The 72,089-nt window shown below is 47.2% G+C and overlaps 1 protein-coding gene across 2 annotated transcripts; it reads right to left on the bottom strand.

Moving 5' to 3' along the window:
* Positions 1-25,037: 25,037 nt before the first annotated feature.
* Positions 25,038-62,495, bottom strand: LOC122555590 (lysozyme C-like). Of its 2 annotated transcripts, XM_043701618.2 has the most exons (5): positions 62,402-62,495; positions 60,985-61,166; positions 51,612-51,788; positions 38,097-38,178; positions 25,038-25,261 (listed from the first exon to the last, which is right to left on the bottom strand). In XM_043701618.2, the coding sequence occupies exons 2-5, from the start codon at positions 61,112-61,114 to the stop codon at positions 25,186-25,188; spliced, it is 465 nt and encodes a 154-aa protein (XP_043557553.2). In that variant the 5' UTR covers positions 61,115-61,166; positions 62,402-62,495; the 3' UTR covers positions 25,038-25,185. The 2 variants fall into 2 exon arrangements, with proteins under 2 accessions (XP_043557553.2, XP_043557552.2); XM_043701617.2 differs by lacking the exon at positions 62,402-62,495 and having other exon boundaries at positions 60,985-61,366.
* Between the last annotated feature and the right edge of the window lie 9,594 nt (positions 62,496-72,089).

Genomic DNA, 72,089 nt, shown 5'->3' with positions numbered 1-72,089 from the left:
CTGACCCCCCAACACACTGACCCCAACAGACTGTCCCCAACACACTGACCGCAACACACTGACCCCGAACACACTGACCCACCAACACATTGACCACACAATGCACTGACCTCCAACAAACTGACGCTAACACGCTGACCCCCTACACACTGACCACCAACACACTGACCCCCCAACACACTAACCCAACGCACTGTCCCCCAACGCACTGTCCCCCAACGCACTGTCGCCCAACACACTGTCCCCCAACACACTGACCCCCAACACACTGTCCCCAATACACTGACCCCCAACACACTGACCCCCAACACACTGACCCCCCCAACACTCTGACCCCAACACACTTTACTCCAACACACTGACCCCCAACACACTGACGCCAACCCTCTGTCCTCCAACACTCTGAACGCAACACACTATCCCCCCACATACTGAACCCCCAACACACTGTTCCCAACACTCTGACCCGCAACACACTGAGCCCCAAAACACTGTCCCCTCAACACATTGTCCCCAACACACTGTCCAAAGCATTGTCCCCTACACAAGATCCCCCAACGCTATATCCCCCAACACACTGACCCCACAACACACTGACCCAACAACACACTGACCCCACAACACTATCCTCCAACATACTGACCCCCAACACACTGACACCCAACACGCTGTCCTCCAACACACTGACCCTAATGCAATGACCCCAATGCACTGACCCCCAACACACTGTTCCCAACAAACTGACCCCAACACACTTACCCCCCAACACATTGACCCCAATGCACTGTCCCCCAACACACTGACTCAAACACACTGACGCACCAATACACTGACCCCAGCAAACTCTCCCCCGACATACTGAACCCCCAACACACTGACCCCCAAACACACTGACCCCCCAACACACTGACCCCAACACACTGATGCCCAAATACACTGACCCCAACACAATGTCTCCCCAACACAATGTCCCAACACTCTGTCCCCCCAACACACTGAACCCCAATACACTGACCCCAGCAAACTCTCCCCCACATACTGAACCCCCAACAAACTGTTGTCTACAACTGACCCCCCAACACACTGACCCAACAACACACTGACCCCCCCAACACACTGACCCCCAATATGCTGACCCCCAAACACACTGATCCCCAAACACACTGACCCCCAACACAACAAAGTGACCACCAACAGACTGTCCCCCAATACTCTATCCTCCAACACACTGACCCCCAACACACTGACCCCAACACACTGTCCCCCCACATACTGACCCCCCAACACACTGACCTCCAATACACTGTCCCCAAAACACTGTCCATCAACACACTGACCCACCCAACTTACTGACGCCAATAAATGGACCCCAACACACTGACCCCCAACACACTGACCCCAACACACTGTCCCCCCACATACTGACCCCCCAACACACTGACCTCCAATACACTGTCCCCAAAACACTGTACCCAAAACACTGTCCATCAACACACTGACCCACCCAACTTACTGACGCCAATAAATTGACCCCCAACACACTGACCCCGACACACTGTCCCCAAACACACTGAACCTCAAACACACTGACCCCCAAACACACTGACCACCAACAGAACACACTGAGCACCAACACACTGTTACAACACAATGTCGCCAACACACTGTACCCCAACACACTGTCCCCCAACACTCTGACCCCCCAACACAATGACCCCCCAACACACTGACCCCCCAACACACTGACCCCAACAGACTGTCCCCAACACACTGACCGCAACACACTGACCCCGAACACACTGACCCACCAACACATTGACCACACAATGCACTGACCTCCAACAAACTGACGCTAACACGCTGACCCCCTACACACTGACCACCAACACACTGACTCCCCAACACACTAACCCAACACACTGTCCCCCAACGCACTGTCCCCCAACGCACTGTCGCCTAACACACTGTCGCCCAACACTCTGTCCCCCAACACATTGTCCCCAACACACTGTCCCCAACACACTGTCCAAAGCATTGTCCACCTACACAAGATCCCCCAACGCTATATCCCCCAACATACTGACCCCACAACACACTGACCCAACAACACTGACCCCACAACACTATCCTCCAACATACTGACCCTAATGCAATGACCCCAATGCACTGTCCCCCAACACACTGTCCCCAACAAACTGACCCCAACACACTTACCCTCCAACACACTAACCCAACGCACTGTCCCCCAACACACTGACTCCAACACACTGACGCCCCAATACAATGAACCCAGCAAACTCTCCCCCGACATACTGAACCCCCAACACACTGACTCCCAAACACACTGACCCCCCAACACACTGACCCCAACACACTGATGCCCAGATACACTGACCCCAACACAATGTCTCCCCAACACAATGTCCCAACACTCTGTCCACCCAACACACTGAACCCCAATAAACTGACCCCAGCAAACTCTCCCCCCACCTACTGAACCCCCAACAAACTGTCGTCTACACCCTGCCCCCCCAACACACTGACCCCCCAACACACTGACCCCCCCAACACACTGACCCCCAACACGCTGACCCCCAAACACACTGATCCCCAAACACACTGACCCCCAACACAGCACACTGACCACCAACAGACTGTCCCCCCTATACTCTATCCTCCAACACACTGACCCCAACACACTGTCCCCCAACACATTGACCCCAACACACTGCCCCCCACATACTGACCCCCGAACACACTGACCTTCAATACACTGTCCCCAAAACACTGTCCATCAACACACTGACCCACCCAACTTACTGACGCCAATACATTGACCCCCAACACACTGACCCCGACACACAGTCCCCAAACACACTGAAACTCAAGCACACTGGCCCCCAAACACACTGACCACCAACAGAATACACTGACCACCAATACACTGTTACAACACAATGTCGTCAACACACTGTACCCCAACACACTGTCCCCCAACACACTGACCCCCCAACACACTGACCCCAACAGACTGGCCACAACACATTGACCGCAACACACTGACCCCAAACACACTGACCCACCAACACACTGACCCCACAATGCACTGACCTCCAACAAACTGACCCTAACACGCTGACCCCCTACACACTGACCACCAACACACTGACTCCCCAACACACTAACCCAACGCACTGTCCCCCAACGCACTGTCCCCCAACGCACTGTCCCCCAACGCACTGTCGCCCAACACACTGTCCCCCAACAATTGTCCCCCAGCACACTGTCCAAAGCATTGTCCCCCTACACAAGATCCCTCAACGCTATATCCCCCAACACACTGACCCCACAAAACACTGACCCAACAACACACTGACCCCACAACACTATCCTCCAACATACTGACCCCCAACACACTGACACCCAACACGCTGTCCTCCAACACACTGACCCTAATGCAATGACCCCAATGCACTGACCCCCAACACAGTGTCCCCAAACACACTGACCCCAACACACTTACCTCCCAACACATTGACCCCAACGCACTGTCCCCCAACACATTGACTCCAACACACTGACCCCCAAGACACTGTCCCCAACGTACGGTCTCCCAACACACGGACCACCTAACACACTGTCCCCAATGCACTGACCACAACGCATTGTCCCCCAACACACTGACCCCCAACACACTGACTCCCCAACACACTGTCCCCCAACACACTGACCCCACAACGCACTGACCTCCAACAAACTGACACTAACACGCTGACCCCCTACACACTGACCACCAACACACTGACTGCCCAACACACTAACCCAACGCACTGTCCCCCAACGCACTGTCCCCCAACGCACTGTCGCCCAACACACTGTCCCTCAACACACTGTCGCCCAACACACTGTCCACAAAACACTGTCCCCTCAACACATTGTCCCCAACACACTGTCCAAAGCATTGTCCCCCTACACAAGATCCCCCAACGCTATATCCCCCAACACACTGACCCCACAACACACTGACCCAACAACACACTGACCCCACAACACACTGACCCAACAACACACTGACCCCACAACACTATCCTCCAACATACTGACCCCCAACACACTGACACCCAACACGCTGTCCTCCAACACACTGACCCTAATGCAATGACCCCAATGCACTGTCCCCAACACACTGTCTTCAACAAACTGACCCCAACACACTTACCCCCCAACACATTGACCCCAATGCACTGTCCCCCAACACACTGACTCCAACACACTGACCCCCAAGACACTGTTTCCAACGTACGGTCTCCCAACACACGGACCCCTTAACACACTGTCCCAAATGAACTGACCACAACGCACTGTCCCCCAGCACACTGTCCCCCAATGCACTGACCCCCAACACACTGACTCCCCAACACACTGACCCCAACACACTGACCACCCAACACACTGACCCCAATGCACTGACCACAACGCACTGTCCCCCAGCACACTGTCCCCCAATGCACTGACCCCCAACACACTGTCCCCCCAACAGACTGACCCCCCAACACACTGACCCTAACACACTGACCCCCTACACACTGACCAACAACACACTGACTCCCCAACACACTAACCCAATGCACTGTCCCCCAACGCACTGTCCCCCAACGCACTGTCGCCCAACACACTGTCCCCCAATACACTGTCCCCCAACACACTGTCGCCCAACACACTGTCCCCCAAAACACTGTCCCCCAACACACTGATGCCCCAAAACACTGTCCCCCCAACACATTGTCCCCAACACACTGTCCAAAGCATTGTTCCCCTACACAAGATCCCCCAACGCTATATCCCCCAACATACAGACCCCCAACACACTGACCCTAATGCAAAGACCCCATTGCACTGTCCCCCAACAAACTGACCCCAACACACTTACCCCCCAACACATTGACCCCAATGCACTGTCCCCCAACACACTGACTCCAACACACTGACCCCCAAGACACTGTTTCCAACGTACGGTCTCCCAACACACGGACCGCCTAACACACTGTCCCCAATGCACTGACCACAACACACTGTCCACCAGCACACTGTCCCCCAATGCACTGACCCCCAACACACTGACTCCCCAACACACTGACCCCAACACACTGTCCCCCCAACACACTGACCCCACAACACACTGACCCCACAACACTATCCTCCAACATACTGACCCCCAACACACTGACACCCAACACTCTGTCCTCCAACACACTGACCCTAATGCAATGACCCCAATGCACTGTCCCCCAACACACTGTCTTCAACAAACTGACCCCAACACACTTACCCCCCAACACACTAACCCAACGCACTGTCCCCCAACACACTGACTCCCAACACACTGACGCTCCAATGCACTGACCCCAGCAAATTCTCCCCCGACATACTGAACCCCCAACACACTGCCCCACACATACTGACCCCCGAACACACTGACCTCCAATACACTGTCCCCAAAACACTGTCCATCAACACACTGACCCACCCAACTTACTGACGCCAATAAATTGACCCCCAACACACTGACCCCGACACACAGTCCCCAAACACACTGAAACTCAAACACACTGACCACCAACAGAATACACTGACCACCAATACACTGTTACAACACAATGTCGCCAACACACTGTACCCCAACACACTGTCCCCCAACACACTGACCCCCCAACACACTGACCCCAACAGACTGTCCCCAACACACTGACCGCAGCACACTGACCCCGAACACACTGACCCACCAACACACTGACCCCACAATGCACTGACCTCCAACAAACTGACCCTAACACGCTGACCCCCTACACACTGACCACCAACACACTGACTCTCCAACACACTAACCCAACGCACTGTCCCCCAACGCACTGTCCCCCAACGCACTGTCGCCCAACACACTGTCCCCCAACACACTGTCCCCCAACACACTGTCCCCAATACACTGACCCCAACACACTGACCCCCAACACACTGACCCCCCCAACACTCTGACCCCAACACACTTTACTCCAACACACTGACCCCCAACACACTGACGCCAACGCTCTGTCCTCCAACACTCTGAACGCAACACACTGTCCCCCCACATACTGAACCCCCAACACACTGTTCCCAACACTCTGACCCTCAACACACTGACCCCCCAACACACTGTCCCCTCAACACATTGTCCCCAACACACTGTCCAAAGCATTGTCCCCTACACAAGATCCCCCAACGCTATATCCCCCAACACACTGACCCCACAACACACTGACACCCAACACACTGACCCCACAACACTATCCTCCAACATACTGACCCCCAACACACTGACACCCAACACTCTGTCCTCCAACACACTGACCCTAATGCAATGACCCCAATGCACTGTCCCCCAACACACTGACCCCAACAAACTGACCCCAACACACTTACCCCCAACACACTAACCCAACGCACTGTCCCCCAACACACTGACTCAAACACACTGACGCTCCAATACACTGACCCCAGCAAACTCTCCCCCGACATACTGAACCCCCAACACACTGACCCCCAAACACACTGACCCCCCAACACACTGACCCCAACACACTGAACCCCAATACACTGACCCCAGCAAACTCTCCCCCCACATACTGAACCCCCAACAAACTGTTGTCTACAACTGACCCCCCAACACACTGACCCACCAACACACTGACCCCCCTAACACACGGACCCCCAACACGCTGACCCCCAACACGCTGACCCCCAAACACACTGATCCCCAAACACACTGACCCCCAACACAACAAAGTGACCACCAACAGACTGTCCCCCTATACTCTATCCTCCAACACACTGACCCCCAACACACTGACCCCAACACACTGTCCCCCCACATAGTGACCCCCCAACACACTGACCTCCAATACACTGTCCCCCAACACACTGTCCCCCAACACACTGTCCCCCAACACACTGACCCCAACACACAGATCCCAACACACTGACTCCAACACACTGACCCCAACACACTGACCCCAACACACTGACCCCCCAACACACTGACCCCCCAACACACTGACCCCACAACACACTGACCCACCCAACTTACTGACGCCAATAAATTGACCCCCAACACACTGACCCCAACACACTGTCCCCCCACATACTGACCCCCCAACACACTGACCCCAACACACTGTCCCCCAACACACTGTCCCCCAACACACTGACCCCAACACACAGATCCCAACACACTGACTCCAACACACTGACCCCAACACACTGACCCCAACACACTGACCCCCACATACTGTCCCCCACATACTGTCCCCCCAACACACTGACCCCAATACACTGTCCCCAACACACTGACCACCAACAGAACACACTGACCACCAACACACTGTCCCCCAACACACAGTTACAACACAATGTCGCCAACACACTGTCCCCAACACACTGACCTCCAACACATTGTCCCCAACACACTGACCGCAACACACTGACCCACAACACACTGACCCCACAACACACTGACCTCCAACAAACTGACTTTAACACGCTGACCCCCAACACACTGACCCCCCAAAGCACTGTGCTCCAAAGCAGTGTCCCCCATCACACTGTCCACCAACGCACTGTCCCCCTATGCACTGTCGCCCAACACACTGTCCCCAACACACTGTCCCCAACATACTGTCCCCAATACACTGACCTCCAACACACTGTCCCCAACACACTGACCCCCCAACACATTGAGCCCAACGCACCTTTCCCCAACACACTGACCCCAACACACTGACCCCAGCACACTGACCCCACAGCACACTGACCCCAACACACTAGCCTCCAACACACTGACCCCCAACACACTGACCCCAACACGCTGTCCTCCAACACACTGACCCCCAACACAGTGACCCCCCAACACACTGACCCCCAACACGCTGACCCCCAAACACACTGATCCCCAAACACACTGACCCCCAACACAACACACTGACCACCAACCAACAGTGTCCCCAAAACACTGTCCATCAACACACTGACCCCCCCAACTTACTGACGCCAATAATTGACCCCCGACACACTGACCCTGACACACTGTCCCCAGACACACTGTCCCCAAACGCACTGACCCCCAAACACACTGACCACTAACAGAACACACTGACCACCAACACACTGTTACAACACAATGTCGCCAACACACTGTCCCCCAACACACTGTCCCCCAACACTCTGACCCCCAACACAATGACCCCCCAACACACTGACCCCCCAACACACTGACCCCACAACACACTGACCCCAACAGACTGTCCCCAACACACTGACCGCAACACACTGACCCAGAACACACTGACCCAACAACACACTGACCACACAACGCACTGACCTCCAACAAACTGACCCTAACACGCTGACCCCCTACACACTGACCACCAACACACTGACCCCCCACATCACTAACCCCCCAGCACACTGACCCCCCCAACACACTGACCCAACAGACTGTCCCCAACACACTGACCGCAACACACTGACCCCACAACACACTGACCCCACAACACCTGTAACTGTTCATACAGTTCAGCACAGAAACAGACTTTTCGGTCCAATCTGTCCATGCTGACCAGATATCAAAACCCAATCTAGTCCCACCTGCCAAACCTGACCCATATCCCTCCAACCCTTCCTGTTCATATACCCATCCAAATGCCTCTTAAATGCGGCAATTGTACCAGCCTCCACCACTCGCTCTGGCAGCTCATTCCATACACGTACCACCCTCTGCATGAAAACGTTGTCCCTTATGTCTCTTTTATATCTTTCCCTTTTCACCCTAAACTTATGCCCTCTAGTTCTGGACTCCCCCACCCCAGGGAAAAGACTTTACCTATTTATCCTATCCATGTCCCTCATAATTTTGTAAACCTCTATATGGTCACCCCTCAACCTCCGATGCTCCAGGGAAAACAGCCCCAGCCTGTTCAGCTTCTCACTAGAGCTCAACTCCTCCAACCCTGGCAACATCCTTGTAAATCTTTTCTGAACCCTTTCAAGTTTCACAATATCTTTCTGATAGGAAGGAGACCAGAATTGCATGCAATATTCCAACAGTGGCCTAACCAATGTCCCATACAGCTGCAACATGACCTCTCAACTCCTGTACTCAATACGCTGATCAATAAAGGAAAGCATACCAAACGCCTTCTTCACTGTCCTATCTACCTGTGACTCCACTTTCAAGGAGCTATGAACCCGCACTCCAAGGTCTCTTTGTTCAGCAACACCCCCTAGGACCTTACCATTAAGTGTATAAGTCCTGCTAACATTTGCTTTCCCAAAATGCAGCACCTCGCATTTATCTGAATTAAACTCCATCTGCCACTTCTCAGCCCATTGGCCCATCTGATCAAGATCCTATTGTAATCTGAGGTAACCTTTTTCGCTGTCCACTAAGACTCCAATTTTGGTGTCATCTGCAAACTTACTAACTATATATCTTCTGCTCACATCCAAATCATTTATGTAAATGACAAAAAGTAGAGGGCCTAGCACCGATCCTTGTGGCACTCCACTGGTCACAGGCCTCCAGGCTGAAAAACAACCCTCCACCACCACCCTCTGTCTTCTACCTTTGAGCCAGTTCTGTATCCAAATGGTTAGTTCTCCCTGTATTCCGTGAGATCTAACCTTGCTAACGCCCAGTCTCCCATGGGGAACCTTGTCGAATGCGTTACTGAAGTCCATATAGATCACATCTACTGCTCTGCCCTCATCAATCCTCTTTGTTACTTCTTTAAAAAACTCAATCAAGTTTGTGAGACATGATTTCCCACGCACAAAGCCATGTTGACTATCCCTAATCAGTCCTTGCCTTTCCAAATACATATACATCCTGTCCCTCAGGATTCCCTTCAACAACTTGTCCACCACCGACGTCAGGCTCACTGGTCTATAGTTCCCTGGCTTGTCCTTACCACCCTTCTTAAACAGTGGCACCACGTTAGCCAACCTTCAGTCTTCTGGCACCTTACCTGTGACTACCGATGATACAAATTTCTCAGCAAGAGGCCCAACAATCACTTCTCTAACGTCCCACAGAGTTCTGGGATACACCTGATCATGTCCTGGGGATTTATCCACCTTTATGCGTTTCAAGACATCCAGCACTTCCTCCTCTGTAATATGGACATTTTTCAAGATGTTACAATCTATTTCCCTACATTCTATATATTCCATGCCCTTTTCCACAGTAAACACTGATGCAAAATACTCATTTTGTATCTTCCCTATTTTTTGCAGCTCCACACAAAGGCCGCCTTGCTGATCTTTGAGGGGCCCTATTCTCTCCTTAGTTACCATTTTGTCCATAATGTATTTGTGAAAACCTTTTGAATTCTACTTAATTCTATTTACCAAAGCTATCTTACGTTCCCTTTTTGCCCTCCTGATTTCTGTCTAAAGTATACTCCTACTGCCTTTATACTCTTCTAAGGATTCACTTGATCTATCTTGCTAATAGCTGACCCATGCTTCCTTCTTTTTCTTAACCAAACCCTCAATTTCTTTAGTCCTCCAGCATTCCCTATACCTATCAGTCATTCCTTTTACTTTAACAGGAATATACTTTCTCTGGATTCTCGTTATCTCATTTCTGAAGGCTTCCCATTTTCCAGCCATCCCTTTACCTGTGAACATCTGCCCCCAATCAGCTTTTGAAAGTTCTTGTCTAATACCATCAAACTTGGCCTTTCTCCAATTTAGAACTTCAACTTTTAGATCTGGTCTCTACTTTTCCATCACTATTTTAAATCTAATAGAATTATGGTCGCTGGCCCCAAAGTGCTCCCCCACTGACACCTCAGTCACCTGCCCTGCCTTATTTCCCAAGAGTAGGTCAAGTTTTGCATCTTCTCTGGTGGGTACATCCACATACTGAATCAGAAATATTTCTTGTACACACTTAACAAATTCCTCTCCATCTAAACCCTTAACACCATGGCAGTCCCAGTCGATGTTTGGAAAGTTAAAATCCCCTACTATAACCACCCTATTATTCTTACAGAGAGCTGAGATCTCCTGACAAATTTGTTTCTCAATTTCCCTCTGACTATTGGGGGATCTATAATACAATCCCAATAAGGTGATCATCCCTTTCTTATTTCTCGGTTCCACCCAAATAACTTCCCTGGATGTATTTCCAGGAATATCCTCCCTCAGTCCAGCTGTAATGCTATCCCTTATCAAAATCGCCACTCTTCCTCCTCTCTTGCCTCCCTTTCTATCCGTCCTGTAGCATTTGTATCCTGGAACATTAAGCTACCAGTCTTGTCCATCCCTGAGCCATGTTTCTGTAACTGCTATGATATCCTAGTCCCATGTTCCTAACCATGCCCTCAGTTCATCTGCCTTCCCTGATAAGCCCCTTACATTGAAATAAATGCAGTTTAATTTATTAGTCCTACCTTGTCCCTGCCTGCCTGATTGTTTGACTCGCTTCTACTCTCAACTGTACCAGTCGGAGATAAATCTCTTTCCTCAGTATCTCTCTGGGTCTCACCACACCCCCCACCCCCACTCCCTGTTCCTTGAATCAGCCCCACATTTCAACTGTGCCCATCCCTGCTGTTTCCTTTCCCATTCTATGCATACTAAATCTTGCCTCATCACATCCTCATTGCCTTTCCCCCAGCTGTAGCTCTTGCCCTCTGTTTATACTTATCCCTTTCCATCACTAAAGTAAACCTAACCGAATTGTGGTCACTTATCACCAAAGTGATCACCTACCTCCAAATCTAACACCTGGCTGGGCTCATTACCCAGCACCAAATCCAATGTGGCCTCGCCCCATGTTGACCTGTCTACGTACTGTGTCAGGAAACCCTCCTGCACACATTAGACAAAAACTGACACATCTTGAACTATTGTATTCCCAGTCGAAATTTGGGAAGTTGAAGTCCCCCATAACAACTCTTGCTCCTGTCAAGAATCATCTTTGCTGTCCTTTCCTCTACATCTCTGGAACTATTCGGAGGCCTATAGAAAACTCCCAACAGGGTGACCTCTCCTTTCCTGTTTCTAATTTCAGCCCATATTACCTCAGTGGATGAATCCTTAAAAGAGTTTCCTGTTTCTTAAAAGAGTGCGCTTGCAGCTGAGAAAGACTGCAGTAGGAACAGGGAGGTCCACAGAATGTCACACCTATGGATGTCATGATTTGGAGGTGGCGGTGTTGGATTGGAGTGGACAAAGATAAAAATCACACAACACCAGGTGATCGTCCAACAGGCTTATTTGGAAGCACTAGCTTTCAGACCACTGCTCCTTCATCTGTTAATTGTGGTGTCAAAATAAACCTGTTGGAAGATAACCTGGTGTTGTGTGATTTTTAACTTTGTACACATCTGGCTGCGTACAGACTCACAAACAGCAGCCTTTCAAAGTGGGAAAAGGCAAGTCCAAACAGACTGAGCTGTAATTTCTTGATGGTTAATCAATAACCTTCACTGAAACGGTTGCAATGTTCAACTGTCTGCACTTTGCTTACAATTCTGAATCTATTCCAGAATACAACTAATGGTCATGCCCTGGGAAGTGTTGCCAAACAGAGACAGAGGGGTTCAGGTACATAGTTCCTTGAAAATGGGGTCACAGGTAGACAGTATAGTGAAGAAGGCATTTGGCATACTTGCCTGCATTGGTCAGACCATTGGGATGTAATGTTGTGGCTGTACAACGCATTGGTGAGACCTCATTGACATTACTGTGTACTGAGAGGCAGAGAGATGTGGATATCCTAGTGCATGAATCACAGAAAGGTGCAGGTACAGCAAGTAATCAGGAAAGTTAACAATGTTCCAAGTTATTGAGAGGGGAATTAAATGTGAGAGTAAGAAGGTTATGGTTCAGTTACACGGGGTATTGGTGAGACCCCATCCAGATTACTTACGGTGCACAGTACAGGTCAGCGTACTTACTGAGGGATGTTCATGAGTTGGAAGCAGTTCAGAGAAGATTTACTGGACAAGTCTCTGGAATGGGCCTGATTGCTTTATGAGGACAGGCTACACAGGCTGGGCCATAATCCTCCAGAGTGAGAGAGTGAGAAGTGACGTAACTGAATCATGTAAGACCCTGAGGGAACCTGACTGGGTGGGTGTTGAAAGGAGGATTCCTCTTGTGGGAGAATCTAGAACAAGGGGTCACAAAGTTTAAACATAAGGAGGTGCCAATTTAAAACAGAGATGTGGAAACAGATTTTTTCCCTCAGAGTGTTTTGAGTCTTTGGAATTTCCTTCCTCAAAAGGCAGTAGATGTGGAATCTTTCAATCATTTTAAGACAGAGATAGGGAGATTCTTCGTTCCCAAGGCAATGAGAGATTGTTAGGGGTATGCAGAGATGGAGAGTTGAGATTAAAATCAGATGAACTATGATCTCATTAAACAGTGGAGGGCTGAGTGGCCTGCTCTCTAATTCTTTCTTTGTGTGTTCGAGTGAGGGATGGAAAGCTGTGACAAAATGCATCGTTTCTCAGCACTGCTCAAGTTCATTATTCCCCAATCCCAGCAGGTTCTGTGCTCTCCCCCGGTATTAGAACATAGAAAAATACAGAACAGAACAGGCCCTTTGGCCCATGGTGTTGTGCCGAGGATTAATCCTAATGGAAAATAAAATAACTTAACCTATGCACCCCTCAATTCACTGCTATCCATGTGCATGTCCAGTTGGCTTAAATGTCCCTAATGACTCTGCTTCCACCACCGCTGGCAATGCATTCCATGCATTCACAACTCTCTGCATAAAGAACGTACCTCTGACGTCCCCTCTATACCCTTCTCCTAATATCTTAAAACAATGACCCCTCATGCCAGTCAATCCTGCCCTGGGGAAAAGTCTCTGGCTATTGATTCTATCCATTCCTCTCATTATCTTGAACACCTCAATCAAGTCACCTCTCTTTCTCCTTCTCTCCAGAGAGACAAGTTCGAGCTTAGTCAACCTTTCTTCATAAGGCAAGCCCTCCAGTCCAGGCAGCATCCTGGTAAACCTTCTTTGCACCCTCTCCAAAGCCTCTGTATCTTTCCTACAGTAGGGCAACCAGAACTGGACACAATATTCCAAGTGCGGTCTCACCAGGGACTTGTAGAGCTGTGGCAAAACCTCACGGCTTTTAAACTCGATCCCCCTGTTAATGAAAAGCCAAAACACCATATGCTTTCTTAACAATCCTAACCACTTGGGTGGCAACTTTGAGGGATCTATGCTGAATCTCAGTTGAATTTTTTCCATCCTTTTTGCGCAAATGTTGCAAAACATTTGAGACACAGTTTTATTATTACTTGTGAACTGGGTACTTAAATAGAGGTGAACATGTTTTATTTCTGTATTTTATGCATATCTGGCCTTTCTGTTCGAAAGGTCAGAATGCCATTTTGAACATTGAATTCAAAGGCAGCGTTTCAGGGAGACATGTGACCTCACCTGAATGCCCAGCAAGTTACACGGGTTTACCATCACCAAAGGGTGTTTGCTGGCCTACATTTCACAACCACCAGAGGGAGACAGGATTCAAATGAGGATTAAGTTTATTGTCACTGAAGAGAAGGAGCCACCAGCAGGTTGGTGGAAGGGGAAGAGACCCAGGACAGCAGAGGTGCTGGGATTAGCAGGTGACCAGCAGTCAGTGCTGGGGGAGAATCCCTGAGAGGCTGAGCAGCCAGGGAGGAGAAAACTCTCAACGTAGAAAACTCTGGGGAGGTCAGAAAGAGAGCCATCGTACAAGGTTGTTGAAGCTATGAGTTTAGGGAGCCCATGTAAAGGAAGAGGGAGCTCATTTCTGATTGGAACCTCAGCAAGAGATATTTACTTAAGAAAATGTCTTCTCTAGTAAATGCGAAAGGAAACAATTGCAATGAACTAAAATGAAACTGGGAATTGCAAATGCTTGAGTTCTGAAATAAACAGAAACAGAAATTGCTGGAGAAACTCAGCAGGTCCAGCAGCATCTGTGCAGAGAGAAACAGGGTTAACGTTTTGAGGCCAGTGAGCCTGCTTCAGAAGCTTTAGAGGAAAGGTCAGGGGACTCGGAACATTAACCCTGTTTTCTCTCCAAGTACAGCCTCAAGAGGTGGCAAGAAACCTTCCAGTGGAAATGGGGCTGGCTCCTCATTGATGTTTCCATGGAGACTGCAGTGTCACTTCAGTCCCACTTCTCTATGGGTCACAATATTAAGAAGCATGATCTTAAATACTTTAATATTTACCTTGTGGAATCAGCAATGAGCAGTGAGAGTATGGACCGGGGGCTGCTGGGAAGATCAATTTCCCTCTTAAATACTTCCTCTCTCACCCTTCTCTTCTAGTTCTGTCCAACTGTATAAGTCACTTGGAATATTGTGTACAGCTCTGGTCGCCATATTTCGGGAAGGATGTTGAAGCATTGGAAAGGTGCAGAGGAGATTTGCCTGATCTGGAGGGAAGATCTGATGAGGAAAGGCTGAGAGACTTGGGTCTATTCTCATTGGAAAGAGACATACAAGATGTATGTCACAGGTGACATGCAAGATGATCGGAGGATTAGACAGGTTCCACCAATCTAATCAATCCCTAGGATGATAACGTCATCTTGTAAAAGGGGGCATAACTACAAATTGAGGGGTGATAGATTTAAGATAGATGTCAGAGGCAAGTTCTTTACTCAGAGAGTGGTCAGGGCGTGCAATGTCCTGCCTGCCAATGTAGTTAACTCAGCCACATTAGGGAGATTTAAACCTTTAATCCTTGGATAAGCACATGGATGATGATGGGATAGTGTAGGGGGATGAGCTGAGAATAGTTCACAGGTCGGCGCAACATCGAGGGCTGAAGGGCCTGTTCTGCACTGTATTGTTCTATGTTCTATACCGTATGCCTTCTTGACCACTCTATCCACTTGTTCAGCAACCTTCAGGGTACAATGGACCTGTACTCCCAGATCTCTCTGCCCATCAACATGTCCCAAGGCTCTTCTGTTGATTGTATAACTTGCTCTAGAATTAGTCTTGCCTAAATGCATCACCTCACATTTGTTTGGATTAAACTCCATCTGCCACTTTTCTGCCCAACTCTCCAGTCTATCTATATTCTCCTGTACTCTCTGACAGTCCCTTATGCTTTCTGCTACTCCACCAATCTTCCTGTCATCTGCAAACTTGCTGATCATACCAACAGTGCCCTCTTCCAGATCATTTATGTAATCACAAACAACATTGGCCCCAGCACTGACCCCTGTGGAACACCACTGGTCACCTTTCTCCATTTCGAGAAACTCTCTTCAACTACTACTCTCTGTCTCCTGTTGCTCAACCAGTTCTTTATCCACCTAGCTAGAACACCCTGCACACCATGGGACTTTACTTTCTCTATTAGTTAGTGTGGTTAGTATGTTTGCAGATGACACCAAAATTGGAGGTGTAGTGGACAGCAAAGAAGGTTACCTCAGAGTACAATGGGATCTTGATCAAATGGGCCAATGGGTTGAGGAGTGGCAGATGGAGTTTAATTTAGATAAATGTGAGGTGCCCCATTTTGCAAGGCATATCAGGGCAGGGCTTATACACTTAATGGTAAGTTCCTGGGGAGTGTTGCTGAACAAAAAGACCTTGGAGTGCAGGTTCACAGTTCCTTGAAAGTAGAGTTGCAGGTAGATAGGATAGTGAAGAAGGCGTTTGGTATGCTTGCCTTTATTGGTCAGAGCATTGAATATAGGAGTTGGGAGGTAATGTTGTGGCTGTATAGGATGTTGGTTAAGCCACTTTTGGAATACTTCATGCAATTCTGGTCACCCTGCAACAGGAAGGCTGTTACGAAACTTGAAAGGGCTCAGAAAAGACTTTCAAGGATTTTTTCAAGAGTTGGTGGGTTTGAGCTGTAGGGAGAGGCTGAAAATGCTGGGGCTGTTTTCTCTGGAGCGTCAGACACTGAGGGGGTGACCTTATAGATGTTTACAAAATCATGAGTGACGTGGATAGAATGCCAAGGTCTATTCCCTGGAGTGGGGGAGTATATAAGTTGAAGGTGAGAGGGGAAAAATTTAGAAGGGACTTAAGGGGCAACTTTCCATGCAGAAGGTGGTGCGTGTATGGAATGAGCTGCCAGGAAATGGTGGAGGCTGGTACAATTACAACATTTAAAAGGCACCTGGATGGTATATGAATAGGAAGGGTTTAGAGAGATATGGGCCGGATGCTGGCAAATTGGACTAGATTAGTTCAGGATATCTGATCAGCATGGATGAGTTGGACAGAAGGGTCTATTTCCATGCTGTACAGCTCTATGACTCTATGTGTTGGAACAAGAAGCAGACAAGAAATCAAAAATGTGCAATTTTACTAACAGAGATTAAGTGTTAGTTTTACCTCCAGTGGTCAGTGACCCTTTAATAGTAAGGTTCAAAGAACAAAGAAAAGAACAAAGAAAATTTGCAGCCCAGGAACAGGCCCTTCGGCCCTCCAAATGGATCCAAATCTACTGTCTAAACCTGTCACCCAATTCCTAGGCATCTGTATCCCCCTGCTCCCCACCTTATCAAACACCTTTCTAAAGTCCATGTATATGACATCAACATTCCTTCCTTCATCTATCAACTTGGTCACTTCCTCGAAGAACTCTATTAAGTTGGTAAGGCACGACCCCCCCCCCCCCCCCCGCACAAAACCATTTTGCCTATCACTGATAAGCCCATTATTTTCTAAATATAAATAGATCCTATCCCTCAGTGCTTTCTCCAGCAACTTTCCCACCACCGACGTCAGGATCACTGGTCTGCAGTTACCTGGAATATCCCTACTACCCTTCTTGTACAGGGAGACAACATGAACAACCCTCCAGTCCTCCGGCACCTCACCTGTATTTAAGGATACCACAAAGATATCTGTCAGGGCCCCAGTTATTTTCTCTCTTGCCTCCCCCAGCAACCTGGGATAGATCCCATCCAGTCCTGGAGATTTGTCCACCTTAATAACCTCTAGCCTACTCAACACATCTAGGTTGGTAATTCCCAGCTTCTTCCTAGCTATCATGGGAGGCACGGTGGCACAGTGGTTAGCATTGTTGCCTCACAGTGCCAGAGACCCAGGTTCAATTCCCGCCTCAGGCGACTGACTGTGTGGAGTTTGCACATTCTCCGCATGCTCTGGTTTCCTCCCACAGTCCAAAAAGTGACATGCCAATACTGTTTTTTTATCTGGCACCTTTACTAAATTGTTCACCTGACTCAACTTTTTCTCAATTTGATAGGGACCACTAAGCCTGGCTTTGAAGGGATCTCCTATTATTGGTAACAGTACTAACATGTTATCCCCTCGGGAAAACATCCGAGTCTCAGAGCATGTATCTGGCACCTGCTTCATTTGACACTGTGCCCTCTTTAGGTGCTGTTCAGCTAACTCACCTGCTTGACTTTGTCTCTCCCTCACCTCCGATGCATAATCTAAGAGTGAGATCTCCAATTTTGGTCCTGTCATTTTTTTAATATCAAAGGCCCTTTCACTTCATGCCCATGTATTAACTCAAAGGGAATAAACTGAGTAGATTAATTTGGGGCATCTTTAATGGCAAACAATACAAATGGGATACTTTTAGGGTGGCACAGTGGCTCAGTGGTTAGCACTGCTGCCTCACAGCACCAGGATCCCAGGTTTGATTCCAGCCTTGGGTGACTGTCTATGTGGAGTTTGCACATTCTCCCTATGTCTGTGTGGGTTTCCTCCAGGTGCTCCGGTTTCCTCCCACAGTCGAAAGATGTGCAGGTCAGGTGAATTGGCCATGTTAAATTGCCATTGTGTTAGGTGCATTAGTCAGAGGGAAATGGGTCTGGGTGGGTTACTCTTCGGAGGGTCAGTGTGGACTGGTTGGGCCAAAGGGCCTGTTTCCACACTGTAGGGAATCTAATCTAACCTCAATTATTAGGGTAATCCTGACAGTATGGTCTTCAAGGTCTGATGCCACCTTTCTAAAGCTCCCTGGGATTCAGGATGATACGCACTGGATTTGAAGTGCTTGTATACCAGAGGTAGTTTGGGCTGAGGTTAGGAATAGGAAAGGTGAGGTCACCCTGTTAGGAGTTTTTTACAGGCCCCCTAATAGTCCTAGAAACGTAGAAGAAAGGATTGCGAGGATGATTCAAGAGAAGAGTGAAAGTAATAGGGTGGTTGTTATGGGGGACTTTAACTTTCCTGATATTGATTGGGAAAGCTATAGCTCAAGTTCGTTAGATGGGTCAGTGTTTGTCCAATGTATGCAGGAGGGTTTCCTGACACAATATGTAGATAGGCCAACAAGAGGTGAGGCCATACTGGATTTGGTTCTGGGTAATGAACCAGGCCAGGTGTTAGAACTAGAGGTAGGTGAGCACTTTGGGGACAGTGACCACAATTCGGTGACTTTTACTCTAGTGATGGAGAGGGATAAGAGTGCACTACAGGGCAAGAGTTATAGCTGGGGGCAGGGAAATTATGATGCGGTGAGGCATGGCTTAGGATGTGTGGCCTGGAAAAGTAAGCTTCAAGGCAAGGGCGTAATTGATATGTGGAGCTTGTTCAAGGAGCAACTATTGAATGTCCTTGATAAGTATGTACCCATCAGGCAGGGAGGAAAGGGTCGTGTGAGGGAGCCGTGGTTTAATAAGGAATTGGAATCCCTTGTTAAATGGAAGAGGGCGGCCTATGTAAAGATGAGGCGTGAAGGTTCAATTGGGGCGATTGAGAGTTATAAGGTAGCCAGGAAGGACCTGAAGAGAGAGCTAAGAGCAGCAAGGAGGGGACATGAAAGGTCCTTAGTTGGTAGGATTAGGGAAAACCCTAAGGCTTTCTATAGGTATGTCAGGAATAAAAGAATGACTAGGGTAGGAATAGGTCCAGTCAAGGATAGTAGTGGGAAGTTGCGTGTGGAGGCTGAAGAGATTGGGGAGACACTGAATGAATACTTTTCATCAGTATTCACTCAGGAACAGGACATTGTTGTCGATGTGAATATTGAGTCACAAATAAGTAGAATGAATGGCTTTGAGGTATGTAGAGAAGAGGTGTTGGAAATCCTGGAAAGGGTGAAAATAGATAAGTCCCCTGGGCCTGATGGCATTTATCCTAGGATTCTCTGGGAAGCAAGGGAGGAGATTGCGGAGCCATTGGCCTTGATTTTTATGTCCTCATTGTCTACAGGAGTAGTGCCAGAAGATTGGAGGCTAGCAAATGTGGTTCCCTTGTTTAAGAAGGGGAGTAGGGATAACCCTAGTAACTAGGCCGGTGAGTCTCACTTCTGTTGTGGGTAAAATCTTAGAGAGAATTGTAAGGGATAGGATTTATGAACATCTGGATAGGAATAATGTGATCAAGGATAGTCAGCATGGTTTTGTGAAGGGCAGGTCGTGCCTCACAAACCTTATTGAATTCTTTGAGAAGGTGACTAAGGAGGTGGACGAGGGGAAAGCAGTAGATGTGGTGTATATGGATTTTAGTAAGGCGTTTGATAAGATTCCCCATGGTAGACTACTGCAAAAAATACGGAGGTATGGCATTGAGAGTGAGTTGGAGGTTTGGATTAGGAGTTGGCTGGCTGGAAGAAGACAGAGGGTAGTAGTTGATGGCAAAGGTTCATCTTGGAGTGCTGTCACTAGCGGTGTTCCGCAAGGATCTGTTTTGGGACCATTGCTGTTTGTCATTTTTATAAATGACCTGGAGGAGGGGTTAGAAGGTTGGGTGAGCAAGTTTGCGGATGATACGAAAGTCGGAGGAGTGGTAGACAGTGAGGAGGGATGTGGCAGGTTACAGCGGGATATTGATAAGCTGCAGAACTGGGCAGAAAGGTGGCAAATGGAGTTCAATGTAGCTAAGTGTGAGGTGATTCATTTTGGTAAGAGTAATAAAAAGATGGGGTACTGGGCTAACGGTCGGATACTTGGTAGTGCGGATGAGCAGAAAGATCTTGGTGTCCATGTACACAAATCTTTGAAAGTTGCCACCCAGGTAAATAGTGCGGTGAAGAAGGCATATGGCGTACTGGATTTTATTGGTAGAGGAATTGAGTTCCGGAGTACTGAGGTAATGTTGCAGTTGTATAAGACTCTGGTGCGGCCGCATCTGGAGTATTGTGTGCAGTTTTGGTCGCCATACTATAGGAAGGATGTGGAGGCACTGGAACGGGTGCAGAGGAGGTTTACCAGGATGTTGCCTGGTATGGTAGGAAGATCGTATGAGGAAAGGCTGAGGCACTTGGGGCTGTTTTCATTGGAGAAAAGAAGGTTTAGGGGTGACTTGATAGAGGTGTACAAGATGATTAGGGGTTTAGATAGGGTCGACAGTGAGAATCTTTTTCCACGTATGGAGTCAGCTATTACAAGGGGGCATAGCTTTAAATTAAGGGGGGGTAGGTATAGGACAGATGTTAGGGGTAGATTCTTTACTCAGCGAGTCGTGAGTTCATGGAATGCCCTGCCTGTAGCAGTGGTGGACTCTCCTTCATTATGGGCATTTAAACGGGCATTGGATAGGCATATGGAGGATAGTGGGCTAGTGTAGGTTAGGTGGGCTTGGATCGGCGCAACATCGAGGGCCGAAGGGCCTGTACTGCGCTGTATTCTTCTATGTTCTATGTTCTATGTTCTATACCTAAGCTATCCATAACCTCCTCAAACAGCCGAGCAGTAAAATTAGACCCTTGATCCAACTGAATCTGTCTGGGTAACTGATACCATGTGATGAAAGCTACTGACTCCTCTACTACACTTTTTGCCTTGATACTCCGTAATGGAGTTACCTCCGGAAATCTGGTAGACACATCCATTATGATTAACAAGGACTGATTCCCACTTTTAGTTCTCGGGAGGGGACCTACACAACCAATTATAGCCCACATGAAAGGTTGTTCAAATGCAGGAATCGGCAACAAAGGTACTGGTTTTATTACCGCCTGTGGCTTACCTACCATTTGGCATGTATGACACGTACGGTAAAATTTAACCACATCCTTGTGCACTCCAGGCCAATAAAAATGTTTTTCTACCTTGGCCTGAGTCTTTCGTAATCCGAGGTGACCTCCTACAGGTAGTTCATGTGCTACCCGTAACACTTCCTGTCTGTAGGCTACTGACAACACAACCTGGTGCACTTTGGCCCATTTCTCCTCTGCACTAACCTGCAGTAGTCTCCATTTCCATCTTAGAATTCTACCTTTCAGATAATAATCCTCCGGAATATTATTTTCCTCCTTTTCAGAGTACGCATCCACATATATATCTTTTATCGTCTTGTCTTGCTGTTGCAAGTTTCTTAGACTTTCAGGACTAAACACATCTGTCTGTTCAGGTTTTTCCTGCACCATTACATCAAACAGGGTATCCACTAACACAACCTCATCTCCTTCATCTTTCTCTTTATTTTTTGCTTTGTGCTGTGACTTATGATAGCGGGATCTGGTTACCACACAGTCTGGGAAAATACCAGGATATTTCAGTTTTAACTCCTCAGTTTCTTGGTCTTCCTTGGGCTTCTCCACAACAAGGAATGTCACTCCCACCTTGGATCCTGCCAAATCATTCCCAAGAAAAAACTGAATTCCTGGAACAGACACTCTGTTAATCACTCCCACTGTAACTTCCCCAGTCTTGAGTTGGCTCTCCAACCTGATCTTACATCGGGGAATGCTAAATGTCTGTCCATCTATCCCACAAATTACCACACTCTTGGGTAACAGACCAGAAAGAGTGGATATTCACTCATCCCTTACTATCAGCAACTGGTTAGATCCTATATCTCTCAAAATTATAATTTCTTGTCCCCCCCCCCCAGTTCTTTCTGGTTTACGCACAGAGGAAAATTCTTTATCGAGATCAGGTACTAACACCATAGCCAGCCCCTGCCGAGGCTGTGCACTCTCCTGCAGCTCCACAGCTCTTCTTGGGGTCTCCTTTGTGACCTTCACTAATGCCATTGGCTTAGCTTCTTTTCCCACATTTTTTCCCATAGTGCCTTTCTTTAACGACCAGCACTGTGTCATTACGTGTCCCACTTTACCACAGTGGAAACACCTGACGCCTTTCACCTCCTTTCCATTCTCTTGGGCTTCTGTTTTATCCTGTGGTAAATTCTTACCAGTGTTCTCTACTCTTGGTTTAGTAGTGTAGGATCCCCTTTCTCCCAATTTTTATCCCTTATAGGACAAACTTCTGGCCTGAAGCTTGTCTTATGAACCAACATGTACTCCTCTGCTAATTCTGCTGCCCTTCTCACTTCCTGAACTTTTTGTTCCTCCACGTGAATTCTTACCATCTCTGGAAGTGAGTTTTTAAACTCCTCCAGCAGAATAATCTCTCAAAATATCCTATCTACTTTCAAAGCACGCACCCATTGATCAAAATGTCTGCCAACATCATTAGAGATCCATCACACCCCAGTAATGCTCTCCAACAACGTCTTCCATCAGGCAGGAGATACAGAAGCTTGAACACACGCACCAACCAGTTCAGGAACAGCTTCTTCCCTGCCATTATTAGAAGGCTGAATAGATCTCTCTAACTTCAAATGTTGATCTCGTTAATATTGATCCTGTGCATTCTGTGTGGTGTACCTGTGTAACTTACACTGTCCAACTTATTTTTCACCCTATGATCTGTATGTCCTTGCTTACTATGATCTGCCTGTACTGCCCATAAACAAAGCTTTTCACTGTACTTAGGTACAAGTAACAACAAATCAAATGGTTAGTAAATTTGCAGATGACACCAAGATTGGTGGTATAGTGGACAGCAAAGGAGGTTGTCTAGGATTATGAAGAGATCTTGATTGATTGGTTCAATGAGCTGCAGAATGGCAAATGTAGTTTAATATAGATAAATATTGCATTTTGGTCAAGCAAACATGGGCAGAATGTATACAATTAAAATTAGGGCCTTGGGTAGTGCTGTAGAACAGAGAGACCTTGGGTTTCAGGTGCATAATTCTTTGGAGTTACTTCACGTACAGATAGAGTATTTAAGAAGGCATTTGACATGTTTGCCTTTATTGCTCAGACCTTTGAGTCTAGGAGTCGGGAAGTCATGGTGAGATTGTACAGGATATTGGTGAGGCCTCTTCTGGCTTACTGTGTCTCATTCAGCTCACCCTGTTATGGGAAGGATATTACTGAGCTGAAGAGGGTTCAGAAGAGATTAACCAAAATATTGTTGGGTATGGAGCGTTTGAATTATAAGGAGTGGCTGGATAGGCTGGGGCTTTTCTCACTGGAGGTTGATCTTATAGAGGTGTATAAAATCATAAGGGGCATCGATAAGGTGAATGGCAAGAATCTTTTCCTGAGGGTGGGGGATTTCAAGAATAAGGGGAATATTTTTAAGGTGAGAGGAGACAGATTTAAAAAAGACATGAAGTTCACTTTATTTTACACAGAAAATGGCTCCTTGGTGGAATGACCTTCCAGAAGAAGTGGTGGAGGCCAGTACAGTTACAACGTTTAAAAGACTTTTGAATGAACACATGAATAAGAAATGTTAGGAGGGATATGGGTGTCATAGGCCAGGCCAGCACTTATTGCTTATCTCTAATTGCCCAAAGGGCAGTAAAGTGTCAACCCCATTTCTGTCTGTCTAAAGTCACAAGGAGGCCAGATCAGGTAAAGATGGCAGTTTCCTTCCTTAAAGGATATGAGTGAACCAGATGAGTTTTTCCAACAATTGGTAATGGATTCATAGCCAATATTAGACTTTTCATCCCATATATTTATTGAACTGAAACTCCACTGCCATAGCAGGTTTCTAACTTGGGTCGCAAGATTAATAATTTAGCAATACATCAACCAGGCCCATCACCTCCCTACACATTTTGCTGGCATCCTTCATCATCTATGAATTCTCAAGTCACCCCAATATCTCTTCCAATCGGGAAAACAAATTTCCATAACATTTCATTCCAGCTGAGACTCCACCCCCCAGAATTAGCTCCATTATTTAAAGGAACGGCGTGCGTTTTGATATTTGCTTGCATTTGTTTTGATCATCTGTAGCAGAAGCCTTTCTTTATTGCATTCCAAAACACATGAGCAACATACAGTCGAGAAACAGAAATGATTCCAGGCTGAAAGGTGTCAAAGCGGCCAGATTTTGATGAAGACTTCAGATCCAGATCTGATTATTAATTAAAATCTATATCACAATTTTCATAGTAGTCATCAAATGATGTCCTGTTGCAGTTCTTGATCCAGCTGTCCCTGTAACACCAAAGCATCAGAAACATGATGTCAGTCAGTAAGATGTAACCTTTTTGTGAGCTTTTATTGTCCAAAGGTATTGGACTGTCCCTCCCGAAGGTAGATGAGGGTGCGGTGGAGCAAATCATTCGCTGCAGAAATATTGTGGCAACTGAAGGACCAAAGGCTACAGCTGAATTGTTGAAAGTGCAATTGTAAGTGAAATGGAGACAGTACTTCCCAGGGACGGAAACAGAAGATTTGTTTGGGCCATAAACGCGGGCTATGGCTGGGAGTGAGACAAAGTGATCAAAGTCAGCTTCGCCTGTAATTAATCCAATGAAACCTGGAACACGACGTGCAATGGTGATGTGCAGAGTGTGACCATCAATATGCTCTAACTAACTATAATATAGGAACAGAGAAATGTTCAAATGAATTACAGCACAGAAACAGGCCTTCCGGCCCTCCAATCCTGCGCCAACCCAGATCATCTATCTAAACCTGTCACCTATTTTCCAAGTATTTACATCCTTCTCTTCCCTGCCCATCCATGTATCTGTCTTGATACATCTTAAATGATGCCATCAGTCTGCCTCGACCACCTCTCCTGTCAACACATCCTAGGCACCTACCACCCTCTGTGTGAAGAACTTTCCACGTATATCTCCCTTAAATATTTCCCCTCTGACCTTGAACTCGTGACCCTTAGTAATTGAGTCACCCACTCTGGGAAAAAGCTCCTTGCTATCCACTCTATCTATAACACTCATGATTTTGTAGACCACAATCAGGTCTCCCCTCAACCTCAATCTTTTGAATGAAAATAATCCTAATTTACTCAACATCTTTTCATGGCTTGTACCCTCCATACCAGGCAATATCCTGGTGTACCTCCTCTACACCCTCTCCGTACGTAATATTCCAAATGTGACCGTACCAAAGTCTTATACAATTGGAACATGACCTGCCAATTCTTCTACTCAATACTCTGTCCAATGAAGGAAAGCATGCCCTGTGCCTTCTTGACCACTCTATCGGCCTGCGTTGCCACTTTCAGGGTACAATCGACCTGAACACTCAGATCTCTCTGTACATCAATTTTCCCCAAGGATTTTCAGTTTACCATATAGTTCACTCTAGAATTGGATCTTCAAAAATGCATCACCTCGCATTTGCCCAGGCTGAACTCTATCTGTCATTTCTCCACCCAACTCTCTAATCCATCTATTTTCTGCTGCATTCTCTGACAGTCCCCTTCACTATCTGATACTCCACCAATCTTAGTGTCATCTGCAAACTTGCTAATCAGACCACCTGTACCTTCCTCCACAACATGCATATATATCACAAACAACAGTGGTCCTAGCCACTGGTCACAGGTCTCCATTTTGTGAAACTCCCTTCCACTACTACTCTCTGTCTCCTGTTGCCCAGCCTGTTCTCCATCCATCTAGCTAATGCACCCAGGACCCCATACAACTTCACTTTCTCCATCAGCCTACCATGTGGAACCTTATCAAACTTCATACTGAAGTCCATGTACATGACATCTACAGCCCGTCCCTCATCAATCAACTTTGTCACCTCTTCAAAGAATTCTATTAAGTTGGTAAGTCATGACCATCCCTGCACAAAGCCCTGTTGCCTATCACTGATAAGCCCATTTTCTTCCAAATGTAAATAGATCCTATTCCTCAGTATCTTTTCCAGAAGCTTCCCTATTTTGATGTCAGGCTTACTGGTCTATAATTACCTGGATTAGTCCTGCTACCCTTCTTAACTAAGGGGACAACATTAGCAATTCTCCAGTTCTCCGGGATCTCGCCTGTGTTCAAGGATACTGCAAAGGTATATGTTAGAGCCCCAACTATTACCTCTCTTCTTTCCCTCAGTGACCTGGGATAGATCCCATCTGGACCTGGGGACTTGTCTACCTTAATGTCTTTTAGAATACATAACGCTTCCTTCCTCTTTATGCCAACTTGACCAAGAGTAATCAAAGATCTATCCCTTATCTCAACATCTGGTGAATACCGATACAAAGTACTCATTACGAATCTCACCCATTTTCTCTGACTCCATGCATATCTTTCCTCTTTTGTTCTTGAGTGGGCCAACCCTTTCTCTAGTTACCCTCTTCCCCTTATATACGAATAAAAGAATTTGGGATTTTCCTTAACCCTGTTTGCTAAAGATATTTCATGGCCCATGTTAACCCTCTTAATTCCTCATTTCAGATTGGTCCTACATTCCCGATATTCTTCCAAAGCTTCATCTGTTTTCAGTCGCCTAGACCTTATATATGCTTCCTTTATCCTCTTAGCTAGTCTCACAGTTTCACCTCTCATCCATGGTTCCCTAATCTTGCCATTTCTATCCCTCATTTTCACAGGGATATGTCTGTCCTGCACTTTAATCAGTTTCTCTTTAAAAGCCTCCCACACGTCAAATGTGGATTTACCTTTGAAGAGCTGCTCTCTATCTACGTTCCCAAACTCCTGCCGAATTTTGCTACAGTTTGCCTTCCCCCAGTTTAGCACTCTTCCTTACAAGAAGTGTGTCCGGCTGCAGATCTTGTTTGACTGTATGATGGCTCTGGAGCATGGCGGAGGGACTCATTATGGAGCATGCTGAGGGGGTCTTTGTCAGCACATTTAGTGAATTGGTCACACAGCAGATTAGGATTACTGAGGTAGACAGGGAATAGCTGATCAAAAGGCAGAGGAAGAGTAGGAAGGCAGTGCAGGTGTCCCCTGTGCTCATCTCCCTCCAAAACAGGTATACCGTTTTGGCTCACCAGGGGAGGACCATGGCACCGTGATGGGCACTATCTTCAACCTATCTTTGAAAGCCTCCCACATATCAAATGTGGATTTCCCTTCAAATAGCTGTGTTCAATCCACCTTTCCCAGCTCCTGCCAAATTTTGATATAATTGGCCTTGGCCCAGTTTTGTACTCTTCCCTTAGGACCAATCTTATCTTTGTCTACGAATATTCTAAAACTTACAGAACTGTGGTCACCATTCCCAAAGAAATCCCCCAGTGCAACTTCTACTACCTGGCCTGGCTCATTCCCCAACACCAGGTCCAATATGTCCCCTTCACTCATTGGACTATTGACATACTACCCCAGAAAATGTTCCTGGATGCTCCTTACAAATTCTGCCCCATCCAGACCTCTGACACCAAGTGTATCCCAGTCAATGTTGGGAAAATTAAAATCTCCCATCACCACTACCCTTTGCCTCTATATTAGATTACTTCCAGTGTGGAAACAGGCCCTTCGGCCCAACAAGTCCACACCGACCTGCCGAAGTGCAACCCACCCATTCCCCTACATTTACCCCTTTATCTAACACTACGGGCAATTTAGCATGGCCAATTCACCTGACCTATCTTTCCATAATCTGTTTATCTATTTGTTCTTCTGCCTCACGTTCACTGTTGGGAGGCCTGTAGTACAGACCCAACAAGGTAACTACACCCTTCTTATTTCTCAGCTCCACCCATAATGCCTCACTGCTCAAGCCCTCCATAGTGTCCTCCTTTAGCACAGCCGTGATATCATCCCTGACCAGCAATGCAAATCCTCCCCTCCCTTTTACTTCTCTCCCTATCTCGTATGAAGCATCTATATCCTGGAACATTTAGTTGCCAATCATCATGCCCTCCCTTCAACCAAGTCTCTGAGATCGCAATAATGCCATACTCCCAGGCACCAAACCAAGCCCTAAGTTCATCTGCCTTACACACTATACTCCTTGCATTAAAGTATATGCACTTCTCAAAATCATGAAGGATATAGGCAGGGTAGGTAGAGAGCTTTTTCCCAGGATGAAGGATTGAGTAACAAGAAGTTATGCTTTCAAGGTGAGAGGAGAAAAGTTTAAGGGGAAAAACACGGAAAGTACTTTACACAGAGGGTGGTAGGTGCCTGGAACACATTGCCAGCAGAGGTAATAGAGGCAGGCATGGTAGTTTCATTTAAGGTGCATCTGGACAGATGCATGAGTAGGTGGGGAGCAGAGGATACAGATGCTTAGGAATTGGATGATAAGTTTAGACAGTGGATTTGGATCGGTACAGGCTTGGAGTGCTGAAGGACCAGTTCCTGAGCTGTAAATTTTCATTGTTCTTTGGTCTTTGTTCTTTCTGACCACTCTCGTCTTTGTCCATGAGTATTCTAAAATTCACGGAATTGTGATCACTATTCCCAAAATAATCCCCAACTGAAAAATCAACCACCTGGCCGGGCACATTCCCTAACACCAGGTCCAGTATGGCCCCTTCCCGAGTTGGACTATTTACATACTGCTCTATAAAACCCTCTTAGATGCTTCTTACAAATTCTGTTCCATCTAGACCTCTAACACTAAGTGAATGCCAGTCAATGTTGGGAAAATTAAAATCTCCATCACCACCACTCTGTTGCTGTTTCATCTTTCCATAATATGTGTAGATATTTGTACCTCTGTCTCACACTCGCTGTTAGGGGGCGTGTAGTACAGTACCAACATTGTTACTGCACCCTTTCTATATCTGAGCTCTGCCCATATTGCCTCACTGCTTCAGTCCTCCATAGTGCCCTCCTTCAGCCCAGCTGGGATATCCTCTCTGACCAGTAATGCAACTCCTCCACCCCATTACCTCCCTCTGTATTCCGCCTGAAGCATTGATATCCTGGGATATTCAGTTGCCAATCATGTCCTTTCCTCAACCAAGTCACAGTAATAGCAGTGACATCATATTCCAGGTACTAATCCAAGCCTTAAGTTAATTTGCCTTACCTACTACACTTTTTGCATTGAAACAAACATTGACCACAGTTCCACTGCATCCATCATCTGTTGTCTGCCTACTCTTCCCCATTGTCACGTTGACTTCATGATCTAGTTCCTTACAGGCTTTAGTTACTACCACTTTACTGTCCACGAACCTTCTCATTTGGTTCCCATTTCCCTGCCACATTAGTTTAAACCCTCCCAACAGCGTTAGCAAAAGCACCCCTAAGGACACCCCCAAGGTTCCAGTCCAGCCCAGGTGTAGACCATCCAAGTTATAATAGTCCCACCTCCCCCAGAACCAGTCCCAATGTTGTTGTGGTTCTGTTCGCCGAGCTGGAAATTTTTGTTGCAAACATTTCGTCCCCTGTCTAGGTGACATCCTCAGTGCTTGGGAGCCTCCTGTGAAGCGCTTCTGTGGTGTTTCCTCCGGCATTTATAGTGGCCTGTCCCTACCGCTTCTGGTTGTCAGTTTCAGCTGTCCGCTGTAGTGGCCGGTATATTAGGTCCAGGTCGATGTGTTTGTTGATGGAGTTTGTGGATGAGTGCCATGCTTCTAGGAATTCCCTGGCTGTTCTTTGTTTGGCTTGCCCTATAATGGTAGTGTTGTCCCAGTCAAATTCATGTTGCTTGTCGTCTGCGTGTGTGGCTACTATGGATAGCTGGTTGTGTCGTTTCGTGGCTAGTTGGTGTTCATGGATGCGGATCGTTAGCCGTCTTCCTGTTTGTCCTATATAGTGTTTTGTGCAGTCCTTGCATGGGATTTTGTACACTAAATTAGTTTTGCTCATGCTGGGTATCGGGTCCTTCGTTCTGGTGAGTTGTTGTCTGAGGGTGGCTGTTGGTTTGTGTGCTGTTATAAGTCCTAGTGGTCGCAATAGTCTGGCTGTCAGTTCGGAAATGCTCCTGATGTATGGTAATGTGGCTAGTCCTTTGGGTTGCGGCAGGTCCTCGTTCCGTTGTCTTTCCCTTAGGCATCTGTTGATGAAATTGCGCGGGTATCCGTTTTTGGCGAATACCTTGTACAGAGGTGTTCCTCTTCCTCTTTTTGCAGTTCTGGTGTGCTGCAGTGTGTTGTGGCCCTTTTGAATAGTGTCTTGATGCAACTTCATTTGTGTGTGTTGGGGTGGTTGCTTTCATAGTTCAGGACTTGGTCTGTGTGTGTGGCTTTCCTGTATACCTTTGTGGTGAATTCTCCGTTCGGTGTTCTCTGTACCATCACGTCTAGGAATGGGAGTTGGTTATCCTTTTCTTCTTCTCTCGTGAATCGGATTCCTGTTAGTGTGGCGTAGAACTTCTCGCATTTTTTCCTGATTTCTCTGTTTTTGTACCTAATCTACTTTAGTATTGAAGTATTGTAACTAGGTCCTTTGTACTGAAGATGACAACATGTATGGCGACATTATACAATTTTCACTGTACACCTGCACATTTGTATTTGAGTACATGTGACAATAAAACCAAATTCTAATTCTAAACCTTCAATGCTGTTGAGGAGGGAGCTACAGGATTTTGACCTCGTGACACTGAAGTAACACCAAATGTTTCTAAGTCAGGATGGTGAGGAACTTGCAGGGGGTGGTATTTCCATGTATTTGCTGTCCTTGTCCTTCGAGATTGTGTGGCTGTGGTGACTCGGTTTGGAAGGTGCTGTCTAAGGGACGTTGGTGAATTACTGCAGTACACCTTGCAGATGCTCTGCTGCTCCTGACCATCAGTGTTGGAGGGAGTGAATGCTTTTAGGTGTGGTGCCAGTCAAGTGGGCTGCTTTGTCCTGGATGGAACACTCCAACAAATGCAACCATCTTTCTATGTGCCCCATATGCCCCTGGTTTCACACTGACTCCAGTTATGCTCAGTCTTCTTGATGCCACACGAGATCAAATGCAGCCTTGATCTCAAGGACAGTCACTCTCCCCTCACCCTCTGGGATTCAGTTCTTTTGTCCATGTTTGAGGTCAGGAGCTGAGTGGCCCTGGTGGAACCCAAACTGGGCGTCACTAGCAGGTTATTGCTGAGTAGGTGTTGCCTGATAGCGCTGTTGATGACACCTTCCATCACTTTACTGATGATCAAGAGAAGACTGGGATGGATTTGTCCTGATTTTCATGTTTCTTACATTCCTGGGCAATTTCACACATTGTTGGGTAGGTGCCAGTGTTGTAACTGTATGAGATGAGCTTAGCGAGGGGAGCGGCAGGTTCTCGAGCACAAGTCTTCAGTACCAAGACTGGAAAGTTGTCAGGCCCCATAGCTTTTGCAATATCCAGTGCCTCTAACTGTTTCTTGATATCACGTGGATTGAATCGAATTGGCTGAAGACTGGCATCAGTGACCTTGAGGAACTCTGGAGGAGTCTGAGATGGATCACCAACTCGGCACTTCTAGCTGAAGATTGGTTCAAATGCTTCAGCCTTATCCTTTGTACTGATGCTAGGCACCCACATTATTTAGGATGGATATATTTGTGCAGCTTCCAGCTCCACTCAGTCGTTTAATTGTCCACCACCACTAAGGAAGGTAAAAGGGTTGTCAATATTACTGGCCGAGATAATATAACAGCAGGCATCCATCATCAATATCGTCATCTGTTAAGTGACACAGTTCAGAGCAGACTGATGTCTGTAATCGATTTGAAAGGTAGACAATTGTTTTATGATATTCTTTGACTCTTATTTTCAGTTTGGACTCCATCTTGATGTTTATGTTTGAAGAGCTGATACAATGCCAAAATAATCACACCTCATTCAATGGGAACATCTTCCCCATTAATTTACAGCAACTTTGGGAATGTTTCTCCTGATTTACTTCAGACACAGTCTCAGAGCCTCACCTGTATTGGGCTGCCGCATGCTCCTAATGTCCATCAGGCTAAAATCTTTCTCCCAATGATGAGCATCAATTCACCACATGTCCGTGACCAGTTCACCAGAGCTGGCCAGTATGTTAGACAGCAGCCTTCCAAAACACACACCCCATTGTGTCATTCTCTACGGTATATAACCACTGTAACAGGCTCTATGATACACATCCTTCCTGTAACGTGATTTGGAGATGGACTGGGGTGTACAAAGTTAAAAATCATACAACACCAGGTTATACTCCAACAGATTTAATTAGAAGCACACTAGCTTTCGGAGCGCCACTCCTTCATCAGGTGGTAGTGGAGAGCTCGATCCTAACACACAGAATTTATAGCAAAAATTTACAGTGTGATGTAACTGAAATTATACATTGAAAAATTGATTGTCTGTTAAGCCTTTCATCTGTTAGAATACCATGACAGTTTCACTTCTTTCATGTGTAATCACAATCCAAAACATATTAAAACATCCATCCCCTATGGACAAGCCCTACGCATACACCGGATCTGCTCAGTTGAGGAGGAACATGACAGACACCTGGAAGTACTCAAGGATGCCCTCACAAGAATGGGGTACGATGCCCAACTCATCGGCCGCCAGTCCCAACGTGCCACAACAAGGAACCGTAATGACCTCCTCAGGAGACAGACACGGGCTGCAACTGACAGGGTATCCTTCGTTGTTCAGTATTTCCCAGGAGCTGAAAAACTACACCATGTTCTTCGTGACCTGCAACACATTATCAATGAGGATGAGCACCTCACCAAGACCTTCCCCACATCTCCACTACTTGCCTTTAAACAACCGCCAAACCTCAAACAGATCATTGTTCGTAGCAAACTGCCCGGCTCTCAGGACAACTCCATACAACCCTGTCACGGTGGACGCTGCAAGACGTGTCAGATTGTGGACATAGATACCACTATTACACGTGGGAACACCTCCCACCTTGTACATGGCAGGTACTCATGTGAGGAGAAAGTGAGGTCTGCAGATGCTGGAGATCAGAGCTGGAAATGTGTTGCTGGAAAAGCGCAGTAGGTCAGGCAGCATCCAGGGAACAGGAGAATCAACGTTTCGGGCATAAGCCATTCCTGAAGAAGGGCTTATGCCCGAAACGTTGATTCTCCTGTTCCCTGGATGCTGCCTGACCTGCTGCGCTTTTCCAGCAACACATTTCCAGGTACTCATGTGACTCAGCCAATGTTGTCTATCTTATACATTGCAGGCAGGGATGCCTGGAGGCATGGTACATTGGGGAAACCGAGCAAAGGCTACAACAACGGATGAATGGGCACCGCACGACAATCAACAGACAGGAGGGTTCCCTCCCAGTTGGGGAACACTTCAGTGGTCCAGGACATTCAGCCTTGGACCTTCGGGTGACCATCCTCCAAGGGCGGATTTCGGGACAGGCAGCAGAGAAAAGTGGCCGAGCAGAGGCTGATAGCTCAGTTCGGTACCCATAGGGAGGACCTCAACCGGGACCTTGGGTTCATGTCACATTACAGGTGACCACCATTACACTATACACACACACACAGATACTCCTACACACACACACTCTCACACACACCCACTCTCACACACACCCAGGCACTCCTATACACACACACACGGACACACATATACACAGACGCGCACACAGACACCCACACACACCCTTATAGACACACACACTCCCACACTCACACATGCACCCCCTCACAGACTTAAGACACTCTGCATTCACTACACAAACACATACACTTTCTCACACTCACAACCCCCAACCCAGACAGATACACACACACAGACAGACAAAGACCTACATGCACACATATATTTTGTGGGGTGAATTTGTACTTGCAGAGTTACATTGTACTTTGCTCAAAAATTGCATGAATTCATGTAAAACTCCGTTATCTCACTTGTTAGATTAGAATCAATCTAAATATCATGGCATAGACAGAGAACACAGGGGGCTAACACCTTCAACCCTTTTTGCAGTGAGAGAGCATTTTGGTGATAGTGGCCACAACTGCCTCACATTCTGCATAGCTATGGAGAAGGAGACAAGCAGGCACAATGGGAGGAAATTTCATTGGGGAAAAGGAAACTATGATACTATCAGACGTGCGTTGGGAAGCATGGACTGGGAGCAATTGTTCCATGGAAAGGGCACTATAGACATGTGGAGACTGTTTAAGGAACAGTTGTTGTGAGTGATGAATAAATATGTCCCTCTGAGACAGGCAAGAAGGGGTAAGATAAAGGAACCTTGGATGACGAGAGCGGAGGACCTTCTCGTCAAAAGGAAGAAGGTAGCTTACATAAGGTGGAGGAAGCTAGGGTCAAGCTCAGCTCTAGAGGATTACAGGCAGGAGAGGAAGGAGCTCAAAAATGGTCTGAGGAGAGCCAGGAGGGGACACGAGAAAGGCTTGGCAGGAAGAATTAGGGAGAGTCCAAAGGCATTTTACACTTATGTGAGGAATAAGAGAATGATCAAAGAAAGAGTAGGGCCGATCAGGGATAGCATAGGGAATTTGTGTATAGAGTCTGAGGAGGTAGGGGAAGCCCTAAATGAGTATTTTGCTTCTGTCCTTACTAAAGAAAAGGACCTTGTAGTGAATGAAACCATTGAGGAGCAGGTAAGCATGCTGGGACGGATAGAGACTGAGAAAGCTGATGTGTTGAAAATTTTAACAAACATTAAGATTGACAAGTCGCCAGGGCCAGACCAGATTTGTCCTCGGCTGCTTTGGGAAGTGAGAAATGCAATTGCTTCGCCACTTGCGAAGATCTTTGCATCCTCGCTCTCCACTGGAGTCATACCTGAGGACTGGAGAGAGGCAAATGTAATTCCTCTCTTCAAGAAAGGAAATAGGGAAATCCCCGGCAATTACAGACCAGTCAGTCTCCCGTCTGTTGTCTGCAAGGTGTTAGAAAGGATTCTGAGGGAGAGGATTTATGACCATCTGGAAGAGCATGGCTTGATTAAATGTAGTCAGCACGGCTTTGTGAAGGGCAGGTCATGCCTCACAAACCTTATCGAGTTCTTTGAGGATGTTACTAGACAAGTTGATGAGGGTCGAGCTGTGGATGTGGTGTATATGGACTTCAGTAAGGCATTTAATAAGTTTCCCCATGGTAGGCTCATTCAGAAGGTCAGGAGGAATGGGATTCAGGGGAACATAGCTCTCTGGATACAGAATTGGCTGGTCGACAGAAGACAGCGAGTGGTAGTGGAAGGAAAATATTCTGCCTGGAAGTCTGTGGTGAGTGGTGTTCCACAGGGCTCTGTCCTTGGGCCTCTACTGTTTGTAATTTTTATTAATGACTTGGATGAGGGGATTGAAGGATGGGTCAGCAAGTTTGCAGATGACACAAAGGTTGGAGGTGTCGATGACAGTATAGAGGGCTGTTGTAGGCTGCAGCGTGACATTGACAGGATGCAGAGATGGGCTGAGAGGTGGCAGATGGAGTTCAACCTGGATAAATGCGAGGTGATGCATTTGGAAGGTCGAATTTGAAAGCTGAGTACAGGATTAAGGATAGGATTCTTGGCAGTGTGGAGGAACAGTGGGATCTTGGTGTGCAGGTACATAGATCCCTTAAAATTGCCACCAGGTGGACAGGGTTGTTAAGAAAGCATATGGTGCTTTGGCTTTCATTAACAGGGGGATTGAGTTTAAGAGTCGTGAGATCTTGTTGCAGCTCTATAAAACTTTGGTTAGACCGCACTTGAAATACTGTGTCCAGTTCTGGTCGGCCTATTATAGGAAAGATGTGGATGCTTTGGAGAGAGTTCAGAGGAGGTTTACCAGGATGCTGCCTGGACTGGAGGGCTTATCTTACGAAGAGAGGTTGACTGAGCTCGGACTTTTTTCATTGGAAAAAAGAAGGAACCTAATTGAGGTATACAAGATAATGAGAGGCATAGATAGAGTTGATAGCCAGAAACTTTTTCCCAGGGCAGAAATTGTTAATACGAGGGGTCATAGTTTTAAGCTGTTTGACGGAAAGTATAAAGGGGATGTCAGAGGCGGGTTCTTTACGCAGAGAGTTGTGAGAGCATGGAATGCGTTGCCAGCAACAGTTGTGGAAGCGAGGTCATTGGGGATATTTAAGAGACTGCTGAACATGCATATGGTCACAGAAATTTGAGGGTGCATACATTAGGTTTACCTTACATGAGGATCAATGGTCGGCACAACATCACGGGCTGACGGGCCTGTTCTGTGCTGTACTGTTCTATGTTCTATATTGTCTAGCTCTCACCATTGTTAACAGCTAACCTGAGAATGCAACTTTTTAAAAAAAAAGGTTTTGTGATTTACACATTAAAAGAAGTGAAACTGTCATGGCATTCTAACAGATGAAAGGCTTAACAGACAAATCAATTTTTCAATGTATAATTTCAGTTACATCAAACTGTAAATTTTTGCTATAAATTCTGTGTTAGGATTGAGCCTCCATTACCACCTGATGAAGGAGTGTTGCTCCGAAAGCTAGTGTGCTTCCAATTAAACCTGTTGGACTATAACCTGATGTGGTGTGATTTTTAACTTTGTACACCCCAGTCCATCTCCAAATCACGTTACCAGTTCATGCAAACTGTTTCCAATCAGCTCCGAGGAATACTCACGGATTACTGAGAGCTGAGATTCTATTCTCTGAACTTTCAATAAGTTGGCAATGGGAGGACAGCCAGGGAGCTGTCACAGACACAATCCTTCTGAATGAAAACACTGTTCAGAAACCAGGTCAAACTCTGGTTCCTCTCTGTTAGACTGGTTGTTTCTGTTGAAGGCCCCTGATACCATCTAAACATCTGCCATCTGCCTGAGGATAAGGCCTCTCCAGGGTCAAAGTGTCGAAAGAGCACCTTGAACAAGAATCAATCTGCAATTAACTCTCAGGATTGGCCTCAGGAACAAATATGAGTTTTGTTCTAACTTTTAAAAAACATAAAGCTGCTCCTCACAGTCCAAAGGTCACTGTCAACTTTTATCTCATGGTTTATAGCTCTTAACCAAAAAATGGATAATGAAATAATGGAAAATCAGCAAGAGTCCTAACACTGTTTATAGTGAGCTGATTGTATGCACACAACTCCATTGCAGTAGTTATAACCTGAATACAGTAACCAGCACCATTCCATCCCACAGTTACAACCTCAATACTTACATACTAAAGGAAATAAAGTGAGTCAGAGTTTACCGTACCAGGCCCTCATTCCGAGAAAGAACACCATTGTTGCAGCACAGCCAATGTTGACTCTGTAGTCACCACTGTCGGTTATTAAATCTATAACAATGAAATAAATGTGATCTTAGAATGAATGTTTATATCTGAGGAGTGTTTTAATGCAAACTTAGAAAGCTCCAGGTTGAGAAGTCTCTCGGGTTGATGTTACCGGAAGCTTTCTGTGCTGTTGTATGGGGCTGGATTGGAAATCCTGAGAATGGACGGTGTTTGCTGTTCTCGATACTGTGCTGTGGTGTAATGAGGGTCCACATTCAGTGGCTCAGCAGTGAGTGGAGACAACATAAACATCTGTATAAAATGTTACGCCTTTTATACTTAACGGGGTTCCACATTCACCAATAAGAAATAGAAACATAGAAGGTAGAAACAGGAGGAGACCATGTGATCCCTTAAACCTGTTCTACCATTCAGTACAATCATGCTTGATCATTGAGTTTAATATATTAATTCCTTTCTCCCCCTATATCCCTTGGTTCCTTCAGCCACAAGAGCTTCAATCGACCTCCTTCCTGAAAACACTATCGTTTTGGCTTCAATCAGTTTACATGGCACTGAATTTCCAGATTCATCACTCTCTCAGAGAAGAAACTTCTCATCTCAGTCCTAAAAGACTTACCCCTTATCCTTAAACAATGACTCCTGATTGTGATTTCCAACACCATTGAGAATATCCTTTCTGCATGTATTCTGTTGAGTCCCTTTAGAAGTTTACAGATTTCTGAGATTCCATCCCCCACACCCCACCCTCACTTCATTGAATATTGTCCAAACCAAGTCAATTTCTCCTCCTATGTCAGCCCTGCCACCCCAGGAATCAATCCTGCACTTCCTCCATTGGAAGAAGATCCCTCCTTAGGTAAGGAGACCAAAACTGCACACAATATTCTAGGAGTGGCCTAAAGGATGTCCTATAGGTAGTTCTCCAACAACACATGTTTATTAAATGTGATTTGCCTGTAACATGATTTGTGAATTGCCAGTCTTGTTTTTAATAAAGTGAACTCCTGTTCACTGTCACACGATTCTCATCCCCGGCACTAGGTGGCGCTGTGCATTGACGTCTGGACTCCATGTTGGCATCACGTGATCATTCAGCTTGAGCGCTTTCTCATGAAGAGGTTCATGAAAGGTTTTGTGAAATGTTTGGGCTGGTGGACTTGGAAAAGCATCGTGAAAATGTTTCTAAAGCCTGAGGAAGCAATCTGTTAATGTAAAGCTTTAAAGCGTCAAGATAAGAGTAAAATTTCACTGGAAGTGACTAAGTGTACTACGACAGCTTTGAGGAGCACTTTGAAACTTGACTTTGTCATTTGTATTAAGAGCTTTCTTTCTTTCTTTTTGTATATATTTAGATGCTGTGCAGAGGGATCTGGGTGTTCTTGTGTATGAATCACACATGGTTGGTCGGCAAGTGTACCAGGTAATTAGGAAGGCAAATGGAATTTTGTCCTTCATTGCGAAAGGGATTGAGTTTAAAAGCAGGGAGGTTATGTTGCAGCTATACGGGATGCCGGAGAGGCCACACTTGGAGTACTGTGTGCAGGTTTGGTCTCCTTATTTCAGAAAGGATGTACTGGCACTGGAGGGGGCGCAGAAGAGGTTCACTAGGTTGACTCCGGAGTCGAGGGGGTTGGTTTATGAAGAGAGACTGGGTCGACTGGGATAATATTAATTGGAATTTAGAAGAATGAGGTGGGATCTTATAGAAACATATAAAATTATAAAGGAAATTGATAAGATAGAAGTAGAGAGGATGTTTCCACTGGTGCGTGTAACTCGGACAATAGGGCATAGCCTCAAAATTAGAGGGAGCAGATTTGGGATTGAATTGAGAAGGAACCTCTTCACTCAGAGGGTTGTGAATCTGTGGAATTCCCTGCCCAGTGAAGTAGTTGAGGCATCCTTGGTACATGTTTTTAAACCTAAGATAGATAATATTATGAACAATAAAGGAATTAAGGTTTATGGTGAGAAGGCAGGTATTTGGAGCTGAGGTCATGTAAAGTAAAGCCAAAGGATCTTATTGAGTGGTGGAGCAGGCTCAAAGGGCCAGATGGCCTACTTCTCGTTCTAATGTTCTTTATGTTTTCAAGTTCTTAAAGACTGAATGTGAATCCGTTTCGGTGACTAATCAGTATGATAACCAACTGTAAAAACCTACCAGTACAGGGGCTCAGACATGGTCAGTCAGCTGCTCAGGGTGGTCAGAGTCAGGAAACTCTGCACATCGTGGGTGAGGGAGAGAAAGGTGGGGGGACACAATGTTACCTTTGGTGCATGTGTGGAGATGTCCTGAGGGGGTGAGTGGGCTGTGCAGAAGAGATTCAGGGTTAGTCAGGGTCAGATGTTAGTGAGGGTGAGAGTGAGTGGGGAAGATGTTGCAGGAAATGTTGGGTACAGTAGCAGAGACAGAGTGAATGTGAGGTATCATTGAGAAGATGGTGGCACTTTCACTGGCAGAGTGGAGAAGGTCATTGATCTTCTTCCTACATTCTGTGCATTCCTTCAGATGGTTGAGATTGCACTGGCCTAGATGGTAACCCTGGTCCAGGTTGACATGGTTCCAATAGAATGGTGTACTTTGTTGGTCTGGAAGAAAAGGACTATCCTGCCTCTGCATCACCCCATCAGCAGTATCTCCATGTCCCTGACCACAAAGAGAGGCACCAGTTTTCCATTATCTGCCCCATCCATGGCCAGTATCTGGAACTGTGCAGGGCAGCTCCGGACTGACATCTCTTGTCTGGGGGCACAGTATCTTTTTAAAGATGGCGCTGAATCACAGATGTTGGTTAATTCTGGGATATCCAGGAACTGGGGAGTTGTTTTGGAAACAGCACATGGTGTGATGGTGCGGGAATGTGTGAGGAGTCACCAAAGGGTGGGGTAGGTAATAAATCAGGCGGGTTTTGTAAAATATGGTGCTAAATGCCCCCAAGCATCACAATGTGAAACCCTCTGAAAAAATTGACAAAACTGGCACTTGGTGAAAGAAATTAAGATTCAACCCTTGATCTACCAAGGCAGGTTTCATTCTGAGATCGGACTTGGGCAGTGTTACCATTGGATGGGATCAGAAGACTGGCTGGAATGCAGTGGAGCCAGCAGGTATAGATGCCAATCGAGAGTAGTCAGTTGAAGATTCCGATGAATTGCATGATACAACACCATCCAACAGGTCAGTTACAACTACAAATTTTGAGATATGACATTTGGTTCCCTCATGTAAATTATTAAGATATTGTGACTAGCTGGGATCCCAGTACAATACCCCACCAGCTATTGCCTTCCATTCTGAAACAGACCTTACTCTTTGTTTCCTGCCTGCTCATCAGTTTTCTATCCATCTGAACACATGACCCTGAATCCTCACTTTAATTTTACACACTAATCTTGTATGCGAGACTTTACCAAAAGCCTTCTGAAAGTCAACCACAGCCCTGGCTCACCTGATCAGTTCTACTGATTACATCCTCAAAGAACTCCGGTAGATTTGCCAAGCCTGATTTCCCTTTTGTAAATCCATGCAGACTTGGTCTAAATTTAAGTTCTTTCCTGAGTATGAGTTCGCTGCTCTTGACGATGGCGGGGGCGGAATCTTCCTCACTGCTGATGTCAGACTCACTGGTCTATAATTTCTGGTTTTCTCTCCATCCCCCTTTATAAATTGTGGGGTTACATTAGCTAACACCCAATCTGTAGAAACTGTTGCAGAGTCTAAAGAATCTTGGAAGTATCTACTATTTCTATACCACTTCTTCAATTATCAGGCCTGGCAATATATTGGGGTTCAAACCCAAGCTTACTCTCATTCCCTAGTTTTCCCTTCATTATCTGCTGGTCCTCCTTTTGCTGATTTCTAAACTGTTCCCAGTCCTCAGGTGTCGTGTTTTCTCTTGCCAATTTGTGTTCGATGCAAAAAAGAGACATACAATCTCTAACTTTGATCGTAGACTATGGTTTGGTCACTGTTCTCTATCCTTCCTTGCACCAGACAGGAATAAACGACATTTGTAGTTCACCTATTTACTCTTTGAATGTTTGCCATTGCCTATTGACTGTCATTGTAACAGTAACTTTTGCCAAGCCATCATCGCCAACTCGCACCTCATATCGTTGTAGTTTCCCTTATTAAGATTTGAGATCATCATCTCAGAATCAACCACCTCACTCCCTATCTTAACCTTGAAATGGCTGGTCAGTGAACCTGCCTATTCTCATTATGGGGAATCTGGGGGCAGTGGATCAAAAATGCTGACCAGGACACCAAAACTGGCTCATTCTGACTTTTATTAAGCAGAAAATTCTGGGTGATTTTGAATCTGCAGCTCATCTTACATTGTCTGAGATTCCTTTATCTGTTCAAATCAATAGTTAATGTTTATTGGACAGGGGGTCAAATAATCCTCTCTCTTGACCATCACCCACTCTTTTCCTATCAACTGAAGTGAGAATCTCACTCTGTACCAACTGGTAACATGGAAACTATAACAATCTCCTGAACAAGCTCATTCTAAGGACAGTTTTTCAGACAGTGCAGCACTCCCTCAGGTCCTGGAGTGGGGCTTTTATCTTCCAATCTGGAGAAAGGTTTCCATTGGTCACAGTCACAAGGTGGGGGAGACTACCATATCCTTCCAGAATGGGGCCACCACTGGACATGGAATATTCCAAGGAATTACACAAAAATTGCGTACAGAGACAGGCCATTCATCACAAGAAGTCTATTTGGAGATTTTTGCTCCCCTCCTCCCAGCCTCCTTCATCTAAATCTCCCAGTGTAAACTTAATTATCTTCCCCCTTCCACATTGATGCGGTAACCTTTAAATTTATGTAAACTATTTAAAGCAATGCCTCATTGTGGTGGAGTCACTTAAAGGTCCAAGAGTCACTTAAAGGTCCCAAATGTATCAGATTCTACTACCACCACTAGTAGTGCATTCCATGCACTCACCACTCTCTCTGTAAAGAACCTACCTCTGACATTTTTCCTAAACCTTCCTCCAATCATCTTAAACTTATGCCCCCTCATGATAGCCATTTCCACCCTGGGAAAAAGCTTCTGACTATTCATTCTGCCTATACCCCTCATCATCTTGTACACCTGTCACCTTTCTTCACTCCAATGAGAAAAGCCATACCTCCCTCAACCTTTCTTCATAAGACATGCCCTCCAGTCCAGGCAGCATCCTGGTAAATCTCCTCTGCATCTTCTCTGAAGCTTCCACATCCTTCCTATAATGAGGCAACCAGAACTGAACACAATATTCCAGGTGTGGTCTCGATCTCTGATCCTATAATTATTACCAAAGTGCTGTCCACGTACCTGAACCAGAGCTTGGCTTGGATTTGTGGGAGGGCTGTTTGTTCTAGTCTTTGCATCACTGCTTCTGCACAGGTCTCGTGGTTTGAGTGTGCAGTCCTTATTCATTGGTTCCCCACTGTGTCATCCATTCTGTTTGTCCAGGAAGTTGGCTATCAGCTCTCTGGCTAAGGTTTTGTCAATCGAGGTAAACAGCGCCACTATATTGAATGGACATGTGCTTGACGACACATTTCACATTCAACAACTAAATATATGAACAGATCAATGGGATAACTATGGGCCCACCCATCTCCAGGCTCATAGCAGAAACAGTGATGCAAAGACTAGAACAAACAGCCCTCCCACAAATCTTCTAGTTTAGGACTCCCCTACCCCAGGGAAAAAAATCTTGGTTATTCACCCTATATATGTCTCTCATGATTTTATAAACCTCTAAGATGTCATTTAAAATGTATCTAGACAGATACATGAATGGAGCAGGGAGAAAATGAATGGAGCGGGCGGCACGGTGGCACAGTGGTTAGCACTGCTGCCTCACAGCGCCAGAGACCCAGGTTCAATTCCCGCCTCAGGCGACTGACTGTGTGGAGATTGCACGTTCTCCCCGTGTCTGCGTGGGTTTCCTCCGGGTGCTCCGGTTTCCTCCCACCATCCAAAGATGTGCAGGGTCAGGTGAATTGGCCATACTAAATTGCCCGTAGTGTTAGATAAGGGGTAAATGTAGGGGTATGGGTGGGTTTCGCTTCGGCGGGTCGGTGTGGACTTGTTGGGCCGAAGGGCCTGTTTCCACACTGTAATCTAATCTAATCTAATCTAAAAAGGATACAGACGTCTGGAAAATAAATGGCAGGTTTAGATAGAGGATCTGGATCGGGGCAGGCTTGGAGGGCCGAAGGTTTTGAGCTGTAATTTTCTTTGCTCTCTGTTCGCTATAAGGTCACCCCTTAGCCTCCGACACTCCAGGGAAAATAGCCCCAAGCTATTCAGCCTCTCCCTATAGCTCAAACCCTCCAACCCTGGCAACATCCTTGTAAATCTTTTCTGCTCCGTTTAAAGTGACACAAAACTGGTCTTTTTTTTCTAAAAGCTGTTCCTTTTCTCAGGGATAATGTGTCCTTGGTTTTTCTCAGAAGGGGTAATAAACAGCTCCCAGATCTGATTAGACTGGTTTAGTACAGAGATTAAAGGGTATTGAGAGTCCTTTCTTTGTCTATATGTAAACAGATGAGACAAAGTGGTCATGTTTTAGAAGTGACCTGTATAATGAAAGGGGAGTGGTCAACTCTCCAGCTGAGCAATTCAGTTCAGAACTAGTAAGGGGTTCAGTTGTGTGGAAACAGGCTCTCTCTCTCCTTCTGCCCTTTAACTTCAACCTCTAAGCATCTGTTCCATTTTTTTAAACTGTTTTCTAAGGGAGTTTGTTTATTGGGACTGTTGTGTATATTCAGAACTGCATAATTATATCTAATTTGGATAGACTGAGTTCTGTAGGGGGTCTTTATTCTGTTCTTTGTGCTTCATTGTGTAATTTTGTGAATAAATTTCTATCTGTTTTAAAACCTACTAGTCAACCCAGCTAACATGCTCCGGGTAATTCTCACTGTACACTGACTGAAACAAATTGCAAAGTTATGGTCTGGGTTGCCTGCACAAGAATGTTTTGAGTGGTCTGATGTAGTCCATAGCACAAATTTCACAACATCTTTTCTATAGCAAAGAGACCAGAACTGAGTACATTAGTCCAAAAGTGGCCAGTGTGCCAAACACCTTCTTTACTACCCTCTCTATGAGGGGGTGGCACAGAGGCTCAGTGGTTAGCACTGCTGCCTCACAGCACCAGGGACCTGAGTTCAATTCTAGTCTTGGGCAACTGTCTGTGTGGAGTTTGCACGTTCTCCCCGTGTCTGTGTGGCATTCCTCTAGGTACTCCGGTATCCTCCCAAAGATGTGCAGGTTAGGGTGGATTGGCCAAGACTAGAATTGGCATTTATTGGTCAGCACATTGAGTATAGGAGTTGTGAGGTCCTGTTGCAGCTGTACAGGACATTACTTGGCCACTATTGGAATACTGCATTCAATTCTGGCTTCCTTGTTGTAGGAAATATGTTGTAACAGTAAGGGATTTTAACTTTCCTGACAGCCACTGGGACTGCCATATAGTTAAGAGTTTGGCTGGAGACAAATTTGTTGTGTGTGTGTTCAGGGAGAACTTTTCATGTGTAGATAGCCCTACTAGAGATGGGGCAAAATGTGACCTCCACTTGGGAAATAAGGCAGGACATGTGACAGAAGTGTTCACGGGCGAGCACTTTGGGACCAGTAGCCCATTATTCCATTAGTGTTAAAATAGCCATGAAAAAGGATAGTTAACATTCTAGCGAGTTTTGGGAAGATTTGTAGCTCAGCTTGAGATTCTGGATGTAGGTTTGCTCGCTGAGCTGGAAGGTTTGTTTTTATAAAAAGGAACCTTCCAGTTCCACGAGCAAACCCACATTCAAGTTAAAGTTCTAAATTGGGTCAAGGCCAATTTTTGATGGTCTCAGACCGAATTTTCAGCAGTTAATTTGGGGAAGCTGTTTGCAGGCAAAGGGAATTCTGGGAAATCGTATGCTTTCAAAAGTGAGTTTGAGTGGTCAGGGCCAACACATTCCTGTCAGAGTGGAGGGTAAGGTTAGCAGGAACAGGGAACTCTGGGTGACTAGAGTTTTTGAGGTGATCTTGAAAAGGAAGGAGGCACATTAAGACAGCTGGGATCAAGTGAATTCCTTGAGGAGTGTAGAGGGTATTAAGAGTACACTTAAGAGAGAAATCGGAAGGACTAAAAGGGGATATGAAATGTCATTGGCAGATAAGATAAAGAAGAATCCAAAGAGATTCAACAAGTACATGAAGGGCAAAAGAATAACCAGGGAGAGAACAGAGCCTCTTAAAGATCAACAAGGTCATCCATGTGCGAGGCCACAAGACATGGGTGAGATCCTAAATGAATATTTCTTGTCAGTATTTAATATGGATGGTATGGATGCCAGGGAACTTAGAGCAATAAATAGTGATGTCCAGAAGAGTGTCCCCCTTACACAAAAGGAGGTGTTAAAGTAGATAAATACTCAGGACCTGACGGAGTATATCCCAAGACTTTGTAGGAGGCAAGGGAGGAAATTGCAAAGCCCCTATCAGAGATGTTTGTGTCATCGACAGCCTCATGTGAAGTGACAATTGGAGGGTGACTAATGTTTGGCCATTATTTAAGAAAGACTGCAGGAAATGCCAGGGAATTACAAACTGGTGACCTTAACATCTGTGGCGTGTATGATGTTTGGGGGGATTCTGAGAGACAGGATCTACAGGCATTTGAAGAGGCAAGGACTCATTTGGGATAATCAACATGGCTTTGTGCATGGGAAATTGTGTTTCATGAATTTGATTGAGTTTTTTGAAGGGGTGACTAAGAAAGCACATGAGGGCAGTGCAGGAGATGTTGTCAATTTGGAATTTAGCAAGGCCTTTGACAAGGTAAGTTGTTGAGTAAGGTTAAATCTCGCAGGATCCAGGGAGAGCTAGCCAATTGCATACAAAATTGGTTGTAATGGTAGAAGATAGAGAGTAGTCGTATAGAGTTGCTTTTTAGACTGGAGGCCTGTGACCAGATGAAGGTTTGGGAGGTATGGTTTGTGAATGATACCAAGGTGGCGGTATAGTGGACAATGAAGAAGGGTATCTGGGAATGCAGTGACATCTTGATCAACTGGGCCAGTATGCTGAGGAATGGCAAATGGAGTTTATTTTAGATAAATGCAAAGTGTTGCATTTTGGTAAGACAACCCAGGGCAGGACTGACACAGTCAATGGTCGGGTCCTGGCAAGTGTTATAGAACAAAAAGATCTAGGATACATATTCATAGCTCCTTGAAAATGGAGTCACAGGTACACAGGGTAGTAAAGAAGGCTTCGGGCCTGCTAGCTTTCATTGGTCAGAACACTGAGTACAGGAAATGAGACATCTTGTTGCAACTGTACATTGGTGAGGTCACATTTGGAGTAAAGCATGTAGTTCTTCAAAGTTTGTGAGAAGATTTGTAGCTCGGGTGCTCGTTGCTGTGGTTCTGTTGGCCGAGCTGGAAGTTTTTGTTGCAAACGTTTCGTCCCCTGTCTAGGTGACATCCTCAGTGCTTGGGAGCCTCCTGTGAAGCGCTTCTGTGGTGTTTCCTCCGGCATTTATAGTGGCCTGTCCCAGCCGCTTCCGGCTGTCAGTTTCAGCTGTCCGCTGTAGTGGCCGGTATATTGGGTCCAGGTCGATGTGTTTGTTGATGGAGTTTGTGGATGAGTGCCAAGCTTCTAGGAATTCCCTGGCTGTTCTTTGTTTGGCTTGCCCTACAATGGTAGTGTTGTCCCAGTCAAATTCATGTTGCTTGTCGTCTGCGTGTGTGGCTACTAGGGATAGCTGGTCATGTCGTTTCGTGGCTAGTTGATGTTCATGGATGCAGATCGTAGTGTACAAAATTCCATGCAAGGACTGCACAAAACACTATATAGGACAAACAGGAAGACAGCTAACGATCCGCATCCACGAACATCAACTAGCCACGAAACGACACGACCAGCTATCCCTAGTAGCCACACACGCAGACGACAAGCAACATGAATTTGACTGGGACAACACTACCATTATAGGGCAAGCAAAACAAAGAACAGCCAGGGAATTCCTAGAAGCTTGGCACTCATCCACAAACTCCATCAACAAACACATCGACCTGGACCCAATATACCGGCCACTACAGCGGACAGCTGAAACTGACAACCGGAAGCGGTAGGGACAGGCCACTATAAATGCCAGAGGAAACACCACAGAAGCGCTTCACAGAAGCACTGAGGATGTCACCTAGACAGGGGACGAAACGTTTGCAACAAAAACTTCCAGTTCGGCGAACAGAACCACAACATGTAGTTCTGCTCAGCCTACCTTGGAGGGGATGCAGAAAAGATGTATTAGGATGTACTAGGATGTACTAGGATGCTACTTGGATTGGAAGGGTAGAGTGAAAAGGAGATGTTGGATAGGCTGAGACTTTCTCCCCTGGAGCATGAGAGATTGAAGAGTGACCTTTATAGAGGTCTATAAAATCATGAGAAGCATAGATAAGGTAGGTGGTGGACAGCTTTTCCCCAGGGGTAGGGGAGATTAAACTAGAGGCCATCAGTTTAAGGTGAGAAGGGAAAGATACAAAAGGGTCGAGAGGGGCAATTATTTCACACAGTGAATGTCTGGAACAGGCTACCAGAGATAGTGGTGGAAGCGAGTACATTTTCATCATTTAAAAATCATATCAACAGGTACACAGGTGGGAGAGGTGTGGAGCGATATGGACCAAGCACAAAAAATGGGACTAGGTTAAATTGTTAAAACTGGATGGCATGGGCAGGCTGGGCTCAAAGGCTTGTTTTCATGCTATAGACTTCTATGACTCTGTGATACGGACTAAAGGCAAACATATGCATTGAGGCTACAAATCACCCATGATCTCTTTGAATGGTGGAACAGACCTGAGGGGCTGAAAGGCCTAATCCTTTTCCAATGATCGCTGAATCTAAACAAAAACATGTTTCTCTGACTGAAGGACAAGTCTTCCGTGTTCATTATATGGTCATGTTCCACCAGCAGCTCAGTCACGTCTGAGAGGGTGCTCAAGAACATACAGATACTGAGACACAAACATGACACAATGGTCTGAATAAACATGCCCAATTCTAACCATTTCACCCTGGGATTGGGTGTGATTGTGACTGCCTTTACAATATGAACCACTGAAAGCATGGTTCTGTCACCCAAACTTAACTCATTGATACTCCAGATCATCGACAAGTCAAAAGGAAATGGCTGCGTTCCCTCAATCTGTGGAAACAGTGTCACCATCTGGAGGAGGATAGTAAATGCGGATGTGTGAGGCAGTGAAGACAGGAAAGAATGAAAGGGTCAGGGGAAAGAAAGCAGAGACAATTCCCACACTGAGCCATTTACTATTCCAGTTACTTCACACTGAACTGTACAGGAGACGTTACAGAGTACTTGCATGTTTAATATTGTTAGGAAGCCAGAAACCTGTGAACTGTCGACAAAATGGATTTCTTTCAAGTTTTGTGAATATACCTGGAGTGCTTTTTTTTATAAGAGTTTATTGAAAGACCGCAGTGGATTTTATTTTTTTTTAAAAGTCTTCACCGAAGTGACAAGATGGTGATAAATTCTTAACCAAAAACAGAAATTGCTGGAAAAACCCATCAGGTCTGGCAGCATCAGTGGAGAGAAAGCCAAGCTCGTGGCTATGTCTAACTAAAGTCAAATATAAATGCAACATTTAATTGCTCATGTCAGTAACTGGGAATGACAGAACATAGAACAGAGAACAATGTAACACGGTACAGGCCTTTTGGCCCTCAGTGTTGTGCTGACCTTTTATCTGACTCTAAGATCCAGACTAACCTACATACCCTTCAGTGCACTACCTTCCATGTGCCTATCCAAGAGTCACTTAAAGGTCCCGAATGTCTCTGACTCTACGACCCCTGCTGGCAGTGCATTCCACACACCCCCCACTCTCTGTGTAACGAACCAACCTCTGACATCTCCCCTAAACCTTCCTCCACTCACCTTAAAATTATGCCCCCTCGTGATAGACATTCCTGTCATGGGAAAGAGTCTCTGGATATCCACTCTATCTATGCTTCTCAACATCTTGTACACCTCATCATCCTTCACTTCCATGAGAAAAGCCCTAGCTCCTTCAACCTTTCATATGACATGCCCACCAGACTAGGCAGCATCCTGGTAAATCTCCTCTGCATCCTCTCTAAAGCTTCCACATCTTTCCTAAAATGAGGTGACCAGAACTGCTCACGTAAACCTTCTGCCCGGGATACAGGTGGGATCTTGTACAGGTTCTACCTCCCCCACGAGATATTCCAATGATCCACATATTTGAAACAGTTCCACCTACACCAACCCTGCAGCCATGTGTTCAGCTGCACTCGGTCTCTGTTCCGAGCCTTACGAGCCCATGGCACCAGTAGCAATCCTGAGATTACTACTCTGCTTGTCCTGCCTTCTAGCTTCCAACTAACTCCCTATATTCACTTTTCAGGTTCTCCTCCCTTTTCCTACCTATGTCATTGGCACCGATGTGTACCCCAACTTCTGGCTGCTCTCTCTCCCCCTTAAGAATCCTGTAGACTCAATCCGAGACATCCCTGGGGGCCATAGAGACATCAATGAAGAGCCAGCCCCCTTTCCACTTGAAAGTCTCTTGCCACCTCATGAGGCTGTACTTGGAGAGAAAACAGGGTTAATGTTCCGAGTCCCTGATCTTTCCTCTAAAGCTTCTGAAGCAGGCTCACTGGCCTCAAAACGTTAACTCTGTTTCTCTCTGCACAGATGCTGCTGGACCTGCTGAGTTTCTCCAGAAATTTCTGTTTCTGTTTATTTCAGAACTCCAGCATTTGCAATTCCCAGTTTCATTTTAGTTCATTGCAATTTGTTTCCTTTCGCATTTACTAGAGAAGACATTTTCTTCTTGCTGAGGTTCCAATCAGAAATGAGCTCCCTCTTCCTTTACATGGGCTCCCTAAACTCATAGCTTCAACAATCTTGTACGATGGCTCTCTTTCTGACCTCCCCAGAGCTTTCTACATTGAGAGTTTTCTCCTCCCTGGCTGCTCAGCCCCTCAGGGATTCTCCCCCAGCCCTGACTGCTGGTCACCTGCTAATCCCAGCACCTCTGCTGTCCTGGGTCTCTTCCCCTTCCACCAACCTGCTGGTGGCTCCTTCTCTTCAGTGACAATAAACTTAATCCTCATTCGAATCCTGTCTCCCTCTGGTGGTTGTGAAATGTAGGCCAGCAAACACCCTTTGGTGATGGTGACCCCGTGTAACTTGCTGGGCATTCAGGTGGGGTCACATGTCTCCCTGAAACGCTGCCTTTGAATTCAATGTTCAAAATGGCATTCTGACCTTTCGAACAGAAAGGCCAGATATGCATAAAATACAGAAATAAAACATGTTCACCTCTATTTAAGTACCCAGTTCACAAGTAATAATAAAACTGTGTCTCAAATGTTTTGCAACTGAGATCCACCTTGGATTGCTTCACCTACCTTCACATTGTATTTCACACACATTTGGACTTTCTGGATAGTCTGGATCTGAACACCACTTGGAATTACTGATTTGAAACATCCCAAACTTTGTTGCTTCAAGATTGTCATTTATCGACTCCATGACGTTTCGTGCCGAGGTGTTGTATTGACTCTCATAAAAGGCTACACACATCCCTGGAATGAAAATGAGCATCAGAGACATGTTGGTCAGAACATGTGGCAAACGCAAATGTGGTTCTCACGAGACCTCACAGACAGTAACGTTTGTCTTTCAGTACCCTGGTAGAATCCTCATCCTGACTGTGTGTCGCTTGTCTGAGGGATGTACGAGCACAGAAAATGAATGGCAGGAACAAACATCTCTGACTGAAACCAGGATGATTCGATCAATACTATTTGAAAAAATACATTTGTGAGGACACTGGGCTCTGCGGTTTGCCATAGTCATGTGACAAAGTCAGAAGTCACATGTCAGGTTACAGTCCAGCAGGTTAAAAGGAACAATATTCTAAAAGTTTGTGATTTCAAATAAACCTATTGTGTCATGTGACTTCTGACTTTGTCCACCCCAGCCAGACACTGACATCTCCTTATCATAGTCACGTGACCCTCTGCTGTCGGTGCTTTCGGTTCAGAAGGAGAAACCATTAAAACCTCCCCATGGAGCAACCATCACCGATTGTCCCTTGTTCCCCTGCACCCCAGCCCAAACCCCATCCCCCATCACAGCCATGACCACCACAGGCTTCTCTGTGGAGACGCAGCACGCCAGAGACAATGAGGGGAACAATACTCAGAAAGAATCCTTCTGGATCACCTCAGCTGATCGAAACCAATCCAGGAGATCACAGGGACCATCTGTGATCTATAATGATAATACCCTTCTGCAGAAGGTGATCTCTGGCCCAGTCAGGAGCAAATCAGCTCCTTGGTGGAACCGAACAGTCAATAGCCAGTGCACCAGCTAACAATGTAATCCAGAGGCTCATGACTCTCTGCAAAAAGAACCATCCAACATCCAGTCTATTCCTGCCCTTGCAGAGTTTAAACTAAAGAGCAATTTACTCAGTTCAGGCCAGACTCAGATCTTCCTTGTCCCCACCAACCAGACACTCACCCACTGACTGACCAAACTACAGGAGAATACAACTGTCCCATCTGTCAGGGCATTCAGTACGGCTTAAATAGAACAGAGAAGGTGGTACTCACAGTCGGCCACACTGTACTAGATTAATTTAGTCAGTGTAGAATTCATTTTGGCCACAAAAATGGGAAGGCACATTACTACCTGCGTGGTAGCAGTTTAGGAAAAGGTGAGGTACAGTGAGACATGAGTGTCATGGTGCAACAGTTGCTATAGATTGGTATGTAGGTGCAGTGAGGATAGCTCATGGCATGCTGGCCTCCATAGCGAGAGTATTTGTGTATCGGAGTAACGATGTCTTGCTGCAGTTACACAGGGACTTGGTGAGTATTGTGCGTAGTTTTGGTTCCCTAGTCTGAGGAAGGGCATTCATGCCATTAAGGGAGGGAGTCCAGCGAAGGTTCACCAGACTGATTCCCGGGATGGCAGGACTGACAGATGAGGAAAGACTGGAGTGACTGGGAAGAATGAGAGAAGGACCACATAGAAACATACAAAACCTTGTTGGGACTGGAAGGCTAATTGTGGGAAGAATGTTCCCAATGTTGGGGAAGTCCAGCACTAGGAGGTCACAGTCGAAGAATAAGGGGTAAGACATTCAGGATTTAGATGAGGAGGAATTTCTTCACTCAGAGAAGCTGCTGGGGCCAGTTCATTAGATATATTCAAGAGAGAGCTAGACATGGCCCTTGTGGCTAAAGGGATCAAGAGGTATGGAGAGAAAGCGGGAATGGAATACTAAGATTACATGATCAGCCGTGATCACATTGAATGGCGGTGCAGGCTTGAAGGGCTGAATGGCCTACTCCTGCTCCTATTTTCTATGTTTCTGTGTTTATAATGACAGCAAATTCACATCATATAAGGATTCTGGCGTTGGAGAGTGGCCAGGGCACTGACAACAATCAGTGTCTTCAACCTGTCAGTGGTAGGTGCATCTGTGTCTGCGTCTGGTAACGCTGCCCCTTTATACAGAATCACACTTGTGGTTATCTGCTCCACAAAGTGAATTAGCCTTGAAGCTGGGAAATAAATAAAGATACACTACGTTTACCAGATTAGTACCAGGATCCTGAATGGCAGACTATGATCCATTACAAGGGGAGGGCTCAGAGGCTGCTGGGAGTGACTTCATTCCTTTATTTCTGACAGTGATTTGGGAATAGCGAACTTCAGCAGTGCTGAGAAACGCTGCATTCTGTTACAACTTTCCATCCTTCACTCGAGCACACAAACAAGGAATTAGAGAGCAGGCCAATCAGTCCTTCACCGCTCAAAAAGATCATAGTTCATCTGATTTTAACCTCAACTCTACATTCCTACATACTCCTGATAATCTTTCACCGCCTTGGGAACCAAGCATCTCCTGAACTCTGTCATAATGATTTAAAGATTCCACATCTACTGCCTTTTGAGGAAGGGAATTCCAAAACACTCTGAGGGGAAAAAAATCTGTTTCCACATCTCTGTTTTTAATTGGCACCTCCTTATGTTTAAACTTTGTGACCCCTTGTTCTAGATTCTCCCACAAGAGGAATCCTCCTTTCAACACCCACCCAGTCAGGTTCCCTCAGGCTCTTACATGATTCAGTTACGTCACCTCTCTCTCTCTCACTCTGGAGGATTATGGCCCAGCCTGTGTAGCCTGTCCTCATAAAGCAATCAGGGTCATTCCAGAGACTTGTCCAGTAAACCTTCTCTGAACTGCTTCCAACTCATGAACATCCCTCAGTAAGTACGCTGACCTGTACTGTGCACAGTAAGTAATCTGGATTGGGTCTCACCAATACCCCGTGTAACTGAACCTTCCTGCACTCACATTTAATTCCCCTCTCAATAACCTGGAACATTGTTAACCTACCTGATTACTTGCTGTACCTGCACCTTTCTGTGATTCATGCACTAGGATATCCACATCTCTCTGCCTCTCAGTGCTCTGCAACCTCTCGCTAATGAGATTATCTGCTTCTTTTTTATTCTGTCTGTCAAAGGGACAATTGTACATTTTCCCACATTATACTCCATTTGGCATATCTTTGGCTACTCTCTGATTTTATCTCCAGTATCTGCACTCCTCACTCTCGCCTACTCACTGAACTTACCTATATTTTGTTGTAACCGGCATATATTCTCTTGACAACCCAATTTTGATTCATAATTTTAGCAAATTGTGCTATGATGCAGAGGCCCCAGAACTGTTATACACCTTTTGGACAAGTTACAAAAACATTAATGAAAAGGGAAAACATCATTTTATATTGTACTGGAAGGAAATGCTGAGTATTTGCCACATGAACGTTGGTTATTACAGACAGTGCCATGGTGCATGCACCATTTAGAAGACTGATGGGGATGGAGGCGTTCAAATCCTTTGACTTGACATCCTTATTGATAACTAGGAGAAAATGAGGACTGCAGATGCTGGAGAGATAGAGTTGAAAAGTGTGGCGCTGGAAAAGCATCCAAGGAGCAGGAGAATCGATGTTTCAGGCATAAGCCCTTCATCAGAATATGGGGCGGGCAAAGGGGGTTGAGAGATAAATGGGGGAGTATGGAGCTGGGGGCAAGTTAGCTGGGAACGCGATAGGTGGATGAAGGTGGGGTTGATGGTGATAGGTCGGAGCAGAGGGTGGAGCCAATAGGTGGAAAGGAAGATGGACAGGTAGGACAGGTCAAGAGGACAGTGCTGAGTTGGAGGGTTGGATCTGGGATGAGGTGGGGAGAGGAGAGATTTCAAAACTGGAGAATTCAATGTTGATGCCGTGTAGTTGGAGGGTCCCGAGGCATTCGTCCTACAGGGCGAAAGTGAGGACTGCAGATGCTGGAGATCAGAGTCTGGATTAGAGTGGTGCTGGAAAAGCACAGCAGGTCAGGCAGCATCCGAGGAGCAGGAAAATCGACATTTCGGGCAAAAGCCCTTCATTAGGAATGTTGATATTCCTACAGTTTGGCAGGTGGCTTTGACTTGTTGGAGGAGGTCCAGGATTTGCATGTCCTGGTAGGAGTAGGAGGGGAAGTTGAAATGGTTGGCCACAGGACAATGGGATTGGTGTTCCCTGAACCGCTCCATAAGTTGGCGCTCAGTCTCCCTGATGAAGGGGAGACCACATCGAGAGCAACTGCTGCAAATCAGCCGACTCTAAAACTATAAACCCAAGCTTAGCTTTACGCATCAAAATAATATTTGGAATTTCCACAGTTCCTACAGGGTAAACACTTTTAAAGGCAAGTGATCACTGCTAATAATTTCTCTTGGTGAGGATGCAGATGGGTGGTCGATATTGGATCGGGGAAGATGCCTGGGGACTCACAGACACTTGAAATTGATTCCAGCTGGAGTTTCGTACATCTTAACAATGTATTAATATGCATAAGATGTGACAAAATCCTGCTATTACGCTGTAAGATATAGGAGCAGGAATAGATCATTCAGCCATTCAGTGAGATCATGGATGCTCTGATAATCCTCAACTCCACTTGTCTGCCTTTTCCCCATAACCCTCGATTCCCTCACTGATTAACAATGTCTATCTCAGCCTTGAATACGCTTCCACCTGCCTGAACAGCTTTCGGCCGTAAAGAACTCCACAGATTCCCTAACCTCGGAGTAAAGGAATTTCTCCTCATCCATATCTGAAACGTGTGACCCCTTATTCTGAATTAAAAATCACATCACACCAGGTTCTAGACCAGCAGGTTTATTTGGAAGTACTAGCTTTCGGAGCACTGCTCCTCTATCAGGTGGTGAAGGAGTGGCACTCCGAAAGCTAGTGCTTCCAAGTAAACCTGTTGCTCTCGAACCTGGCGTTGTGTGATTTTTAACTTTGTCTACCCCGGTCCAACACTGGCACTTCCACATCACGGCCCTTATTCTGAGACCATGAACCCTGGTCCTTGACTCTCCCACAAGGGAAAATAATGTTCCTGCATCGATTCAGTCCAGACCCTTATGGACCTTGTATGTTTCAACAACTTCTTATTCCTCTCGATTCCAATGATCCAGGTCCAATCTACTCAGCCTCCCCTCACTAGGGTCCACAAAACCCAGGAGCAGCTGAGCAAAACTTCTCAGGGTTGCCTCCAATGCCAGCATATCTTTCCTCAGATAAGGAGCCAGCAAAAGCACTTTCCATCAGTAGGTGAAGAGAAAAAGACCGATGGAGATAAACGTAGTTCCCTCACAGTCAGAAACAGGGGACTTCAAAATGGGCAGTAAAGGAATGGCTGACCCACTAAATACATAGTCGAGAGTGTGGTGCTGGAAAAGCACAGCAGGAGAATCAGCCCCTTTCCTGATGAACCGCTTATGTCCGGAACGTCAATTCTCCTGCTCTTCAGATGCTGCCTGACCTGCTGTGCTTTTCCAACACCACATACTCGACCCTGGTCTCCAGCATCAGCAGTCCTCACTTTCTCCCAACTAAATACATACTTTGGTTCAGCCTTCTCAAGAAGGAGCAGAAGACTGGAGGGTGGCTAATGTGGTGCCATTATTGAAGAAAGATGGTAAGGAAAAGCCAGGGAACTACAGACTGGTGAGCCTGACGTCAGCGATGGGTAAGTTGTTGGAGGGGACTTTGATGGACAGAATTAACGTGTATTTGGAAAGGCAGAGGCAGTTCAGGTATAGAGAACACATGGGAAATTTGCGCGTGGGAAATTGTGGCTGATGAACTTCATTCAGTTTTTTGAAGAAACAATAAAGATTGGAGAAGGCAGGGCAGTGGGCGTTGTCTATATGGACTTCAGCAAGGCAGTCCAGAAGATTCCACATAAAAGGCTGGTTAGTAAGGGTAGATCACATGGAATCCCTGGCGACCTAGCCATTGGATACAAAATTGTCTTGAAGGTAAGAGACAGAGGGTGGTGCTGGAGGGTTGCTTTTCAGATTGGAGGCCTGTGACCAGGGGTGTGCCACAAGCATCGGTGCTGGGTCCACTATTTTTTGTCATCTACAGAAATTATTTGGATGCGAATAAAGGAGGAATGGTTAATAAGTTTGCAGATGACACCAAGATTGACCACATGAGAAACAAGCCCAATACTGCAGCCACCTGACCTTTCTCAATTCTTGTTCACAAACAGCTCATCACTCAAGACCTACAGGTACATTTTCAATCCTCAAAACCTAGACCCATCTTCAATGCCCCATACTTACCATACCTCCAACACCTCCACAAACAATTCTCCCTCTGGATTTTCCACTCCACCCTCTCTGCAATGCTCCGGCACCTCCATTCCCTCTCCTCATCCCTCCCATCAGCTCAAGGCCTCCCTTTCCCAAATGTGTGGGGACCTCTACTCTTCTATATCCAACGCAGAATCCATGTGCTCAACAAACGGCTTTTTTGTTCCATATCAGACATAAAAAGCCATAAGTTCACAACACTCTCCTCTACTCACCTCCAATCGCAGAACTCACTGACCGTTTGAAATCAGCGCCCTGGTTCCGGCTGCCTCCAGGCTCCCCCTCCTCTACGCCATTGTTGCCATTACCAACATGCAGGCCTCATCCAGCACTGGGCCTCTCCAGTCCAACTCCACTTCTAGTTTGGATGCTGCTTCCCTTTCCGGTCCGGCAACCATTGACCCGGAACTCACAGGAACTCACCTTCACCCTCCATTTCCGCTTCAGATGACACCTCAGATGCTGGCTGGGATTCCATCAATGAAGGGACTGGGATCAGCCTCAACTTCCCTCCTACTCCCACCCACACTCCGGACTGTGCCCACTCTCCAATCAACACACCAACTCTAATCCCCAGGGTCACTCCTGGGTCTTACTGCCCACCTGCAGCCAGACAGCACACCACTTCTCCCTCCTCACCTGTCCACCTTCACAATGTACCCTACCACTCAACCCCTCCTCCCTCCTCTCTACCTCATCCATCCCACACCCCTCCCCATACGGTGGTTCAGTGGTTAGCACTACTGCCTCACAGCACCAGGGTCCCAGGTTCGATTCTAGCCTCGGGCAACTGTCTGTGTGGAGTTTCTCAACAGTTTCCTCATTTCCCCTCACCCCAGATCCAATCTTCCAGCTCAGCACTGTCCCCATGACTTGTCCTACCTGCCTATCTCCTTTTCCACCTAGCCACTCCACCCTCCTCCCTGACCTATCACCTTCATCCCCTCCCCCACTCACCTATTGTACTCTATGCTACTTTCTCCCCACCCCCACCCTCCTCTCATTTATCTCTCCATCCTTCAGGCTCTCTGCCTGTATTCCTGATGAAGGGCTTTTGCCCAGAATGTCGAGTTTCCTGCTCCTCAGATGCTGCCTGACTGCTGTGCTTTTCCAGTACCTCTAATCCAGAATCTGGTTTCCAGAATCTGCAGTCATTGTTTTTACTTGTGTGGAGTTTGCACATTCTCCCTGTGTCTGTGTGGGTTTCCTCCCACAGTCCAAAAACGTGCAGGTTAGGTCAATTGACCATGCTAAGTTGCCCATAGCATTAGTCAGAGGGAATGGGTCTGGCTGGGTTACTCTTTGGAGGGTTGGTGTGGACTTGATGGGCTGAAGGGCCTGTTTCCACACTGTAGGAAATCTAATCTAATCTAATCTAATCTACCTAACCTCATCCCACTCCCTAACCCTCTCTTTCCCCTCCCACAACTATTCCACCCCTCCCACATTGCCCTCCCACCCCCTTTAGCCTCCTCAAGACTCCCCCAAAACCCCACTCCTGAGCCTTGTCACATATTCACTGCTCCCCACCTCAACCTCGAACTCTCTGAGGCCGAACAGTATCTTCTCAGGAAAGGACTCACAATTGTGCCCCTCCACTACATCCTCTGCCCCCGCCCCACTTTCGACAGCAGGTTCCGTGCCCGCCACGATGTGGAGCTCTTCCTCCACTGCCTCCATCTTCATGTCTTCTTTTTTGACAAATCCTCCCCACCACCCTTCAATGACTCATTCTCCAACCTCAAACCTTCCTCATCGTTTTGCACTCATTCCGGTGGCTTTGTGCCCACTCTAGATTGCTGACATTGGCCGCCACAATTTCTCCACCCACCCCCTCCCCCACTCCAAGCTCACCCCCTCTGAATGTGCGGCAGTCCACTCTCTCCCCACCAAGCCCCAGTTCATTATCAAACCCTCTGATAAAGGTGGGGCGGTGGGAGTCTGGAGAATGAACCTTGATGCCACAGAGGTCGAATGCCAACTCTCTGACACCACGTCCTTCCTCACCCTTGCCCATAAACCCACCGCGACCCACCATACCAAAATCACATGCACTGTCCGTGCCCCCACCGCCTTCGGTGATCTCCCCTTCCATTGTCTCCAAACTCATGGTCGCCCATCCCTGCACTGCCTGGTTCTACTTGCTCCCCAAGATCCACAAGCCCAACTACTCTGGTTGACCCATTGTCTCGGCATGCTCGTGCCCCACCGAACTCATCTCGACCTATCCTCGACTCCATCCTCTCCCCCTTAGTTCAGGCACTTCCGGGACACCAACCACATCCTCCACCTCTTCAGCAACTTCCCGTTCCCCAGCCCACAAGCGTTTTAGCTTCACTGAGTCCTTATACACGTCTGTACCCCACACAGACGGCCAGCAAGCCCTCAGTATTTTTTCCGTTCCAACAGACCCATCCAGTCCCTCTCCACCAATACCCTCTGCTGCCTTATCAAATTAGTCCTCACCCTCAGCTTTTTCCATTTCCTCCAAATTCAGGCAGTGGCCACAGGACTCGGATGGGCAGACTATTGAGTTGGATGATCAACCATGCGCTATGAATGGTGGAGCAGACTTGATGGGCCAAATGGTCTACTCCTACACCTATTTTCTATGTTCCTATGTTTCTAACTCTGTTCACAGTATTCCGGCTGTGTTCTGCCCAGTCCCTTATACAGTTTTAACAAACCTTCCCTCATTTTCAACCCTATTCCCTTTGAAATAAAGGCCAACATTCCAACAAGGCCTCACTCTGGGATCGGACTTGTCCAGTATTATCATCATGATGCCTCTCACATTTACTGTGATAGCGGCTGGCCCCTTGCCCAAGCTGACATCAGAGAATGTGCTGTAGCTGGGGGCTCTGTATAACCCAGCCCCACATCACACAGTGCATTGACTCTCTAACTCACTGACAGGAATCTGTGCTCTAGCATTAACACCATCGTGACAGGCAATGAGGTGAAAGAGGGGTCTCAGACCCAGTGGGGAAACTTGAATACATTGTCTTTGTTTACAACGTGGAAACAGTGAAACTCACAGTGACCCAGTTCATATCCTAAATATCCATTGAGTCCATTATTGTAGAAAATGTTGGCAACTTCACATCTCGTCAAGACAATGGCATCTGTGACTGCGAGCAGCAGACCGAGAGCAACAAATGTGTTCATCGTCTGAGGCTGAAGTATTCAGTTCCACTCACAATCTTCCCCAAACGGGAATCTGCATTACAAGAGGAGGAAGAAAAATTACTTTTTAAATTGTTAAATATCCCAGTGAGTTAACAATAACCAGAGGGTGGTTGATACAAACAGACTGTGGGTGAGGTTCCCCATTTCATTCTGTTCCCACACCAGTAACCCCCTAAACTGTCACATTCCCGGGTGTGAGGGGATGGACTGGTTCCCCTCTTTCTCCACCCAGCCCCTCGGTTGGTTAGACACTTGTGGATGTCTTTCTCCCAAACCACATGGACCGGTACCTTCAAAGGAACAATTTAAACAGGCTTTCTGGCGTTAGCAGCAGCTGAGTTTATTAATGAGTAAACGCGGGCAAATTAATAACACAACACACAGGCACATGGATTAGAAATTAGAGATGAGACTAACTAAAAGCAAAAAATTGCACAGATGTTGCAGAGTCATCGAGTCAGAGAACTGTGTGGCAATTCAACAAACCCTTCAGCTCAACTTGTTCATGCTGATCAGGCTTTCTAAACTGAACAAATTCTATTTTCCTATTTTTGGCCCATATCCCTCTGAACCTTTCCTATCCTGTCCAAATATCTATTAAGTGGTGTAAGTGTACCTGCCTACTACGCTTTCTCTGTCAGCTGTCTATATATACACCAAACTCTATATGAAAAATTTGCCCCTCAGGTCTCTTTTAAATCTTTCCCCTTTTACCTGTAGGTTTGGACTCCCCTACCCTGGGGAAAAACCTTTGCAATTCACCTTATCTATGCTACGCATGATTCTATAAACCTCTACAGACCTTAGCCTCATGTGCTCCAGGAAGAAAGTTCCTGCATATCCAGCCTCTTCTTATGATCAAGAGTTCCAGAGTTGGTAACATCCTTGTCAATCTTTCTTGAGCCCTTTCCAATTTTTAACATCTTCCTTTGAAGGAAAGTCAGAATTGTACACACTTCTGTAAATTTGGTCTCACCAATTCATTGTACAGTCACAGCACTAGATCCCAATGCTGTGACCAATGAAGGCAAGAATGCCAAATGCCTTCTTCACTATACTGTCTACCTGTGATCCATTTTCAAGGAGCTATGTACCTGAACCCCTCTGTCTCTGTTTGACAACACTTCCCAGGGCACTACCATTAACTGTATTCTGGAATAGATTCAGAATTGTACACAAAGTGCAGACAGTTGAACATTGCAGCCGTTTCAGAGAAGGTTACTGGTCAACCATCAAGAAATTACAGCTCAGTCTGTTTGGACTCACCTTTTCCCACTTTGAAAGGCTGTTGTTTCAGGTTCTGTGTGCATTCAGATGTGTACAAAGTTAAAAATCATACAACACCAGGTTATCGTGCAATAGGTCTGGCAGCATCTGTGGAAAGAAAGCAGAGTTAACATTTCAACTCCTGTGACTCTCTACCAGCAATTTCAGTGTTTGTTTCAAATTTTCAGTTCCCACAGTTTATTGAATCTCTACACTTTGGAAGCAGGCCATTCGGCCCATCAGGTTTATCTTGGCCCTCCAAACACTGACCCTGCATTTCCCTTGGCTAGCCCATCTAACCTACACATCACTGGACACTATGGGCAAGTTAACATGGCCAATCCATGTAGCTTGCACATCTTTGGAATCTGGGAGGAGACCAGAGCAGCCAAAGGAAATCCAAACACACATAGGGGAGAATGTGCCAACTCCACACAGACAGTCACTCAAAGTTGGAATCCAACTAGGTCCCTGGCGCTGTGAGGCAACAGCACTAACCACTGAGCTACTGTACCACACCAGGCTCTCTGCCAGGATCTCTCTGTAGGCTGGGTACAATCTCTTGTATAAACCAGCAGCCCTGCACTACATTGCTCAATCATGTTAACTCTACCAATGAAGCCTGTTCATGAAAATAATATCAACCTGGGTAAGAACAGAATGAGACAAGTGTTTTCCAACTTTCCAATGGATTGTGTCTCATATGTAGTTGATATTAATTTATCCACTTTAGCTCTGGAGATGGTGGTTTAGTGGGTATCTTACTGAATGAGTAAATCAGAGTGATCTGGGTCCAGTCTGTTGCTGTACCACGTGGCTGATGGTGAAGTTTGTATTGTGTTACCAAATCTAGATTATAAAGCTGGTCATGGACAGCGCAATAACAGCTGTTTCTTGCTGTAAAACCCATCAGGTTCAGTAATGTCCTTTACAGAATGGAATCTGCTGTCCTTACCTGATCTGAACGACATGTGACTCCAGACCCACAGCAATGTGGCTCACTCTTAACGGCCCTCAGTAATACCCTGGCAATCCACTCAGTTTGGGAGCATTTAATGATGGGCAACAGATCCATGCCCTGCCAACAATACTCATGTACCATGACAGATTTCTTTAAATCCCGTTCTCCTTTCACCCACAAAGCTGATGATTTCAGTTTGGAGATTTTCACTGGGTCCCAGTCTCAGTGACAGGTGTACAGTGACAATCCCCAGACCCTCACAGTCAGGGCTTCCTCACCCTTCAGCACAACCGACTAAAAGTGGCAGAGACTGCAGATAACACTTTGAACTCCTCCGTCATTTCAGAACCTACCAAAACGGACAGGAAGTAAGTGATCCATCATGGACCATGGTTAAGTCCTTACTGACTGACCCGGCAGAGCAATGGGAACCTCGGTTGCAAGTTTCACTGGACGTTTGTCCCTCTGACTGTGCACAGTCCCTCAGTACTGCACAGAGTTCACCCACCTGGATTATGGGCCCAAGCTGGGGGTGTGTGAATTGAGCTGGAACTGTAAGTGCCTCCCCCGATCTGGTTGCACTTGACCCTGGTCGGCTCATTCCACAAGGACACCTGTCCAGATACACAGAGTGGGAGAGACAGCTACCCACCTCACAGGGATGGAGTTGGAACACTCTTCACTCACGGCACTGTATTCTGATCATGCAAAGTAATTACACTGTGAGATGTGGGTTTCTTCAAGCCACCTCCTGAAGCTGCATTGATTTACAGATTTCCTTTCCTAAGCTGCTCCCCAGTTACACATCGGAATAATTGTACAGACTTACTGTGTGTTAGAAGGAAGCAGGCTGGGTGAACAGGTTGTCCCTCAGACTCCACTGGCAAATAGATACAGATATTCCCACCTTAAATCCAGTGGGCGGAGTGAGATCACTGTCCTTTCTAATCCCATCCGCCCCTCCATAACTGAAAGCAACATGTTCCTCTCTCACTGCCAACAGGAGCTAATGTGAAACTTCCACTGAATTCTGGTTTGGCAACTCTCCCCCTGTTGGACGCTAGGGCTAAGAGACAGAAGTGAATGGGAAGGAGGGACGGTGGGCTGGGTGTGTCGAGGCTAGGTGGGTTAATGAGCTAGAGACATACTCAACAGGACTCAGTGTCCAACAGTTCTTCAAAGCACAGGGTGGGACATGGCGTTCGTGCCCAATGTGGTCAACACCTTATCATTAACCCAATGTCCTGCTCAGAATAGAACATCATGTCCTTGCGCTAACATCTTGCTGTTTAAACAGTAGAGCAGCACAAAACATTACTAACCAGTGAGATAAGAAATAAGAAAGGTAGATGTGCTGTACATCTTACTGGGCGGTCATCCTCACACAGAAACATAGACCCTCTGGCCTATTGAAGGGCATCAGGTTCCGATAAATCTATAAAGAGCCAACCCCTTAACCTGTTGCAGAGTTCTGGAGTTCAAAGTTCATATGCTGCCTCACCTCCAATAATCAGAGAGTCATAGAGTCACACAGCACAGAAACAGACCCCTCGGTCAAATCAGTCCATACTGACCATGCTCCCAAACTAAATTAGTCCCACCTGCCTGCTCCTGACTCATATCCCTCTAAATCTTTCCTATCCATGTACTTATTAAAGTGCCTTAATCATGTGGAAGATCATTTTGAAATATATCTTTTGTAGGGTTTCTGGTTTGTGATCAGTAACTTGCTGAGTTTGAGATGGTTCGAATTGCCACCAGAAGCCTGGTTCTGAGACAGGAAAGTGAAATAAAGGCAGCAGGAGACAGTGTTTCAGGGCAAAAGAATCTCTACATTTATTAAATACAAAAAGGTAAGTATAATACAAAAAATAAAAGGCAAATGCATTTGAACAGTGAAATTGACACAGTTATACAGAGAACATAATTACGGATGCAAACAAATTAAACAGAAGTTAAAACACTATTAGAGGTGAAACAGCAGTTTTAATCACAAACACTTTAATCAGTTTCCTAACCTTGGGATTCCTGCATTGTCACCAACCTCCCTTCCCCCTCCCTGCTGGCGAGGTTGGAAACTTTGGGGTCTCAGGAGTTTACATTCACCACTGAGGAGAATTCATGATTTTGAAATACAGTTGGCTGTTCCTGTTTGCCAAACCCGGTGCCTTGATGAAAACTTCAGATGGTGTAGGCCTGGGTTGAGTCCGCTGATGCAGTAGGACCTGTATTGGATTTCTTGAGAGAGTACATGGTTTTCCTTACTTCCTGGTGGTTTTTGCGAGCTGGGTTCCACCTCACGACGTGCCTGGAGCCTTGTCCTGTCGGATGGCTCGGTGGTTTTGGAAGGTTGTCAGTTCTCAGGTCTGCTGGTTGTGGTTGGTTGTCGTTGGTTCCCCTGGCACAGAACAGGCCTGTGTCAGTAGATTTCAGGATTGCCATCAGGATCCCTCTTCCAACGATGGCTGTGGGAATCACTGTCAGGGCCATAGCTATCTGGGATCCTTCTCCCGGTGCTAGTATTTTATATCTATCTTCATGTTTTAACACACCAAAAACATCTGAACTTTATTCAGAAAACAAAGGGCCAACAGGATCGGGGATTTTAAAGAAAGGTATCCCATAGAAATGAAGAGGAGAATAAGTAGGCAACGTCTGGTCCTGGGAGCATACATCCTTGTGTCTTAAAGGAAGGGACAAGTCTTGTTTATTTGGAACACTTTGTTGCTGGTAACCATTGTGCTCTGTTGATTCTGTTTGGGTGTCTCTAGGATCCTGTGGACTCTTTGCCGAGTGTACAATATTAATTTGCCCAGCTCTGTCAGTGATTATCAGGGAAAGGAATATACACAGTGTGAGCCAGCAGTCGGTGATGCGGGTCACAAGGTTATTGGAACACAACAAAGGTGAGAATTAAATCTTTACAGTTTTAACATTAACAACTTTATCAGGATTGAGACAACTTTCAGAAACTTAAAAACTTCTTGAACACTCGTAGCTTTGTCTGGTTTGTTGAATGCTTTGTTTTTTTTAATTGCAACAATAAACTTTATTCATAAAACTATCTTTATAAACATACATAGTCACAAATGCGGTTTAGTTCTGTACACTAGCATATGAAGAAACAAACATTGGGATTTGACTCCATCCAACAAACAAAGCAAAGACATCTCTTCCTAGTACAGGACTGTATTTACATACATTTGAGGTACTGGGAGGGTCTGATAACTGAATGAAGCCACATTTTCCTTCAACAGAAAGACGTCAGATTGTAGTCTTGTCCCACTGCGCCTTAGCAGTAACTGGCCCAAGCTTTAGTGTGTCCCTCAAACGTGTAGTCTTGTGCCTGGGAATATGCCAGTCTGCAACATCCAGTCAAGGTCAATTCCTTGTTTTGGAAGACCAACAAGCTTCGGGCAAACCAAAGAGCGTCTTTCACTGAGTTGACAATCTTCCAAATGCAGTTGATGTTTATCTCGGTGTGTGTCCTGGGGAAACAGACTATAGAGCGCAGAGCCATGTGTCCCGGGGGAACAGACTGGAGGGCACAGAGCCGTGTGTCCCGGGGGAACAGCCCGGAGAGCACAGAGCCGTGTGTCCCGGGGGAACAGCCTGGAGAGCGCAGAGCCGTGTGTACCGGGGGAACAGATTGGAGAGCGCAGAGCCGTGTGTCCCGGGGGAACAGCCCGGAGAGCACAGAGCCGTGTGTCCCGGGGGAACAGCCCGGAGAGCACAGAGCCGTGTGTCCCGGGGGAACAGCCCGGAGAGCACAGAGCCGTGTGTCCCGGGGGAACAGCCCGGAGACCACAGAGCCGTGTGTCCTGGGGGAACAGCCCGGAGAGCACAGAGCGGTGTGTCCTGGGGGAACAGCCCGGAGTGCACAGAGCCGTGTGTCCCGGGGGAACGGCCCGGAGAGCACAGAGCGGTGTGTCCTGGGGGAACAGCCCAGAGAGCACAGAGCGGTGTGTCCTGGGAGAAGAGCCCGGAGAGCACAGAGCCATGTGTCACGGGGAAACAGCCCGGAGAGCACAGAGCCGTGTATCCCGGGGAACAGCCCGGAGAGCACAGAGCCGTGTGTCCTGGAGGAACAGCCCGGAGAGCACAGAGCCGTGTGTCCCGGGGAACAGCCCGGAGAGCACAGAGCCGTGTGTCCCGGGGAACAGCACGGAGAGCACAGAGCTGTGTGTCCTGGAGGAACAGCCCGGAGAGCACAGAGCGTGTGTCCTGGAGGAACAGCCCAGAGAGCACAGAGCCGTGTGTCCCGGGGAACAGCCCGGAGAGCACAGAGCCGTGTGTCCCGGGGGAACAGCCCGGAGTGCACAGAGCCGTGTGTCCCGGGGGAACGGCCCGGAGAGCACAGAGCCGTGTGTCCCGGGGAACAGCCCAGAGAGCACAGAGCTGTGTGTCCTGGAGGAACAGCCCGGAGAGCACAGAGCCGTGTGTCCTGGGGGAACAGCCTGGAGAGCACAGAGCCGTGTGTCCCGGGGGAACAACCTGCAGAGCACAGAGCCATGTGTCCCGGGGGAACAGCCCGGAGAGCACAGAGCCGTGTGTCCCGGGGAACAGCCCGGAGAGCACAGAGCCGTGTGTCCTGGGGAACAGCCCGGAGAGCACAGAGCCGTGTGTCCTGGAGGAACAACCCGGAGAGCACAGAGCCGTGTGTCCTGGGGAACAGCCCGGAGAGCACAGAGCCGTGTGTCCCGGGGGAACAGCCCGGAGAGCACAGAGCCGTGTGTCCCGGGGGAACAGCCCGGAGGGCACAGAGCCATGTGTCCTGGGGGAACAACCCGGAGGGCACAGAGCCGTGTGTCCCGGGGAACAGCCCGGAGAGCACAGAGCCGTGTGTCCTGGGGGAACAGCCCGGAGAGCACAGAGCTGTGTGTCCCGGGGAACAGCCCGGAGAGCACAGAGCCGTGTGTCCTGGGGGAACAGCCCGGAGAGCACAGAGCCGTGTGTCCCGGGGGAACAGCCCGGAGAGCACAGAGCCGTGTGTCCCGGGGGAACAGCCCGGAGGGCACAGAGCCGTGTGTCCCAGGGGAACAGCCCGGAGAGCACAGAGCCGCGTGTCCTGGGGGAAAAGCCCGGAGAGCACAGAGCCGCGTGTCCTGGGGGAACAGCCCGGAGAGCACAGAGCCGTGTGTCCCGGAGGAACAGCCCGGAGAGCACAGAGCCGTGTGTCCTGGAGGAACAGCCCAGAGAGCACAGAGCCGTGTGTCCCGGGGAACAGCCCGGAGAGCACAGAGCCGTGTGTCCCGGGGGAACAGACCGGAGAGCACAGAGCCGTGTGTCCTGGGTGAAGAGCCCGGAGAGCACAGAGCCGTGTGTCCCGGGGGAACAGCCCGGAGAGCACAGAGCCGTGTGTCCTGGGGGAACAGCCCGGAGAGCACAGAGCCGTGTGTCCTGGGGGAACAGCCCGGAGAGCACAGAGCCGTGTGACCCGGGGAACAGCCCGGAGAGCACAGAGCTGTGTGTCCCGGGGAAGAGCCCGGAGAGCACAGAGCCGTGTGTCCCGGGGAACAGCACGGAGAGCACAGAGCTGTGTGTCCTGGAGGAACAGCCCGGTGAGCACAGAGCGTGTGTCCTGGAGGAACAGCCCAGAGAGCACAGAGCCGTGTGTCCCGGGGGAACAGCCCAGAGAGCACAGAGCCGTGTGTCCCGGGGAACAGCCCGGAGAGCACAGAGCCGTGTGTCCCGGGGGAACAGCCCGGAGTGCATAGAGCCGTGTGTCCCGGGGAACAGCCCGGTGAGCACAGAGCGTGTGTCCCGGGGAACAGCCCGGAGAGCACAGAGCCATGTGCCCCGGGGGAACAGCCCGGAGAGCACAGAGCCGTGTGCCCCGGGGGAACAGCCTGGAGAGCACAGAGCCGTGTGTCCCGGGGGAACAGCCCGGAGAGCACAGAGCTGTGTGTCCCGGGGAACAGCCCGGAGAGCACAGAGCCGTGTGTCCCGGGGAACAGCCCGGAGAGCACAGAGTGGTGTGTCCTGGGGGAACAGCCCGGAGCGCACAGAGCTGTGTGTCACAGGGAACAGCCCGGAGAGCACAGAGCCGTGTGTCCTGGGGGAACAGCCCGGAGAGCACAGAGCCGTGTGTCCTGGGGGAACAGCCCGGAGAGCACAGAGCTGTGTGTCCCGGGGGAACAGCCCGGAGAGCACAGAGCTGTGTGTCCCGGGGAACAGCCCGGAGCGCACAGAGCCGTGTGTCCCGGGGGAACAGCACGGAGCGCACAGAGCTGTGTGTCACAGGGAACAGCCCGGAGAGCACAGAACAGTGTGTCCTGGGGGAACAGCACGGAGAGCACAGAGCTGTGTGTCACAGGGAACAGCCCGGAGAGCACAGAGCCGTGTGTCCCGGGGGAACAGCCCGGAGAGCACAGAGCCGTATGTCACAGGGAACAGCTTGGAGAGTACAGAGCCGTGTGTCCCGGGGGAACAGCCCGGAGAGCATAGAGCAGTGTGTCCTGGGGGAACAGCCCGGAGAGCACAGAGCCGTGTGTCCTGGGGGAACAGCACGGAGAGCACAGAGCCGTGTGTCACAGGGAACAGCCCAGAGAGCACAGAGCCGTGTGTCCTGGGGGAACAGCCCGGAGAGCACAGAGCCGTGTGTCCCGGGGGAACAGCACGGAGAACACAGAGCCGTGTGTCACAGGGAACAGCCTGGAGAGCACAGAGCCGTGTGTCCCGGGGGAACAGCCCGGAGAGCACAGAGCCGTGTGTCCCGGGGGAACAGTCCGGAGAGCACAGAGCCGTGTGTCCCCTAGCTGTTTGGGACGAAGCTCCAGAAGAAAAGCTGAATCTCTCTCTCCAGACTTCCTTTGGAAAGGCACATTCCAGGAGGAGGTGTGTGACAGTCTCCACGCTCCACTCCTCCCTCCACCCCACACCCCACACCCCACACCCCACACAGCCACTTCGAGGCATTGTGCACTAGTGCAGAGAGTCTGGCCAGGCAGGAAGGATGTGGTAGGCAGTGCTCTTCTTGCCACTAGCTAAGTGGTGTCTTGGTGCTTGTTGGAAAGGTCTGGTGATCAGGTGTCCTGACAAATGACTGACAATCTGCTCAGGGAACCACCAATATGATCCCCCTTCTCCTTTTCCCTCAAGGACACTTGTGCCGACCACTTCCTGATGGCGTTGTGATTTCTCTACAAAGAATGGGTGAGATGGACCAGTCCAAGAACTTGGAGCGTTCTGCAGCAACAAGACTCGTCCTATTCTTAGCAGCACTGGGGACAGCTAGAATCTCAGTACATAGTGACACTCAGTGTTTGTGTACCAAGGGTCTACACACCGCTTGATGCAGCACACACACAAGTTGGCCATCAGGATAAAGGTGGTATTGGGTACATTACTCCCCTGCTCTTATCCAGAGTTTTACCCATGGTGTCCGTGCAAACATAATCCACCTTAGACCTCCGGAAGAAGTGGAAGATGGCTCAGGTGATTGCAACAGTGCAGGTTTGGGGAATGGGCCAAACATGAGCCACATACAACAACAGAGAGACTGCCTCCCAGCATCCATTCTCTGGTCTCTAGTTAGAGCGGAGAATGAGATTTTCCTTCAGCCCTGCCAGGTTCTTATGCCTTCCTGGCTATCCCAATGTTTTCCAAAGACCTAACCAATCACAGCATCAAGTTAATTGGCTTCATCAACTTGAAATGTGGTTTGCTAAATGCTTTCGGGCCTGAAAGTCTGGTTTCGGACTGAGAGTATGCGGTTTTACCGAGTCACGTCTGTCCTGTGTATCGAGTGGTGATCTGTTTGTTAGGAAGTGTGGACTTGCCCTTTTACACTTGCTGGTGTCTTCTGGAGCCTCTCTGGTTTTTTTTAAATTCGGTAAGCTTGCTTCTTGTAGGGGCCCATCTCCAGACAGACTTAACTCTGTGTGTCTGCTTGCCTTGGCTGAGGTATTTCCAGCATACCTTGTTCTTGGCCAGTTTTTGAGCCCTGTTTATTTCAGTTGTTGTGCTTGTATTTCTGACTTTCCTTTCTAATGTTTCTACTTGGCTTGAGCAGTCAGAGGCTGCTATAGTTTTGCAGCTAACGTGTGTAGTTAATGGCACTGTAGCTTCGTATTGGCAGTCAGCTTCCAACAAGCTGTCAATGATTGGAGGAGCTGGTGTTGGACTGGGGTGGGCAAAGTTAAAAATCACACAACACCAGGTTATAGTCCAACAGGTTTAATTGGAAACACTAGCTTTCGGAGCGACGCTCCTTCATCAAGTAGCTATGAAACAGGACATTAAGACACAAAATTTATAGCAAAAGATCTCAATGTCATGCCACTGATGTGATATATTGAACAAACCGAGATTGCTGCAAAGTCTTTCACCTTTGAGAATAGTTTGCAGGTTTTGGCTCAACAGCAATCTAGGTTTGTTCAATATCTCAGGTGCGGCACAGTGGCTCAGTGGTTAGCACTGCTGCTTCACAACGCCAAGGATTGCAGCTCGGGAGACTGTCTGTATGGAGTTTGCACATCCTCCCTGTGTCTGCATGGGTTTCCTTAGGGTGCTCCGGTTTCCTCCCACAATCCAAAGATGTGCAGGTCATGTGGATTGGCAATGCTAAATGCCCATAGTGTTCAGAAATATGTACGTTAAGTGCATTAGAAAAAAGGTAAATATAGAGTAGGGGAATGGGTCTGGGTGGGTTACTCTTTGGAGGGGCGGTGTGGACTTGTTGGGCCGAAGGGCCTGTTTCCACACTGTAAGGAATCTATGATATCA

This window comes from Chiloscyllium plagiosum, unplaced genomic scaffold (assembly GCF_037043375.1).
Source record: "Chiloscyllium plagiosum isolate Xiang-an unplaced genomic scaffold, Cpla_swu_hap1 HiC_scaffold_12, whole genome shotgun sequence".
NCBI classification, from domain to species: Eukaryota; Metazoa; Chordata; class Chondrichthyes; order Orectolobiformes; family Hemiscylliidae; genus Chiloscyllium; species Chiloscyllium plagiosum.
The sequence above is the reverse complement of the archived record's forward strand: the minus strand, read 5'-3'. Positions and strand labels throughout refer to the sequence as shown.

Bases quoted from the DNA above. Each gene is read 5' to 3' on its own strand.
- LOC122555590 (XM_043701618.2), bottom strand. From the start codon at position 61,114: ATGAACACATTTGTTGCTCTCGGTCTGCTGCTCGCAGTCACAGATGCC. The intron at 38,179-51,611 runs GTAGGTGAAGCA...TCATTGTTATAG, and splicing joins GTGTGAAATACAATGTGAAG to ATTTAATAACCGACAGTGGT. The intron at 25,262-38,096 runs GTACGGTAAACT...TTGGTGTTACAG, and splicing joins TTTCTCGGAATGAGGGCCTG to GGACAGCTGGATCAAGAACT.